Raw genomic sequence first — 72,089 nt, forward strand, 5'->3', positions numbered from 1 at the left:
ACCATACCTCTTGTTGGTAATGCTTGAGGTGAGGGGAAAAATAGTGAATTGTGTTGCATACCTACCTTACAATGATTTCACAATCCCCGATTACCTTCAGACAATCCACTTTTAGATCGATGGATTTTTTGAGGCCGAGCACCAATGCCTCATACTCTGCAGTGTTGTTGGTGCATTGGAACTCTAATCTGCAAGAAATCAAGGATTTATCTCCTTTGGGGTCTACCAGGACACAACCTACTCCAGCTTTGTCATGAGTCTTAGATCCATCATAGCAAGACATCTGTATTATAGCACTGAGGGAGGGTGGGTTCAGAGTGTGTAGGTTCAAAGGATATATTTCATTATTATCGCTCTGGGTTTGCATTAGAAGTTCCGGCAGGGTATATGGAGGAATAGTCAATGTCTGAGACTGATAGCAACCGAATAGTGTCTCGAGCAGACAAGCCTCTAGCTCTTCTTGGGCATAGCTGATTGGTTCGTTAGAGCCCTCAAGGTCGGTTACGGTGTGATTCATGCAAGGTTCACTATTTACCCTGATCTGGTTATTCTTTCCCTTGCATGGCAACCATAAGTGGGACCAGTCTGTGGTGAAGTAGCCTTGAAGCTTGCAGGACCAATCTCTGCTAAGGTGTAAACTGTAGGCTTCTGGGATGTCTACTACGATTATATTGATCCACTGATGAACCTGAGAATCATAATACAACGGAATAATAACGTTATTCAACTCTCCCATAGCCGGAACTTGGGATCTATCTAGTTGGATGATTTTAGTGTCAGTTTTCTCTAGTTGGATGTTTAGATTTTTTCATACTGGCCAAGGCATGACGTTGGTTGATGCACCAAAGTCAACAAGGCAATTTTGTACATCGTATTTGAACAACTCAAAGATGAAGAGGAAAGGAGGGGTTGAACCTCTCAACTTTGCATTTGTGGCATTTACTATGGCTTAAAGGTCAATTGCGGCTGGGGATAGGCCTGAGGAGTTAGCTTTGGCCGATGACGAGGGTTTTGAAGGAGGAGGAGGGTGGCAAAGGTTTTGAAAATCATCTCAGGTTGGTTGGTCAACTTGCATAACTCATACAATGAAATATTGGCTCGATTCTTCTTCATGTCCTCGATGATATTGTAATCCAAGTCAATGGGCGAAGCCTCTTGTGCCGAAAGTGGTGTTAATGAGGTATTTTTAGCTATCACTCCTTTGGTCAAACTTTTGGGTGTGGACGAGTCCCCTCTTACACTAGTTGGGGTCTCCTTAGATCTTAGATAATTCGTCCCTTTGGGGGAAGGGGTGGATGGTTGGCTGGTATTGGTGGGTGGCAGAATCCTTCTTAAAAATCCCTTTTCTTATCTTCTAGTGTAGCATCAGACACGGGACCTTTACTCCTGAGATTGTAGCTTTCGGGGGGTTTCGGGGGAGGAGCATCTCCCACGATGGCCTCTTAAGTGGTTAGTACCTCTCCCCCATGGATGACTTCAAAGGTTAACACGGCATATGGAGGATCATCGTTGGGAGGGGAGTCATCCTCTTCAGGGTCATTAGTTTCTTCTTCACCCTCTCCCATGGCTTGGTCTTCTAAAAGCTGGGTGACTATGACAGTCATGTTATGGAGCCATTCGGGACAGGTTTTCTCAGAGTGAGAGGCTTGCTAGAAAATGCAGAAGTTATCCTTTCCTAGCTCTTCCACATTGAAGTTTGAATTGGATGCCTGCGATGCTCTGGGGGGGGATTTTTGATTTTCCAGAAAAAAGGGTTTAGCGCTCTTTCCTCCTCTCGAAGCATCATTGGTCTTTCTCTTTAATCAGACACTTCATTAGTCAATTGCTTTAGGGATTTGGCCAATCCTTCGAAATCGAAGGAATATTTGTCTTTATCCGTGATTTTACTTGATGAGGCTTGATTTTTCTTACTGGAGGATTTTTCCTCCTCTTGGGAATCATGCTGTAGGGCGCCGATAGAAAGAATATCCTTTTCAATCTCGAGTGTTGTAGAAAAGTACTCTAAAAGGGTGGGTTCTGCTTCACGTTTAACAAACATGGCAATATCCCATGGCAGGGCCCTGGTGTAATAATCAATCGTGATGGAATCATCAAGGGCCACATCCATCGAGAACTTATTCAAAATGGTGGTGAATCATTGGTTAAAATATTTCACCTTCTCCTTCTTATGGCACTTCAATGTGCTAAGCTCAGTGAGGAGCATATAAAGTGTCTTGTCTTCTAATAACTTATTGAGAAAGGTTTTCCTGAATTCATCCCAAGTTTGGATGGAGGCAATGGGTAGCGACTTATACCAGGTGGCTTCCTTATTCTCGAGAGTGTGAGGGAATAATCGACAAGCCACGTCGTCATAGTGTACCTTTGTAATTTGCAATGCTAGGTAGAAACTGCTAATATGGTCATCAACCGAGGTTCCCTTTTCGGGGTCGAATTTCAGGAGGTGTTTCTTAGAATGGTGGGGCATGTCATGGAGTTGGCCTCTAATGTTTAATGGGGATTGAGCCATCCAGTCCAACAGTTATTGGCGGCAATTGCCTCTAGGTTGTTGAAACATGAGGCAAAAGTCATTTCCCTCTGATTTGCTATCGGTGCCTGATCCCCCGCTAGTGTGAGGAGGTCGACTACCTTCGCCTCGAAGCACTCTAAGGTGTCCTAGATCCCTAGTGTTCCACACATTCCTGGTATTCCTCCGGTTCCTCAAGAGCTTCTGATTGTTGTAGAAGTTTATATGATCTCTAAGGTATTCCTCGGTTCCCCGCCCTAGAGTCCCCTTAGTATTTCCCCTCAGAGGTTGATTGTTGACTGGGGTATCCTATGTGAGGCGTCGATCATTTCCCTGCATCTCTCCCCATTGTGACTAGTTGTTCTCACTGGTGAAGGTATTCTTAGGGTCACCCCCCTCATCTTCGGGATGATTGCACAACCCTTTGATTGAGAGCCTTTCAACAATGTCTTCATAGTCATCAAGCAATAGGACGATTAACTGTGATATGGAGTTAATGAGGATGCCTTGACACGTGTGATGAGGTGTGGAGGTGCATGGGTTGGATAGGGAGTTAGTGGCAAGAATGCATTTCAAACCCCTGGAAAATTGTCAATTAATAGGGCACGTGGCCCTAAGCTATTCATTAGTGACTTCAAATAGGGGAATTTCCTCTCCTCCCAGGGCATCTTCAAGAGGGGGAATTTGGGATTCTTCTTGATGCGTCTCGTGAAAGCTAGACCATATTGGGGAATGTATGGTATCTTGTTGTTCAGGAGGTGTGGGAGGACAGGGTTGGTTACTAGCTTGATGAGAAGTTTCGGTGTGAGGGCATGGATTAGTACTTGCCATGGTCCTCCTTCTAGTGCCAAAAATCTGTTGACAGATGGAATTCTTTTCCAACAACAAAGGGGATCTCCCCAGTGTAGGTTCCCAACTAGAGCCTGCACCATTTGCTTTAGGGATCCATTTCAGAGTGTAAGCCCGACTGTCATTCAGGTGTGTTGAGTTTGCCTCGAACGAAGGTGGAATGTGGGCTCAATTAAAAGCATGAACTTAAATAAACACAAGGAAATAATTAACAAATATCTTATAATGTGCATACCATGAATATCCAGACTATTAACAACATAAACCTTATGTAAAGTAACTGTTAGCATACTTCAAATAAGACTCGTGTTTTACAAGATAAGGTGTTTAACAACTGTAAAGTAGTTCACAGTGATCAAACATCTATGAGCATAAGTAAATGTATAATCAAGAATAGATTATACCAATACAAACGAAACATTTCATTAGCAAAAGCATAGAGTTAGTGATTCATATACCATCCATACGAAGCAACACAAAGTTTGTAGTATGAGACAACACATGAAAAGACCACACATCAAAGCACTTTTAGGAACATTCGATCCATCAAGAGAAGAAAATACTCATGGCATTACAACATAAAAGATTTGAGAAATCCAATAGTGGAATATTACAATCACTCCTTGCATCAATTAGAAGAGCATAAGTTCTCCTAAGAAATATATCTCAAAATGTCCTCCGCAAAAGGTCCTTACAAATGCGTCATGAGGGTGTATTTATAGAGTGAGGGTGACTCATGGCCTGCCCTTGACTCTTGAACTTCCTCGTGACTCTTCATCTACTCAATGACTCTTGGTCTTCCTCATGAGATTTTGTATTCCAAAATGTCTTATTCTACCAAAGTACATACATCACAAAAATAAGCTACTAATATAATTCATCAATTTAACAATAGCAAGTTCCGGGATGTCCAGATTGAGTTGTTCTATCAAATAGGTGTGCCATAGGTTGTACTAAGTTGTGATTGGAGTGATCTACAACTGGTCTTCATCATGTTTGTGTAGGCACTCGAGTGCGTCTGGGATGAGGGTGGTTCATTTGGCATTCACCTAGTTATTCAAGGTCACCAGTTTGGTGTAAATCCTTACTGGTTCTACCACATAACATGTGATATTTTCTTTGGTGACCGGCATGTCCTCTGCATGGGTTTCTTGTTTATATGTATCAACAAAAACTTGTACTTCCTTTGAGATATCGTCCTGCCTCCTCACTTACCCGAATTCTCCGATAGAATGATTCGCATGAAGTTGGATCATAGATTCTAGTCCGTTGAACGGGTGTCTGTACGAAGATAATACCATGTCCACATCCTTGGTTAATTTGTCCTTTGATTGAATCTTGATGCAGAGCCAAACTTTGGTGTTCTGCATGGTGATCTAATCTTTCTTAGGGACCGTTGTTAGTGCTCTTGGGTATTGAATGGACCATTCATGTGTTTTATCTAGAGAAACCACAACCTCCTTTAGCATCATGACTCTTTCCTTTGTGTGAGTTTGTATTGCCAAGACTGGGGCCATTGTGTGATGCAACTTAGACATCTCTTCGTAGATGATCACCATGGATTCCCCAAGGGTCTCGACCTCTCCTTTGATCACTACCTGAAATTCTGCCTTGCCTAAGTGAACTAAACAAGGGTTGCATTCTCTTCTCTTTCTCTCTTGTTCTGTAGTGGCAACCCTTTGCTCAGACACATAAAGCCTATTTTGAAGGTCTATGATTTGTTTGCTCATCCAGGCCACATTGTGTTCCATGGTGGCAACGAAAGTTGTCCCAGCCGAGGCGATCATTTCTAGGTTCGTTATGATGTTGGGCACAATCTCCTTGGCTGTGGTGACTGATAAGGGCTCAACTGGATTCCTGGCACAATATTTTTTCCTTTCTTGCACAATTTTGAGGCTGACTTCGTCGAAGGTGAGCCTTGTGAGATCTAGGACTTCCTCTTCTTGTCCTTCCGAGAAACCCAATTCTTGCAAGGGAAGGTGCCCGCCAGTGAGGGGAGTAGAAGGAGGCACATCCAATGGGGGTAGCTCACTTTGTTCTGTATCTGGCTTGGTTGTTTTACTAGTCACTCCTTGCTCGCTTCCCCTAGTTTCCTTTTCTTTGCTACTCCTTTATTCTTCCTCCTGCTACTTTCTTTCTTGCTCTACGAGCACTTGTTGCCTCTTGAGCTCGTCTTCCTACCTTTTCTTACCTATCTCTTCTTATTCCTTAGCCTTGCACTCCTCCTCCTGTCTTTTCTTCTTTGCCTCTTCTTGAGCCCTTCTTTCCTCCTGCAGATTTTCTTGTAGCTATCTCTCCTTTTCCTCCTCTTCTTTTCACCTTCTCTTCTAGAGCTTCCCTTGGTCACTAGAATATTGAAACTATTTGATAAATTACTCTCTTCTCCTCTTCAGCTCCTACTTTTTCCTTGCCAAGGTGGCATCTCTTTCTTCCAACATTTCATTAACGTCTTCCTCTTCGAGGTCGCTCAAAACATCTTCGACCTCTTTTCCCTTTTGCTTGTCAAATTCCCTGGTGCCACTTTGTGTCTCCTGCTATTTTTTCTTGATGGTGGAGGCTCTTTCTTTAAGATTAACATTTTCCTGGGAATCCTCGAGGAGCTCCTCATCTCTAGCTTGCTACTCACTTGGACTCAGTTCCCTCATGGCGTTATACCAATTCTTCACCGTGTCTTCATGCTTTTATCTCGTGTGCGAATATGACCAGCTAAACTTTTCTTTCTTGCAATGGGCGACAATGAATTTCTTGGGATCATATGTCTGATAGTTGAGACTTACGAAATGGTTCCCTTTCAATGCTTCAGCCTCTGCCTCTACTTTTTAAAAATTCTCCACTACACACGCTCTGATGGTGAGACAGAAGGAAGGCCATGGTTTCTTCTTGCTTTTGTTCAGTACCTTTGAGAAGCCCTGTGTCATTTGGTAGCAGAATTCTCGCAAGAGTGTTTTGTTCATGACAAACCTGGGTAGGGCATGGTGGGCCTTATGGGTACCGAACACTCTGATTAACGTTCCCTCTGAGATGGGAAACCAATGTGCTACTTTGACCACTGTCTCCATAGCCCTCTTTGACATGCATGGTGGTTCCACACCAAATAGAAGTTAGTACAACAAGGTGATGAAAGATTTAGAAATCACATCAATCATACCCCTAAAGGAAGTGCCCCAGAAAACCTTGTAGTGGCAGTGCACAGGGTCGGTCGCTGATATATCCTAGTTATAACTCCAATGCTCAAATTGGCATCTTACGCAAACAACGTCTAGGAGGTATGAAGCCATATATAATTATGGAGGTTGTGCTGGCTGTGGGCGCCTAGCTGCAGCTATGTTTGTTTTCAAAGGTGATGTGAGGATGTTTTCCCAATTGAAAATAGTTCCTCGGGTGCGAACGACATGCATGAGAGGAACCGAGGTGCTGTAGAATACGTCATAGTTTGCCTTACCATGTAAGTAGCACATCATAGCAACGATTAGTTGAAATACCTTACGTAACCCCTCTACCCTATACGCCTGATCTAATCTAACCCAGAACTTTGACGGGCCCTACCACCATTCTCTCAGGATATCTTTAACTGTGATTGTAAAACTAGAGAGCCACCAGGTATTGAAATTCTCTTGTCTCTTCGAGAGTCTATAGTAAGTGACGATATCTATAGGGGAGATCACAGCTAAGGGTGCTCCAGCATGGTACCAGATCGTCCATGAATCTGTATCTGTTTTTTGCAGGATCCATTCAATAGTCTCTATGCATGGGAAGACCGGGGGGTGTGATGTTATCTTGTGTAGATTCTACCTCTTAAAATTTAGGTATACCGGGAAATCCTCTTGTGTTTACGGTTTTTCCAACTTTGAAAACTCCTCGTAGATGTTATACCAAGAGAGCTTCGTAGTTTTATTAATGTTGCATGTTTTTTCCTCGAATATGGGTGGTTCCTCATCTTGGTAGACCTCCCATGAACCACTTCCCGAACCTCTGTGAGTAGCCTTAGTAGTTTGGCGTGCAATCTCATCTTCGAAGGAGGAGATGGAGATTCAATCGATTTCTACATCAACTAGCATGTCAAAAATACAATCTCATGATGAGAGCGACGGCATGAAAATCAAACAAAGGATTGCCTAAATAAAATTAACTTTAAAATATGGCAGGAGGTTTTTCTTACAGGTCGCAAAGGGAGATGGGTGGCATGGTCACAAGTCAAAGAGTGCAACTTAGCATATGATTCGCAGGTCGCACAGTCGTGGGGGTTGCAAGCTCGCACAGTCTCTAGGTCGCTGGGTCGCACAGTCGCATAGTTGTTAGGTCGCACAATGGCTAGGTTGCGGGGTCACACAGTCACATAGTCACTAGGTCGCACAATCGCTAAGTCGCGTGAAAAATGGTATCGCGGTCATGGGCCATGCAACATAGGTTTTGGGCTGGCCAAGGAGGAATATTTGAGGCTTTGGGGAGGACAGGAACTCTTCCTATCAATATGGTTAGGATTACTAGCGAAAACAATGATGATTAGGGTTGAGGAATGGTCATGAGAGGGTCAAGAAAGACTGATCAGGGCCAGGGAAACTTCTTATTTAGGTTGGAGGTGAAAAAACCTAGGGAAAATGGGATAAAAAACCCCTTGGAATGGAATGTGGCAAGTTGGAGAGGCAAGGAATCACACTTGGTTAAAAAACATGATTACTAGGAAGGTGAAAGGTCGCCTACGTAGAGAAAAACACGTGCGCGCCTAAGTCGCAAATCCTTTTCGTCTTCTGTGTGACCAAAGGAGCTGTTACAAATCAATATGGATGACCTCCCCTTTTATAATTTTTTTCACACGTGCGAAGGTCGCACGACTCTAAAGTGCGACCTTGTGACCTGTTGGTTGTGAGGTCACAAGGGTCGCATGGTCGCAATGAGTGTTAAGTACAACCTTGCGACTTTTTGGTCGCGAGGTCACAAGGGTTGCATGGTCACAACAATCTCCAAGTGCAACCCACGCGACCTTTGAGACTTAGCAACTTGTGGGTAGCATGAGTTGCAATAGTTGCAAGGGTCGCAAATGTTTGACATATTCGTATTCTGTAGATGCGACTAACTTGCTAAAACAGGATCTTGCGACTTAGCCTGACTTAATAGGAAAACTTTAGTATTTACGAGGCTCTTCTTGTCTGGTGAGATTCTTAACATATCCCAAAGGTGAAGGAAATCTTGCATGATACAAGGGCTCCAAAATTTTTAAGGATTTCAAAATTTTTGGAGGGGTTGTTGCAGCAGCTACAACACCTTGCAAAGGAAAGGAGTCAAATTCCAATGTAGATCAAAGTTCACAACTAGTTTTGAATAGCTCAAGAAATTGTTCATATGTGCACATATTTTGAGGATAACATGCCCTTAAAAGGACTTCTTTCTTTTCACAGATTCCTATAAGGAAGGACTAGGTGTGGTCCTCATGTAAGAGGGACATAATTTACTATGAATCGAGGAAACTAAATCAACAGGATAATAACTATGTCACCCATGACGTGGAACGAGAAACAATTATGAATGTACTAAAAATGTGGAGACATTTCTCGCTTGGGAGAAAGTTTGCGTTGATGTCAAATCATTGAGGGCTCAGATACTTATTTGATCAACCCAAACTAAATGCAAGATGGGACAGATGGTTAGCTATAATTAGTGAACTTGACTTTGAGATCAAAAATATTAAGAGTAATGAGAATAAATATGTAGATGCACTTAGTAAAAGCTGGTGAGCACCAGTATTGTAGCAACAATGTTGCAACTCCTGGTCTACCTACTTTACTCTTATCAACCCGGTAGTTTGTAACAAACTTGGAAGCATCGGTGCTGTATGCACAAGTACTAGTTTTCACTGCAGGTTGTCACTTGGTTAGCGGACGCAAGATCACTAGGAGCTCAATCCAAATTCTATGGATTCCAAAAGAAGTTCTACATGTAATGAAAGGAAAGGAAGATTACTCTACATATGTTACTCTAGCTACAGAAAGGAGAAACACTGAAATGTAAAGTAAACCTAGTAAACCCTAATTAACCAACTAATCCTACTTTTGCAGAAAGCACTATGAAAACCATGAAAGGAATGCCATTACCTAATCAAGGAAGTAAACAAGATCTAACTAAGTATTTTTGGAAGTAAATAAGAAAAAAACATCTTTTTGGATTTTTATGTATTTTTATGTGAATTTGACATGTATGAAATTTATTGTGTGTGAATGTGGTAGCGAATAGGTGGCGTTGGATGGTGGTTTTGGGACTTGAGAGGATGTAAGATGGTGTGGATGGGTCCTAGGAGGTCTCAGGTGGCCTTCTGGAGGCTTTTCCCACACTCGGCCTTTAAAAGAAAGCCTACAGGAAAATATACAGGAGGACACAGGAAATATATAGGAGGAAAACACGACAACTACAGGAGGCCTATAGGAGGAGGCCGAGAGCAGTTTTCACTGTTTTGAGGGTGTGAGAGTGGGTGAAAATGGTGGATGAAGGTTGGAATGAGGTGTTAGGGTGCCTAAGGTCTACCATGAATCATCGGGAGAGAGGAAGATGATTGGGTTTGCTCAAGGAGAGAGGAAGAAGTTCTATGGAAAATGCAGGAAACTAAGGCAGAATTGAGGTGAGGTTTGGGCGACCTGTAGGGCATGGATCAGATGGAGGATGTGATGGCTGATAAGTTGGCCTACTACAAGAAGAGATTTGCTGCAAAGGAATTGACAGTCAACCAATAAGATCAAGCAAGCAATGAAATGAGTGCATCTAGAAAAACAGAGTTTTGCATCAAAATAGTCTAAACTATGATCTATGAAAGGAAATGCTGAGAAATGCTGCAAGAAAGGAAAGCATGAAAGAATACTATTGAAAATAAATAAGTGAGCATGATGAAGAAGATCTGAAGCAAAGAAAAACTGGACTATTAACCTACTAAAAAGCTGCAAACACTAGAAGTCCTATGAATGAGGAAAATCTGTGTTTTTGGGGTAGCAAGAGGGTCTTTACCTCAAATCATTGTCCCAAAGGGAGGAAGAGAGGGCAAGGCATTCTTGCTAGCCTTTTTAATCTTCTCTTTATCACTGCTTAACCTGCTACAAAAAGCACAAATGGAAGAAAACTGCTAAACCATCAAAAGCAACCTATTCTTAACCATAAAAGAAATACATCTAACAGCAACCTAATCTACAAACTAAAATAAAACATACAAATACAAGTAAAGAGAAGCTTGGCTGCTTGGATTGGGCCCTAACCCAAGAGCTTCAACCCTCTGAGGTAACTCAGTGCTAGCTCAAAAAGGATTCCATCTTTATTTTCAAAACAATATCAAGATTACATGAAACTATCACAAAATAATAAGCTCGAAGTTGAGCAGAGTTTACATAAGAAAAAATCCAACAAAAACCCGACCCTAGTGAGGCCCTAGGCCTCTCTACTTATAAAAATGAAGCTACCAACAACTTCCTTAAAATCAGGGAGGATTGGTTCCCAAAACGCGAGATAATCATCAGTCATCCTCCACTTGCTCTGCTGCCTTCTAGTGCATGATTCGCCTGCTTGTACTCCGAGATGGATGAAGGGGAATTAGAAGTGAGGAGTAATAAATGAGGGGGATTCCCTCCTATATGTCCTCTCCTTTTTCCACTTTGAGTTATTGCTGCCATTTTTCCACTGGATCCTTAACTTTGACCTTGAAATTCATCAATAATCTGCATTAAACACATGTTAGACCACATGGCATCATAACTAACTCAACTCACTCCATAAGCATAAATATAATCAGAAAATCATACAATAAGCTAAGAGAATGGTTGATTTGACTAGGTTAGGAGGTAAAATGAGCCCATATAATTACCCATTTATGAGGCTCATCATCACCCCCCTACTGAAGGTGTTGCTCATCCTCTGAGCAACTTAGTCCATCTCCTCATCTTTTATGGCTCGGTGACCTCCCTAGCATCCCAGGCTTCTGATGTGGTATACACTTCTTTGTCATAGAATTCTACCTTCCTGTCTATCTCTTCCCACTGCTCCTCCTCTTCTTCTTCTCTTTTGCCTTCCAGCATGCCTAATAGCAGTGGGGGGACTTAGTTTGAGGCCAATCCGGTTGAACTTCAACCTCTACATGGAGCGCTTGTACATTGGCACTCTTTTTAGTGCCTCCTTCAGCCTCATGGGGGAATGATATTCCTTGATCTGCAGACTGTGTGTTAAGGTGTTCCATCTCCTCATGCATGCATGCACACAGTTATCCCCAAGTAACCTTTGCATATCCTCAAACTGTGCTATGGCTTGTGCTTGATCATTTAGATATCTAGGGGCAATCTAAGGATCATTGGAAAGCAGGTTGTGTGTGCTGACGAGTGCCATGGGATCTGATGGCTTAGTGCTTATCATTAATGGCTCATTCTGCTCTTTTATCATCAATCTTTTTATTTCTTCTTCTCTCAACTCTTCATGTTTCATCCATGAGGCCATGGCCATTAGTTGCAGGTCCTCTAGCCTAGCATTGGGATCCCACACATTCATGTCTATGAGGGCCATGCTATGTAGGTAGAATTCTGCCATCTTTGCCTTATCCTCTGATGTGCTTTGGTCACAAAGATCCATAAACTTCCTGTAATCTTGGAAAGGCATTGTGCCTCTTTGTGCCAGAGTCTTTATCTGGAATTGTAACCATTGGTCCTTGAGATATAAGCCATAGGATTCTGCCGGTGTTCCTCATTGCAATGCCTCCATGGATAAGCTAGCCATGCATGCCAGCTGAGTCTCTTTCTCTTGCAACTGCCTCCTTAACAATTCATTTTTAGTTTCAAGGTGGCTTCTTGTAATTGCTTCCTTGTCTCTGAGAGCACTCAACTCTCTGCCCATTTCTCTGAGTTTGTTTTCCATATGGCCAATATCCTCAACTCCTTTGGATTTGGCTATTTGCATCCACCTATGTGTAGTGGAATTGCAAATTTTTGTGGGATTATCCTTCCTCCCTCAAGTAGATTGTAATAGGAGGCAAGACTAGGCTAGGGATCAGGTTCTTGTAGCTTTGTTGCTTCCTCCTTTACCTGTGGCTATCCTTCCATCCTTTTCTCAAGCTTTTGGGTCTCTTGTAGTTTTGACAGTGTCTCTTGTAGAACTGTCTGAGCCTCGTGTAGGACTGTTTTTGGGTCCTGTATTACTACCCTTTCCTTCCATGTGGAAGACCTAGGAGTCCCCCTTTCATATATTATAGGTGTCTTGGAAGGGGTTCCATCCTTTTCTCAAGCTTTTGGGTCTCTTGTAGTTTTGACAGTGTCTCTTGTAGAACTGTCTGAGCCTTGTGTAGGACTGTTTTTGGGTCCTGTATTACTACCCTTTCCTTCCATGTGGAAGATCTAGGAGTCCCCCTTTCATATATTATAGGTGTCTTGGAAGGGGATTCTTTCCCCTTGGCAGAGGACGAATCTTCAATTGTAATTGGCATTTTTGAAGAGGGCTGAGGTTTGCATGTTTTGATTCTTATGCTCTTCCTAGCCCTGAAATACATGGAGGCCTATCTTTTCCTCTTTTTCCTTGGCTTGATTGGTGTATTGAGGGTAGTGAGGGCAGCTGCTGCCTCCCTTTCTAGAGTCTCAGGGAACCCTTCTCCTTGTTTTGCCTTTTCTACCACTTTTTCTCCTCCTTCTGTCTCTTTTCCTATCTCTTTTTGCTTTGTTCCTTCCTCTTTCTCCTCCTCTATTTCAGTTCCTTCCTCCTTCCTTCCTTGTTCTGCTAAGTCACCAGTTGCTTCACCTTCACCCCCTTTCTGCTCTTCCTCCTCACTGCCAGGAGGACTGACATCATAGGTTAGGACCTTTATGTCATCCTCAGCTGTCATGTTTCAGAAGACTTCCCATGCTATAGGGAGTGTAAATGTATGGAGGGCTTCTTCCACTAGGATTTTGATTAACCCATGGTGAGCTAGCTACTCTGAATTTCCTACTTGAACCTTAGTGCTGGAGTCAATGAGGGACTGCAGGAGGAAGTAGGGGATGCTAAGCTTCTGAGGTGCTGGAGTGTCCATGCCATACCTTAATTCATGGAGGATTCTAAAGTGATAACCATAGACAATGTTGTACCTCCCCTCACAGGAAATGTATTTGATTATTTGATAGCTAACCTCATCCCAAGGATATGGTATGCTAGCCCTTCTAATGCCATTTTTATCCTCTACAGGGTTTCATTGTTTTGGAAAAAGTTTTTCTTGGCAACTTGGCCAATTGGTTTCTCATCCTTACTCCAAGGCAGCCCAAGAGGAATAGTAGTGACTCTACTGATAAATTCAGGGGTTATCTCCATGGAAAGACCTCTAAAGGTGATAGTGGCATGAGTTCTTGTGTGGGGTACCAGAGAGAGAGCAAACTCTTGGGCAATCTCCTCATCAAACCCTTGGAATTTCTCAAAGAAATTCATCCAATTTTCCCTTGTGAATATGTCCACCACTTGTGGATGTGCATGGAGCCTAGTGGAGTTAGTGGGATCCTTTCTCATAAACCCTCCTATCATTTTGTTTATACTCTTTTTGGAAACAAAATGTGGAGATGGAGACAACAATTTTTGAGAAAAATAGAGAAACAGAGGAGACTATGTTTTTTTTAAATAAACATAAATTTTTTATGTATTTTCTCCTCTCCTAAAGACTTTATTTCCTCCTCAAATTGAAACCACTTCTTGCATATATTGATATTCAATAGGGGCATGCATGGAACCTACCTCCTTAGATCGAAAATCATGCTAAAACTCATGTTTTCTCCCTTCAAAACAACTCATTGCCCCTCCTGTAGAAGCTTGTTGTCCCTCTTGTAGAATTCCTGTAGGTGCTCCTGTAGAACCTATAGGTGCTCCTGTAGAAAACATCGAGAGGAATATGGGAGAGATTGATGGAGGACAACGTGTCAGGCCAGGCAATAACTCTCCAAAGGAAGTAAAACTGATTCATCTGATTATTCCATAGGTAGGTTATTGTTATATACATTAGGAGTGATTGTTCAGTTCATCTCCCGATGACTGTTCACATTCCTGATTTATTTATTTACAAATTTCCCGAATCACAAAGATTAGGTGTCGACATTCCCCCCCTTAATCTGAAGGGATGTTGGTGAGTCCAAGCATCATTCTGAATCGTTCAAGCTTTTCCTTTCCAAGTGCTTTGGTGAAGATGTCTGCAATTTGCTCATTTGTGGAACAATGACGGAGATGGATTGCTTTGGCCTCAACATGATGTCGAATCAGATGATATTTAGTATTGATATGCTTTGTTCGATCATGGAACTTTGGATTCTTGGCCAACTTTATTGCAGAGGTGTTATCAATCATGAGTTGAGTTGATTGTACTTGTTTTACCTGCAAATCTTCAAGAATTTTCCTGAGCCACACAATTTCTTTCGTTGCTTCAGCTGCTTCCACGTATTCTACTTCTGTTGTGGAATCTGCTGGAACTGATTGTTTGCATGATCTCCAGGAGACAGCTCCTGATCCAAGACTCATAGCATATCCTGAAGTAGATACCCCAGTTTCTTTGTCTCCATCAAAGTCTGAATCAGAGTATCCAATCAAGCTGAAGTCGTCCACCTGTGTATACTTGATTCCAAGGTCTTGAGTTCCCTTCAAGTACCTTAGAACTCTTTTTGCAGCAGACCAATGTCCCTCACAAGGCTTTTTCATGAACCTGGAGAGGATTCGAACAGTAAATGAAATGTCTGGTCTGGTAGTAGTGAGGTAGATGAGACTTCCTACAAGCTGTCTATACTTTGTTGCATCCTCAAATTCCTTTCCTTCAATAGATGTGAGCTTTAAGTTTTGTTCCATTGGAGTAGAAAGAGGATTGCACTCTGTCATGCCAAATCTGTTTAACAAATCTCCAATGTATTTCTTTTGAGAAAGAAATATGGATTTTGGATGTTGGGTTACTTCAATGCCAAGATAGTAATGAACATAGCCCAAATCAGTCATTTCAAAACTTTTCCCCAATTCCTTCTTTATGGATGCAATGTAGCTTTCATTGTTCCTTGTCATTAAAATATCATCTACATATACCACAAGATACACAACTGTTTTGCCAACTTTCTTGACAAATAAAGTTGCATCATCAAGATCAAAATGATTGAAGTTGAGTTTCAGAAGATGCTCAGTTAGTTTTTCATACCAGGTTTGCAGTGCTTGTTTGAGGCCATACAAGGACTTCACAAGTTTTCATACTTTATGTTCATGTCCTTTCACAAAAAATCCTTCAGGCTGGGACATAAAAACATTCTCTTTTAGATCTCCATTCAAGAATGCAGTTTTTACATCCATTTGATGGACTTTCCAACCGTTCTGAGCTGCTAGTGCAAAGAGTGTCCGGATGGTGGCCCATTTTGCTGTGGGGGGGAAAGTTTTTCTCATAATCAACCCCTTCCTTCTGTGAAAAACCTTTTACCACAAGCCTAGCATTGTGCTTGTCAAGTGAGCCATCAGCTTTGTACTTGTTCTTGTAGACCCACTTGCTGCCAATTGGTTTGGTTCCAAATGGAGGATCAACCAGCTTCATTGTGCCGTTCTTTATGAGGGCATCATACTTCTTTTGCATCACTTCTTTCCATTCATCATGAGAAGCAACTTCTTTGAAGGAAGTTGGTTCAAAATCTGTAGACAAGTTCAATTCACAATCATAAGTAACATCCATATCAACAGGTGAATTAAAGTCATCTACATCACCTCCATTTTGTTGGTTTGAGTTTCTGGTTCCTATTTTTCCAATTTCATCAGGATGAACACTTTCAAGTGTCCTTGTCAACCAATTTGGGGGACCTTTCTGAGATGGTCCAGCTGCTCTGTTGATTGAGTTGGGACTGAATCAAGATTGAGTCTCCCAATTCTATCAATTACATCACTTAAAGCATCATCCATTGTTGGAGTTTCATGCAGGGGAGATTTTTCTTCAGAAGAAGATTCCACATGCTGATCTAGTATAGGAATCCCCCCTTCAAGATGTGGAATCTGATTATCAAACTCTTGAAATGATTTCATTTTTGCGAATCTATCCAAGCGATCAATGATCCGAATGGAAAATGGCATCAACCCATGGTACTCATCCACCCATATTATTCATCGACCCATGAAATTTACCCATGGTATTGTAAATGGCATCCACCTATGGTATTGTAAATGGCATCCATCCATGGTATTGTAAGTGACATCCACCCATGGTATTCATTCACCCATGGTATTGTGACATCCACCCATGGAATTGGCCCGTGGTATTGTGAAATCCACCAATGGTATTCATTCACCCATGGTATTGTGACATCCACCCATGGTATTCATTCACCCATGGAATTGGCCCATGGTATTGTGAAATCCACCCATGGTATTCATTCACCCATGGAATTGACCCGTAGTATTGTAACTGAAAAATACTATAAGTAACAAGTCACATTTTGTAAAAAGACAAATTGTCTGCCACAATGTAGCCTTTACAGTTCAGAGGCATGTAGCGACCACATCTCTTCTCAGAGATAAGCTACCATCGCCCTAGCTGGTTTATTTCCATTACTATTTTAAATAAAAAGTTTCTTTGTGGTTTTGTTTATTGGGAATTCTCCTTATTTTTCTTCTGGTAATGAAATCTTTCAGATCTTGGGGGCCTCCTCCCAAGATCTGGATCAGGTTATGATTTCTTGGGTCAAGCAGGAAGAATTTTTCTTTTTTCATTTTTTTGCAGGATTTTTTTTTTTTGGGCGACGACTTTGCAGTTCAGATGTGAAACATTTGGTACAAAATTTACAAAAACAAATACTCGATCTGGATTCCTCTCGAAAAATCACCCAATTTCAAAAAAAAAATGGGACGAATCAGAGTTCGGATGTGGGAGATATCGCTGATTTAAAATCAACGATTTTATCAGATTTTTGTGACGGCGGAAGTGTTGCATCGCGAATCTGAGATCTCAGAGTGTCCAGATAAGAATTTCCAACACATGGAAAGATGCAAAATTATCCTTCTGTTTCCAAAAATAGGTTATAATAAATATTTTGAGTTATATTGACCAAGTTACGTCCATTTTAATTTTGGAGTAGCATTCGGAATGGGTTCCCATTGGAGACATGCCCTCCCACCCCACTTTAGTAGGCACCTGCTTCACATTCATCAGTTTCAGCATAGCAGCATTAGGCTTGGGTTATTTGGATATGTGTCCTCCCACCCTAGGCTATGTAGGCACCTGCCACTTCATCAACAACAAACATTACGGTTATGGGTCAACCGCACAAAATCCTTGTCATCGAAGTCCATTTGCTAGGCCGCACACTGTTAGCATCACAATTGGTCACAAGCATTACAGGGTATCTCTATCCTCGGATCTTCGTTTATCAGGGTTTTGGGTTAACCACATAAAACCCTTATCTTCAGTGGCTCTTCATATTCAACAAAGACTTCACAAGAGGAAACTTTACGCAATGGGGACGATTGCTTCTTAAGGAGGGAGGAATGATCCGAATGGAAAATGGCATCAACCCATGGTACTCATCCACCCATATTATTCATTGACCCATGAAATTTACCCATGGTATTGTAAATGGCATCCACCTATGGTATTGTAAATGGCATCCATCCATGGTATTGTAAGTGACATCCACCCATGGTATTCATTCACCCATGGTATTGTGACATCCACCCATGGAATTGGCCCGTGGTATTGTGAAATCCACCAATGGTATTCATTCACCCATGGTATTGTGACATCCACCCATGGTATTCATTCACCCATGGAATTGACCCGTAGTATTGTAACTGAAAAATACTATAAGTAACAAGTCACATTTTGTAAAAGGACAGATTGTCTGCCACAATGTAGCCTTTACAGTTCAGAGGCATGTAGCGACCACATCTCTTCTCAGAGATAAGCTACCATCGCCCTAGCTGGTTTATTTCCATTACTATTTTAAATAAAAAGTTTCTTTGTGGTTTTGTTTATTGGGCATTCTCCTTATTTTTCTTCTGGTAATGCAATCTTTCAGATCTTGGGGGCCTCCTCCCAAGATTTGGATCAGTGGTATCGGAGCATGTTATGATTTCTTGGGTCAAGCAGGAAGAATTTTTCTTTTTTCATTTTTTTGCAGGAATTTTTTTTTTGGGCGGCGACTTTGCAGTTCAGATGTGAAACATTTGGTACAAAATTTACAAAAACAAATACTGGATCTGGATTCCTCTCGAAAAATCACCCAATTTCAAAAAAAAAAAGGGACGAATCGGAGTTCGGATGTGGGAGATATCGCTGATTTAAAATCAGCGATTTTATCAGATTTTTTGTGACGACGGAACTGTTGCAGCGCGAATCTGAGATCTCAAAGTGTCCAGATAAGGATTTCCAACACGTGGGAAGATGCAAAATGATCCTTCTATTTCCAAAAACAGGCTATAATAAATATTCTGAGTTATATTGACCGAGTTATGTCCATTTTAATTTTGGAGCAGCATTCGGAGTGGGTTCCCATTGGAGACGTGCCCTCCCACCCCACTTTAGTAGGCACCTGCTTCACATTCATCAGTTTCAGCATAGCAGCATTCGGCTTGGGTTATTTGGAGATGTGTCCTCCCACCCCAGGCTATGTAGGCACCTACCACTTCATCAACAACCAACATCACGGTTATGGGTCAACCGCACAAAATCCTTGTCATCGAAGTCCATTTGCTAGGCCGCACACTGTTAGCATCACAGTTGGTCACAAGCATTACAGGGTATCTCTATCCTCAGATCTTCGTTTATCAGGGTTTTGGGTTAACCACATAAAACCCTTATCTTCAGTGGCTCTTCATATTCAACAAAGACTTCACAAGAGGGAACTTTACGCAATGGGAACGATTGCTTCTTAAGGAGGGAGGAATGATCCGAATGGAAAATGGCATCAACCCATGGTACTCATCCACCCATATTATTCATCGACCCATGAAATTTACCCATGGTATTGTAAATGGCATCCACCTATGGTATTGTAAATGGCATCCATCCATGGTATTGTAAGTGACATCCACCCATGGTATTCATTCACCCATGGTATTGTGACATCCACCCATGGAATTGGCCCATGGTATTGTGAAATCCACCAATGGTATTCATTCACCCATGGTATTGTGACATCCACCCATGGTATTCATTCACCCATGGAATTGGCCCGTGGTATTGTGAAATCCACCCATGGTATTCATTCACCCATGGAATTGACCCGTATTGTAACTTGAAAATACTATAAGTAACAAGTCACATTTTGTAAAAGGACAGATTGTCTGCCACAATGTAGCCTTTACAGTTCAGAGGCATGTAGCAACCACATCTCTTCTCAGAGATAAGCTACCATCGCCCTAGCTGGTTTATTTCCATTACTATTTTAAATAAAAAGTTTCTTTGTGGTTTTGTTTATTGGTCATTCTCCTTATTTTTCTTCTGGTAATGCAATCTTTCAGATCTTGGGGGTCTCTCCCCCCAAGATCCATTTCAATCTTTTAGATCTTGGGGGCCTCCTCCCAAGATCCAGATCAATCAAGTTGCCGCTCAACAACATTGTCAGATTTGGATGATTCAAGAAAAATTACATCTCTAGATACAACAAACTTTTTATTTATTTCATCAAGGAGGCGGTATGCTTTGGAGGTGTTTGAATACCCCAGGAAGATACACTTACGACTTCTAGCACCAATTTTGTTTCTATGTACCTTTGGTATCAAAGCATAACAGGTGGAACCAAAGATCCTGAGATGTTTTACTGAAGGAACATGTCCATACCACAATTCATAAGGAGTCTTGTTTCTTATAGCATTAGATGGACATATATTCTTTATATATGCAACACATAGAACAGCATCAGCCCAAAATATTATATTTACATTTTTGAAGAAAAACATGGATCATACCATATTCAAGATTGTTCTATTCATTCTTTCAGCTACACCATTCTTTGGGGATTATAAGGCACAGTTGTTTGATGTTTGATCCCATGTTGGCAAAGATAGTTTTCAAATTCATTTGATGTATATTATTTTCCATTATCAGTGCAAATAGACCCAATATGAGATTGTGCATCATTTTCAATCCATTTATGAAAATTCTTGAATGTTTGAAAGGCATCAGATTTTTTCTTCAATAAATAAACCCAACACATTCTGGTGTAATCATCAATAAATGTCATGATATATTTATTTCCATTTGTAGAAGGAACAGGCATTGGACCACATAAATCTGAATGAATGAGTTCAAGCTTCCTATGTGCTCTTGAATGTGAATCATGAAAAGACTGTTTGCTATGCTTTCCTAGAATGCAAGCATCACATTGCTTATGTTTCCTAGGAATTGTAGGCAAACTAGCAACACCATTTTTCATCATTAAGCGGAGACTGTCATAGTTTAAATGTCCAAATCTAGCATGCCATAATAAAATTGATGGAAGTGTACCTTCTTCATGATGAGAAATATATGAGAAATGTTGTGCATGAGCAGAGGTTCCTTGCAGTTTGAGAAGCCTTTCTTCTTCTATTCCCGTCATGACAAGTGAGTGGTCAGAAGCTTTTCTTACCTCAAGCTTGCCATCAAACATATGAATGGAGTGACCTTGTTGGCGGATGTGGACCAAGGACAGCAAGTTTCTCTTGAGCTGTGGGAGATATAGAACATGATCCAGAAGAAAGTCTGGAAGACCAGGCAGTTTAAGCATGATTATGCCAAGCCCTGATGGCTTGATTTTTGACTGATCTGCAAAGTATACTGCTCCATCAACATTGTCAGTGAAATCTTCAAAAAATATTTTCTATGAGTCATATGACAGGTTGCTCCTGAATCAAGCAACCAATCATTTTTCGAAGAAGCAAGTGAAGCATTAAACAAATCTTCATTTACTCCAATGTTACATTGTGCCTCAATATAGTGAGCGGATTCAGGTGCTTTACCTTTGTCTGTATCATCAGTTTTACCTTTCTGTTGGTTTCTTTTCTGCTCAATTTTGTCCCATGGTAGATTGCATGTAGAGGTATCATGTGATCCATTTCTTTTGCAGCGAATGCAATGTAAGTCTGCCTTTTCTCCTTGAGAATGTCTGCCCCCCTGCCTATCTTCCTCTTCCTCTTTGTCCACCTCTTCCTCTTGTAGAATCTTGAACAGGATGCTTTTCTTTATGAGCAAGGCACACAGTCTCTTCAGAAGATTCAGGGACTGTCTTCTTTCCAAAGGCTTTCTCTCTTTCAGCAAACTTTTTCACAAGAGAGTCAAAGGTTATATCTTTAAGATTTCCATTTGCTTGTAAAGACTCAAGATAATTGGAGTAAGTAGGATAGAGTGCCTTGAGAAAAGCAATAAGAGGGATATCCAGCTCAACCTTAGTGGATTTGATATCATGCATTATAGATTTTACTTCAGATGCAAGAGCAAGAGGATCATTATTTTTCAGTTCAAGAGTGAAGAGTTTAATCACGAGCTGAACAACTTCAAGTGCAGAATGTGAGTCATAGAGTTCTTTCAGCTTTCGTAAAGCTTCAAAGGCAGTTGAATATGATGAAATATGGCGACTTACTTCTTCATTTACAGATGCTGCAAATGCATAGGCTTGGTTGTTCTTGTTTTCCCAAATGACGAGCTCTTTGTTTGATGTAGGCTGCACTGGGTCATTGTCTGCTTCTCCGACACACACTCCTTTCCACAACTCATTGAAGATGAGGGTGTGTTTTATCATCGGGGACCATTCAGGATAGTTCTCCTTGCTAGTGAGAACTATTCCTACCATAGAGATGATTGAATGCATTTTGTAAAAAATACTTCTGCTGATAAAAAAAAACTTCTGCTGATAAAAAAACTTCTACTGATGTACAGTGAAATTGTACTCAGATATATTAAAAAACAGAGGTATTATTTTGTCGTGGTATATGAGGGACAACGTTAAAAATACATATGGTTGCCTTTCAAGTCATATCTAATGCAGAGGTATCAAAAAGACAATAACATAACCATGCGTACCAGCTGTCTCAAAGCAACACATAAAACCACGCATCAACAGCAGCATACTATGTCATGCTTCAACGCATCAGCAACACATCAAAACAACGCATCAGCAACAACATACTATATCATGCTTCAATGCATTAGCAACACATCAAAACAACGCATCAATCTTTTCACATTCCCACACACGACGCCATCTTCTTTGTCTTTAAATACAATGGTCAAATGTACATGTTATTCTAGATTATTCTTCTACCCTCATGAATCACGACTTAAACGAGGGCACCAGGTTTTGTATTTTCAAAGAAAAGCTGTCGTTCTAGAATTTTAGAAGTCATGCTATAAAACAGGCTAGTTACCCTCAATTCCAATATCCATCTCATCGCTGGAGGTGTCAGAATAGAAAATAGATTCTTTGCCCATATTCCCAAATTCCAGACGCTATTTCAAGGCTTCAAACTCTGTTTCCATCTTTTCGGGATTACAAGATGGATCAAGAAAATCGGAATTCAGGTGCTGACGGTATCGGGTGCCAGCAATCTTCGGAAGCGCTCGCCCTCTGCGGCAACAACTGTGTCTTTTTCGGAAGCTCTTCAACAAGAAATTTGTTCAGCTTCTCTTGTCGTCATATTTCCAAATCAATATTATTGTGCGCATTTCGCCATGTCTATTATCTCAGGCTTGGAGGATTTAGTCGATGAAACAATATCTGTCATTACCAATGATGGTCGTAACATAGTGGGTATATTGAAGGGATATGATTAGGCCTGAGACAAACAAAAGGATGACTTGCTCAGTGGAGTAGGCTTTTGGTTAATGGTCGCTACAGAAAACAAATGAAGGCGTAGGTGAGATGTGGGAATCCGCAGAGTATAATCAATGGAGGCGCCCTTTTTTTTGAAATGTTTATGACATGGTCTGATTGTTCATGGTCTGGACAGAGGCAGAGAAGCGCTATATCTGGTCAGGCAATGGACAAAGGCAGAGCAACACTCAAGACAGAGGCAGTGGCAAACTATTTTAGGACAGAGGCAGAGCAGCGCTCAGGACAGAGGCAGTGGCAAAAATGAGGGGAGTTACAACTATTTTTAGAACTCGCTCTGATACCATGTCAGGCCAAGCAGTAACTCTCCAAAGGCAGTAAAACTGATTCGTCTGATTATTCCATAGGTAGGTTATTGTTATATACATTAGGAGTGATTGTTCAATTCATCTCCCGATGACTGTTCACATTCCTGATTTATTTATTTACAAATTCCCCCAATCACAAAGATTAGGTGTCAACACAATGGTTACAAGGCTGTGGGGGCACAAGGAGACTGTTGTAGCTGAGTTACGAGGAGAGAATGAAGGAAAAGGTGGTGAGAATGCTCGGGGAGAAGTACTTATTACCCTTTATGGATATTTTCGGTGATGGGGGGTGAGCTGGCAAAGTATACGTTGGCCATATTCGGACCGTTGGTCCCCACCTGCCTTGTCATCATGACCCCTCCTCGTAATCATCCCTCATTATTGTATCGGAGTTCACACTTCCTCCACTGCCTGTTCTTGACATCCTTCTTGAGTTGACTATGCGCACGTGAAGGTGACATCTCGGATGACTAGAGTCAACTAGATGAAGGTGGCCAAGTAAACTAGCCACCTTTCCCTCGTTCAACCTCAACCATCTTGTTGCTTTTGCATGACTTCTAATTACACATATGTAAACAGATGAGCGGGTTAGTTACTTACCTGTGATCCAAATGTATTTGCTGTGAGGTGTTGTGGCTCTCTCTCTGTTGCATGCCTTTATTTCTTTTGATGCATGTTGTTTGCTTGCTGATGTGTGGCTATGTATTGTGCAGGTTCTTCTCTAGCTGGGTCTGAGCTTCAAGTGCCTTCTCAACCTTCATGTGTGCATTCTCCTACTGCTGGTGTTGGGTTTTGATGGGATCAGCTGCTACAGGAATTCCTACAGGAGCTCCTGTAGTTGTTTCTCCCCTTGAAACTTCAGCTTCTTTCTATGCTTGGAGCTTTGAGGATGATGCCAGAGGTGTAGATAAAGATGGAGAGGTAGTAGGTAGGCTTTAGGTGAGGTGGATGGTGCTGCTTCCTCTCTTATTTTTTGTTTTTTTTTCTTTTTCTGAAAAACTGTTTTTTCCTATGTTTTTCTTGGATAGGAAGAAGAATGATGCTTGGGGTGTGATGCAGGCTTGGAAATGATGGCAAGGAGGTTTGAAGACTATAGGAGGGTTTATAGGTTCTTCATGAAGCTTCCCTGTCCCTCAAACTGCCTTTTATATCCATTTCTGGCTCTCTGTAATTCCTACAGGAGCCTCCTGTAGAAAACACAGTTTTTGAAAAAGAAGCACAGTGGGGTGAAAGAAATGCCAAAAATGATGGAGAAAAGTGTGGAGAAGGTAGGATAGGTGCTAGTGTGGATGTCAGGGTTCCCTTGGCACCTTCTTCTGCTTCCTGTAGTCCTCCTGCAAACCTGCAATGCAAATGAAAATTCATTTTTCTCCCCCCCCCCCCCCTTTTTTTTGAAAACAACTAGGTCACCTCAGGGAGGTTTCAGCCTAATTTCCTGCCCTGGGCACCTCCAAGGGAGGTTTTCACCCAGGGATCTTATTCTTTTTTCTCTTTTTTTTTTACATCACTAGGCCGCCTCAGAAGATTTTTTCAACCCAATGATGGGACTCAAGCGCCTCATGGAGGTTTTCACTTGAGTCCTTATTTTTTTATTTCTCTTTTTCTTTTTCTTCAGTGAGTGGGTGAAGTGGAGGCTAAGACATGCTCCACTACCATCACTGTCTTATTCAAATATTCAATGAACTCTCACTTGGAGAGGGGTTTCTTTTAGACTTTCAATCGGTGTCCATTAACAAGCATGGGGATGGCTTCATCATCAATGGTTCTGATTAGAATTGAACCATTGTCATTGCATTTCTCCACAGTGTAGACTCCCAGCCATCTTGTCCTCAGCTTACCTTTGAAATATTTGTATCTTCAATCATAGAGTAGTGCCCAATCTCCCTCTTGAAATTGCTTCTCCTTGATATTTTTGTCATGTCATATCTTTCTCTGAAGTTGAACTACCTCTGTATGGAGAAGGGACTGAAATCTGTGTTCATCCAATCCATTGAGCTGAAGTAATCTTTCTTTTTGTGCATGGCTGAGGTCTAGGTCCAACTGAGCTGTCATCCTTAGGGTATTGAATTCAAATTCTATTGACAGCAAAGCCTTCTTCCCATAGACTAGATCATAGGGTGTGAACCTTGTGGTTGTCTTCAATGTTGTGTTATAGGCCCAAGTGGCCTCAACTAATCTGTCTGCCCAGTCTTTTCTGTTGCTACTCACTACCTTGGTCAGGATCCCTTCCAATGCTCTGTTAGTGACCTCCACCTGCCCATTGGCTTGTGAATGGTAAGGGGTGGAAGTCCTGTGCTTGATTCTATGATGTGTGAGCAGGTCTTCAATCAATTGGAAGTGCACTGACTGCCTTGATCTTGACCAACTCTCTTGGATAGCCGAACTTGTAGAATATGTTTTCTCTCAAAAACTCAGCTACTTTTTCCTCTGTCACTGCTTTGATTGATTTGTCTCTGCCCAATTTTTCAGGTAATCGGTGCACACAATGATGTATTGTTTATGTTTTGAAGGAGGGTTTATAGGACCCACAAAGTCCATGCTCCACTTCTCAAATGGATCAAAGGTCACTTGAGGTTGCATGGGAATCTCATACTTTGGAGTAGGTTTCCCCATCCTCTGACACCGATCACACTAGCTGGTATATCTCCTCACATCTTGATGAAGAGTGGGCCAATAGTACCCTGCTTGCAATATCTTGAAGGCAGTTCTTTTTGTTGCAAAATGACCTCCACAAGGCCTGTCATGACAGGTCCGGAGGATGTCAAAGACTTCCTCCTCCATGACACATCTTCTCAACATCTGATCTGGGCCAAGTTTGAAGAGATTGCCCCCAATCCAGGGGAAAGGGGCGCTTTTCCTTACTATCTTGCTCTTTTCTTTTGAGGACAGGTGTGGTGGGAACTGTGTTGAAACCAAGTAGTTTGCTATATCAAAAAACCATGGAGAAAGTACTGAGATAGAAAACAGATGTTCATCTGGCATTTGGTCATCCACCGTTCCTTCTTCACCTGCAGGAAAATTTACTCTAGACAAAAAGTCAACAACAACATTTTCTTTACCAGGCTTATCAATAATGGTCAAATCAAACTGCTGCAGTAAAAGCAACCGTCTAATAATGCGAGCATTTACATCTGGCTTGTTCATTCAATATCTAATTGTAGCATGATCAGTGTGTGCAAAGATTTGATAGCCTGTGATATAATGCCTGAATTTGTTTAAGGAATGCATGATAGCTAGGAGTTCCTTCTTGGTTACTGTATAGTTTAACTCTGCCTTTGACAAGTTTTTTCTTATAAAGTATATGGCATAAGGTAAATTTTCATCAATTTTTCCTAAGGCTGCTACTATTGCTTTGTTCGAGGCGTCTGTGTGAATGTGGAAAGGTAGGGCCCATTTTGGGCCTCTCAGAATCAGGGCAATCACGAGCTTGCTCTTTAAGGTATCTAGGGCTTCTTGATAGTTTTCTGACCATATAAACTCGACATCTTTGCCTAAGAGGCAAAACAAAGGAGAGGCTAGCTTGCTGAAATATTTAATGAATCTCTTGTAATACCCAGCTAAGCCTAAAAAACTTCTGACGTCTCTCACCTTTTGAGGAGGTGGGACACTTTGGATGATGGCAATTTTGTTGGGGTCCACCTGCAGTCCCTACTGAGATATTGCATGACCTAACATTGTCCCTTCAGTCATAAAAAATTCACATTTTTCTGAACTGAGGGATAGGTTCATCTCAATACACTTGTATAGAACTTTTCCTATGTTAGATAAAGCTTCCTGAAAGTCAGAGCCATAAGGAGTAAAGTCATCCATGTATATCTCTACTGCATCATGAACTAATTCAGAAAAGATACTCAATAATGCTCTTTGGAAAGTGGTTGGAGCGTTACACAAACCAAAAGGAAGGACCTGGTATGCAAAGGTACCCCAAGAACAAGTGAAAGTGGTCTTATCTTGGTCTTTCGGGCTGATTTGAATCTGATTGTACCCGCTAAACCCATCTAGGAAAGAGAAAATATTTTTCCCTGCCGGACCGTCTAACACTTGATCTATGAAAGGTAAAGGAAAATGGTCCTTTTTAGTGGCTTTGTTCAATTCTCAATAGTCAACATAGATTCTCCACATAGCATTTTTCTTTGGCACTAGCACCAAAGGAGAGACCCATTCACTGTCAGAGATGGGATAGATGAATCCTGCATCAAGCAATTTCTGCGGTTCTTCCTTAACAATATATTTAAGTGTTGGATTCATCCTCCTTTGAGGCTGCCTGACTAGTTTGCAATCCTCCTTGATTTATATATGATGAGTACATATTGAAGGGTGCACTCCCTTCATCTCCTTATAACTCCAAGTAAAGGCATCTAGGTGTTTTCTCATAAGCTACACAGTTCCTTCTCCTGGGAAGTGGATAGGGATGGATTGATTTTCAAGGTTCTTTCTGGGCCAAACTCTATATTCTTAACACGGAGAGAAGTGGAGTCAGCCACACAGAGATCAGTTGAGGGGTTGTTTTGGGTTTCTCTTACTATGTCCTCTAATGGAGATACACTAGGAGGTGGATTCTGAATCAGATTTTCAATCATATCATCCTCATCTTTTTGTTCCCCCCCATGGCGATTTCTAATGCACAAAGCAGTGTAGAATAGACTTCATCCTCATCTTCCTCCTCCAACTAGAGAGGTAGATCATGTTCTAGCAAGGGTTGGGCAGGAGGATATAGGATTAACTGCTTGGACATGTGCCCATTCTTTATGGTCATGTTCCCAGCTCGACAGCTGATGTAGGCATCGGTGGTAGCCAACCAGGGTCTTCCCAGAATGAGAGGATACCCAGTGAGCTTTGCCTTTGGCTGGAGAACTAAGAAATCAGTAGGGTACTCCCAAGAATCAATGGAGACCATCACATCTTCCACAATCCCCTCAGGGGTCACGGTGGAGTGGTCTGCTAGCTGTAGCACGGTTGTGGTCTTCCTCAAGGAGCCCTGGAGGTTAAGTTTGAGCATTGTGTCCTTTGTCATCACATTAATGGAAGCTCCCAGATCAATCAAGCTACGTGGGATCATGGTGCCATTGATTTGGACATCAACTACTGGGATTCCAGGGTCCAGATATTTTGGATAGATTACCTGCCCTAACAACAGGTCAGATAGTTGCCCTATGACATTGATGGTTGGGGCATCTCTCTTACGCCTACTTGGATGCCTAAAGCACTTCTCTTTGATCAACCTATAGTAGATAGGCACATCTTTTATGGCTTGGAGAAGTAGTATCTTCACACATAAATGTTTCAATTCTCCTAGGAGTTCAGTTTCTTCTTAGGTAGGCTGGACTGTCACAGATAGTCTCTCAGGAAAGGGTGGAATTGCTTTAGGTTCAGTTTCCTCTTTATCTTCCTCAACCTCCTTGGGTGGAGGTTGGCTATCTGGGAGAACTTTCCCAAATCGCAAGTTAATTTCCTAAATCTCCACAGCATAAGTTGGGCATGATGGTTCCCCACTATACACTTGCTGAGCCTATTTGTTGTTCGGGTTCGGATTTTGTTGGGCAAGCATTTGGGGTTGCTTTGGTGGAGCAGGAGGCAACGATTATGGTTGGGCAGGTGGTGGAGGAAAAAGAGCGGGAAGAGAGTTGTATTGGGGCCTCCACCCCTGATGAGGTGCATTCCACTAAGGTTGTGGTTGAGCATAGGATTGAAATGAATGGGTGGTTGGTTGGGCATGATATTGAGATGTGAAGGACCAAGGAGGAGGCATGGACCAGGAAGGATGAGTAGGAGGGCCCCAAGAAGGTATGGAAGTGACTTGGTTGGGGTTGTAGTATGCCTGAGATGTCCCTTGCATCCCCTGCTGGTATGGTCTAGGTCCATGCGGCCTCCTTTGGTTTATGTAATAGAGTTGTTCAGTGACTCCCTCAGCCCCTTGATATATAGCTTTAAGTCTGGGTAAGGAAGGGCACTTATATGTAGAATGATTTTCTTCATAGACTGAACAAACCTCTATAGAGTTCAATGGGCATTCATTCCTAGGATGCCTCCTGGTGCATCTAGGGCAAAAAATGGCTAAATCCCTCTCTGCTTCTTCTTGTTTCCTTTTGATATGTAAGGTATCCATTTGCATGGCAAGAGTCTGCAGCATCTCACTCTTGAAGTCTTCCAACATGTTTCCAATTTCTCCTTTAATGGATGAGTTAGAGGAAGAGGTACTGGCTATGGGTTGACTCCCCCTACCTTTCTTTCTAGCTGCTCTAGAATGGTTTCTAAAAATAGTCTTTATGTCCTCATAGGATAGTTGGTAGATGTATCCCCCGGCCAGTAGATGGAGGGTGTCTAAAAAATCTTCCTGAATTCCCCTAAGCAGGACCAACTTCAAAGACTCAGGGTCAAGTGTACACCTGACCCTTTTGTAACTGAGCTGGAACCTCTCTTCATAGTCCTCCAGGGACTCATCACTTCCTATGGTCATTCGGAAAATTTCTTCTTTAGTATCTTTTGACCTACAATAGTCTCGATACTTGTTGTTAAAGGCTTGCTGCATCTGAGCCCAAGTTGTGATGCTATTGCCAGGTAATCCCATGAACTAGTGCAGTGCTGCATCCTTGAGAGTAGAAGGGAACAATTTCAACTTTTTCTCATCTTTTGCATAGTCATAGGTTCGATAGATAACAACAAACTCGAAAAAAAAGGTGTCAGGATCTTCTATATTCAGACCATGGAAATGTGGTAGGGCGGAAGGGCTTATATTCTTCATTTTGGTGTCCCCATTGGTCTCCTGAATGAGACTGGTACCCTCTATTCTCTCTCCATTCCCCCTAGCATTTCTGTTTTCAGCCATTGGCGCCAAGGGAATGTTTTCTTCTTCTTCCACTATAGGTTCTTCAAATATGTCTTGTTGTTCACCTAAGGGTTCTTCTTGATCACAACCGCCAAAGAAGAGAGAAGGTTGGTCGTGTGAAGCAGTGGGGGTGTTGGGAAAAAATTTTCCTAAGTTATCTCTATTCCTATGAGGCATGAAAGGAAATCTTTTTTGGTTGGTTTTTGTTTCTTTTCCCCACACTGATAGTACTTGTAGAAACTGAAATTGATTGAACAAAACAAATTGCAACTAGTTGAAATGAACTTGCTGAAATGAAATTTGCAGAATTGAAGAGGAAAGGAAGGAAATGAAAAACTTGAAAGAAGAGAAATGACTAGTCTACTTTTGTTGAAATGAAATTTGCAGAATTGAAGAGGAAAGCAAGGAAATGCAGAACTTGAAAGAAGAGAAATGACTAGTCTACTTTTGCTTAAATAAACTATTAGCAGAATGTTGCACTAGAAAATAGAAGAAAGAAGTAATCACAAAATACTCTGACGCTCCCCTGGAAACAATGCCAAAAAGTGGTGAGCACCAGTATTGCAGCAATAATGCTGCAACTCCTGAGCTTCCCACTTTACTCTTATCAACTCGGTAGTTCGTAACAAACTTGGAAGCGTCAGTGCTGTATGCACAAGTACCAGTTCTCACTGCAGGTTGTCACTTGGTCAGCTGGCGCAAGATCACTAGGAGCTCAAGGCAACTTCTATGGATTCCATAAGAAGCTCTACATGTGATGAAAGGAAAGAAAGATTACTCTACAGATGCTACTCTAATTGCAGAAAGGAGAAAGACTGAAATGTAAAGCAAACCTAGTAAACCCTAATTAACCAACTAATCCTACTTTTGCAAAAATCACTATGAAAACCATGAAAGAAATGCCATTACCTACTCAAGGAAGTAAACGACATCTAACTAAGCTATTTCTGGAAGTAAATAAGCAAAAAACATCTTTTTGGATTTTTATCTATTTTTATGTGAATTTGACATGTATGTAATTTATTGTGTGTGAATGTGGCAGCAAATAGGTGGCGTTGGAGCGTGGTTTTGGGACTTGAGAGGATGTAGGATGGTGTGGATGGGTCCTAGGAGGTCTCAAGTGGCCTTATGGATTCTTTTCCCACACTCGGCCTTCAAAAGAAAGCCTACAGGAAAGTCTACAGGAGGACACAGGAAATCTATAGGAGGAAAACATGGCAACTACAACAGGAGGCCGAGAGCAATTTTCACTATTTTGAGGGTGTGAGAGTGGGTGAAAAAGGTGGATGAAGGTTGGAATGAGGTGTTAGGGTGCCTAAGGTCTACCATGAGTCACCGGGAGAGAGGAAAATGATTGGGTTTTCTCAAGGAGAGAGGAAGAAGTTCTAAGGAAAATGCAGGAAACTAAGGCAGAATTGAGGTGAGGTTTGGGCGACCTATAGGGCATGAATCAGATGGATGATATGATGGCTGGTAAGCTGGCCTACTACAAGAAGAGATCTGCTGCAAAGGAACTGACAATCAACCAATAAGATCAAGCAAGCAATGAAATGAGTGCATCTAGAAAAACAGAGTTTTGCATCAAAATAGTCTAAACTATGATCTATGAAAGGAAATGTTGAGAAATGTTGCAAGAAAGGAAAGCATGAAAGAATACTATTGCAAATAAAGAAGTGAGCATGATGAAGAAGATCTAAAGCAAAGCAAAACTGGACTATTAACCTACTAAAAAGCTGCAAACACTAGAAGTCCTATGAATGAGGAAAATCTGTGTTTTTGGGGCAACAAGAGGGTCTTTGCCTCAAATCATGGTCCCAAAGGGAGGAAGAGAGGCCAATACACTCTTGCTAGCCTTTTGAATCTTCTCTTTATCACTGCTTGACCTGCTACAGAAAGCACAAAGGGAAGCAAACAACTAAACCATCAAAAGAAACCTATTCTTAACCATAAAAGAAATACATCTAATAGCAACCTAATCTACGAACTGAAATAAAACATACAAATACAAGTAAAGAGGAGCTTGGCTACTTGGATTGGGACCTAACCCAAGAGCTTCAACCCTCTGAGGTAACTCAGTGCTAGCTCAAAAAGGATTCCATCTTTATTTTGAAAACAATAGCAACATTACATGAAATTGTCACAAAATAATAAGCTCGAAGTTGAGCAGAGTTTACATAAGCAAAAATCCAACAAAAGTCCGACCCTAGTGAGGCCCTAGGCCTTTCTACTTATACAAATGAAACTACCAACAACTTCCTTAAAATCAGGGAGGCTTGGCTCCCAAAACTCGAGATAATCATCAGTCATCCTCCACTTGCTCGGTTGCCTTCTAGTGCATGATTCAGCTGCTTGTACTCCGAGCTGAATGAAGGGGAATTCGAAGTGAGGAGTAATAAATGAGGGGGATTCCCTCCTATAAGTCCTCTCCTTTGTCCACTTCGAGTTATTGCTGCCATTTGTCCACTGGATCCTTGACTTTGACCTTGAAATTCATTAATAATATGCATTAAACACATGTTAGACCACATGGCATCATAACTAACTCAACGCACTCCATAAGCATAAATATAATCAGAAAATCATACAATAAGCTAAGAGAATGGTTGATTTGACTAGGTTAGGAGGTAAAATGATCCCATATAATTACCCATTTAGGAGGCTCATCACAAGTCTACAAGTAGCTCACTTGGTAGCCACAAGCACATGTGGAGTTAACATCAAAGAAAGGATCAAAGAGGAATTGATACATGATGAAACGTTTTAGTATGTGAAGGAATTCTTACAACAAGAATCAGAGGGAATAAAATTAAGGATTACAAGTTCATCGATGACAGTATGGCATTGTTTAAAGATAAATGATATGTACATTGTGTGACCAACTTGTAGAATCTCATAATGAACAAGTTTCATAAAATACCTTACTCTGGTCACCTTAGTTATAAAAAAATGATAACAACAATAAAGAAATCACACTATTAGCTTGTAATGAAGAAGGTAATTGTTAAGTATATTGTTAGGTTCCTAGAATTCCAACAAGTCTAAGTAGAATGCATGCACCCAGTAGGATCATTGCAACCAATCCCAATACCCGAGTGGAAATGGGAACTCATATCTATAAACTTCATCATTGGATTGTTGTAGACACCCAAAGAACGTGATGCCATTATGGTGGTACTAGACAAATCAAGCAAGGAAACTCACTTTATAGCTGTCAAGTCCACCTAAAAAGCTATTGATATAGCTCATATTTTTATGAAATAAGTATTTATATTACATGGCATGCCAAAGAATATCATTTCATATTGGGATGCCAAGTTCACATCAAATTTTTGAAAGCATCGCTTGTTGGCTTTGGGACTCAGCCTAGAATTTAGCACAATCTATCGCCCTCAGATAGATGGTCAAGCTAAAAGGGTGAATAGAATAATAAAATACATGTTTAGAATGTATTTCATAGATTAGCCATAGAGTAATAGAGTAGGTCAAGGTGCAACGGAACCAATTTGGACTAGATGAAGCAACATGGGAAATGGAAGATCAAATGAGACTACTCTACCTATTTTTATTTATTATATAAATGAATGTAAGAGATGTAAATATAAAGCTCAATATTTGTAGTTTTTGTTTCTTATTTATAGAACGTCAAGCACAATGTTCCCTTAAGGGGATGGGGTCTGTAGTAACCTTTTTTATCGCACCCCATATATGTAAATATCATTGTATGCATTTTGGACATATGTAAAATTGTGTGAAAATAAATTGGTGGCTAGATAAAGGGAGGGACACACAAATCCATTACTCTAAGGAGGTTTCTTGTGGTATGCCATGAGGAGGCCCATATTAACATAATTTAAATCCCCTTAACTATCACCCCAACCACATATTGACCTATGTTAATAAGATTTGAAGTTTTAGAGTGTGTTGCAAGGATGGAGGACAATACCCTTCCATGTCCCCTCCTCATAGATTGAGACAAGGGAGAGGTTTCCTATGGGAAGAAGAGGGAAGGTTCAATGGGGAAATAGGAGGAATATGAAACAACATACAAGTATATGCAAAGGAAAAAAAATGGGCAGGGAGAAGCCTATATACATTTGTAGGAAGAAGAGTGGTCACAGAGTTGTGACCTAATAAAAGCTTTGCAGAGAAGGAGAGAAAGGATAAATTGGAAGACTAGTTGAAAGACTAAACTATATTAGAATATCATTGAGATAGTGTTTAGAAGCTAGGGGTGTGATTCCATACACTTTCTTGTATAGAGGCCTTGGATTGTGTGACTAAGCCTAAATGGACAATGGGAGGCTCTATGGATGATTGAACGACTCAGTGCTTGTTGAATTTATGTTAAACCACTTGGTGCTTGATGTATGGTGGATGAACCACTTGATAGGTTAATCTGAGCCATTGTGGTGCTTGTTGGGAGAGTTGTGAAACCACATATATAGTTGACTGTAGACCCTTGTAATTCTTTCCATGAAATGATAATTGTTAAACCACCTACACAATGGATTCAATCTCGTAGAACTAAGCAATAGCCCGTTTGGACTTTTGGTGATGCTCTGTGATTGAACTCAGACAATAAGTGAGTCATTATGGTGCTTCTACTAGAGAGAAGTTGATAAGCCACATGGAAAGTGGACTCAATCTCCTCACTGTTTGACCAAGCGTTTGGTGTGAATCCCTTGTGTAATCATCCCCTCAAACTCTAGATCTGACTTGGGGGTGGTCAATTGCAAGAGAGATTGCAATGTAGTTGGCCTATGTTTGGGTGGGGTGTTGAAGTCCCTCCTTTAGTTTCCAACCATTTCAATATATTCAGATAGGTATAAAGTTGTGAATATTTGGATCAAAGGTTATGATAGCCTTGTTTAGTTAATGAGTTTAATATAATCTTGTATATCCATGTGTGAGTGCTTAGAGGTTGTTGTTGCACTCATTGCTAACTATCTTGGATATTTTGGTTTTAATGATTGGTAGAACCATGGAGTTGCTAAGATATTCATGATTTATAGGATATTCGTATGCTTGGATCTGAGTGTTTACATGGCTAAGTTGGCAGGTTGTTACCTTGTGAAATATGTTGTAAGTTGTGAAACTCTGGAAGATTCTTCATTATTGTTGTTTGGATCATAATTCCAATTAATTACTTTAAAAAATCACAATGTTAAAAAATGCATGATAAACCACTCAAGAGTGGGTTGCAAACTTGTATGAGTGGATTGAAGACTTGTGTTATCTGTTAAAGGTCAAGGTTCAACCTTAGACTGTCCATCTTAGGAAATTTGGTGTTCGGGTAGTTTCCCTCTTGCCTTATGAAATTCCACAAGTTTCCCTTACTTTCCTTTTTCCTTAATGCGCATGAAAAATCCAAGAATCTAAGGACCTAATGATTGTAAAGGCTAATACTAATGTGTGGAGGCCAGATTACATCAGAGTCATATTTCATCTGAGGCCAAATATCATTTGGTGGGCCCTATGTTGAATTCATACACAAGACTTAGATCTGAGATCGAGGGATCCTGTTAGCTACCTATACCAATAGGTTTCATTTTTCATGATTGACAGGGGAAGTGCCAATATGATCTACTTTGGTGATGCAAAGATCTCATATTTTTGTGAAAAACACATATCTACAGTTGGTTGATGCTGTCCTACTTCTGAATGGGTGATCCAACAGTCTAAGCTGGGTCATGCCATGGTTCAATTTTTGTTGTAGATTAGAGAAAGAAATCTGTCCAAACTGTTCAAACTTCGCAGATAAAGTAGTTAGGTAGAGAATGAAGGTTCCCAACTGTTTAATTTGGGGCCTTGGAAGTAATAAGGCTAGCCTTAGATAGAAAATCAAAAGGAAAATGCCAAAGGAAAAGAAAAGGCACATGAGGGTTTGCAAGTCTAAGTGCACCCTCCTTGAAGTAACAAAAAATGCTAGGCAATAGAATGGGTAGGTAGATGGGGTTGCAGAAGCATGATTTATGACATTTCACTGGCCTAAGCAAAGGAAAAACATGGTGTCAGTGCAGATCTTCCTATTCAGCAGTTTTTTAGCAGCAAGATGAAGCATGTCTAACTTCCCAATCATCCCCCATCACATTCCTTGCTAACATCCCAATACCACCTTTGTTCATGAGAGAAAACAAACTCATTGATTGATTCTTGTTGCATAAAGAGCCACATTTCCTGTGTAAAAGTCTTTTCATTTTGATCTACTCTCCTAACTAAGTTTGTTCCCTAACAACTTAGTCTTTGCCTCCTCCCATTCCTATTCCCCTCTAATACCAACTACTAACTCTATCTATACTTAACTCCCTATGTCCCCCTCTCCCTATTACTATAGCATCATTGTGTATAAAAACCCCAAAATATGTATATTCCCTTCCCCTAGGCAATATCGCCTAATAGTCCTAAAGGGTTGAAATGCAAAGAAATCAAAGCACTAAGGCCAAACAGCGCTAATATTATGTATTGGGATTAAATCAAGATCCGCTTGATTTATAGCCCTAACCCCTTGTTGTGAATAAACACCAATAAACCCATTTTTCACCCATAAAACATTGGAGAACCCACTATGATGTCTAACCCGCGCTATTTGCAAAAAACATTGTAAAAACCCACTTTTGCCCCTTACCCAAAGTTTTGATTAAAGCGCATTTTTCACAAAAAACAAAATAAATTATTAAAAAATGCCGCCAGTCCCGCCGTATCGTCCCATTACATTGGCTTCCCGTCGACCGTCGGATCTGGGCTTTCCCATCCGACGGCCCATATCAATATCGGGCCGCCCCCGATGTCCAGACTATAGCACCCGAAAAGTGTCAGAGGGTGACATCAAGGCAGTGCCACGCATCGCTCCCAGGTTATATTGGGAGGCCGCCTGCCAATACCGCCCCCGTACAATAAGCGGTCCGAAATTACCGCTTACCGCTTTGGTTTACCGCCCGCCCACGCCATGCCCACGTCATGCCAACTCAGCGTCGCGTCAGCGCCCGGCCCGCCATCGCTCCTACCTGTCCGCCACCTCATCAGTCCCCGTGGACCACTCACAGGCCGCCACGTCACCCTTCTGTACCCGATCCCACCCGATGACGTCATGCTGAAGTCATCCAAAAAATGCGACAAAAGCCCAAAATGTCCATATTTTTGCCAAAATTCGTGTTTTTCTCATATTTTCACCAAAAGAACTATTGAGCTCTCTGCATGTAATTTACGACGTTCTCGCCGCCAACCTGCAGAAATCGATTTTAGAGACCGTGGGCGCCCTCAATTCACCTACATTGCCACGATTTGCCATCTGCACCAGGTATTTATCCAAGTTTCTCCTCCGCGCCTGGTTTTTTGCATAAATTCACCAACACAAGTGAGAAAAGAGAGGTCAACACTGTAATTACCTGCAAATTCTCGGTGACCACCATTTATCTTCAGCTATAAGGTCGAATTCACCTACAGAAGTCCACATTGAGCCACATTTCCATCAATTTACAGCCTGTTTGCGCAGTCGCAAACTGAAACCTCTGCTGCACAAATTCACCGGGAAAACAGCTCTTAAGTCCCAGCATTTGCTCATTAAACCTCTTTCAGGAGCATTTTAACTTATTTTTACCATAATTCACCCTGTTTCCTCTGCAAATCGCCCTGCTCTTGCAAAATTCACTGCCCTGTGTTGCTGTGCCCAGAAAATCAAGTTCAAATCCATTTCAAGTGTTAGTGGACCATGGAAACACCAGTAGCATTGAACATTCCACCCTTGAATGCCCCACACAGAGAGCTAGAATGGCAGGCCCTGGGTGATAGAGATTACCAGATTATAGAAACACTCTCAATGGACACCAAATATAATATTCATGTACTCAACGAGCTGAAGGCCAAGCACCTCAGTGGAACTGATATTCTAGGGATTTGGGACTCCAATTTGCCCATTTATAACCTTCCTCAAGTCAATGTCCTCCCAGATTTAATTCATAGATGCAGTGCCAACTATGACCCATGTCAGAGAGCTGTCCTCAATTCCGCAGGTTCAGTTTTGTTTCATGTTACCCCTGAGGCTATAAATCAAATGTTGCACTTTCACACTACAAAGCCATTGACTCCTCTTTCCATGATGGACTTGCTAAAGAAAGGAGGCAAACTGTCTAGTGCCCAAATCATAAAGATTAATCAGCTATTCATTGAATCAGGCTCTCAAACTGTGAGGACCCCTCCTATAGGAAATGTATATTTCAATGAGTTGGGCAAGTTTCTTGTGGATTTGATCAGTTATGTCCTGGATTACAGATCAGCTGAGGATGCTGATGAAACCATTCTGGAAATGATGTCTATCTTCTCCCCTGGAAAGACTCCTTCTGTTCACTATGATTATGCTGCATACATTGCCAATAAAATTCATGAGAAATTGATGAATCTAGAGAGGGAAAAGGTGTTTAGATACACTTCATACATCTATCACTTGTTCCTATTTTATCAACCTGATGGCTTCCCTATTACTCTCAAGAAGTTTGATGCTCAGGGAAACCCAAGGTCTGTGGTATTTTGGACTTCAATCTTTCATCACACATCTTATTCACCATACAGCTACTATGAATTCATAGACCTCTTTATCCATCCAGCTATGTCCTTGCTATTGGGTACCCCTCCTCCAAGATTGACAGATGAGATGCAAAGGATTCTCCAACTCTCAAAGGCCTACAGCATTGGGGATTGGTGCTTTTACCAAAACCATACAGTGATCAGAATATATGGCTGTGAATTAGCCCCATACAGGCTGCCAAGATATGTCCCTATCAGACTCTTTGCCTTAGAGTATTTCAGGCAGTTTGGAAATGCAGACATGGTCCATTTCCACAGCAAAAACAAGAAGGTACAACTCAAAATCAGAAACCAGCTAGGCCCATTTCTTTATAATAAAAGGGAAGAAGGATGGAAAGAAGCAGATAAGATCCTAGAGGGCCTCCGATTGCAAACTAAATTCCTCTGGTCACCCTATGACCCCAATCACTTCATTAGTCTTAGAAGGGTCAAAGATAAATTGGCTAGCTATGACCATGTCAGGTTGCCTCATATTGAAAAATATGCAAATCTGTTAAGATGGAAAGAGGGCACTCTAGAAGAGGCAAGCAGTAGAGAGGAAATACTACATAAAGAAGCAAAAAATCTTGAGAAAGAAGCTGACTTGGAAACTTGTGGGCAGGTTTCCTCTTCTTATCGAGTACAAATTGGAGCAGCTGCATCATCCTCTACAGCCCCCCAGCAGGCAGCTAAAACTACTCCTCAGGCTGCCAGCAAAGGTAAAGAAAAAGAGATGGAACAAGAGCAGCCACCCCCTACATCAGAACAGCAGAAGGAGTAGCCCAAACAGCAAGAAGAAATGGCTGAAGCTCCCATATCCACAGAGCAACAGGCTCAAGAAAGTGTGCGTCCAAGGCAAGAAACGACAGTGGAGGCCTCGGTCCTCCAAACTCCATTAAATGAATACAAAACCAGAAAGAGGGATAGAGAGCAGGAAACTCCCCTCACCACATCAACAAATCAAGGGGAGAAAAGGCAAAGATTAAATCCCCTTTCTGAAGAGGAGATGCCTATTGGGAAATCCTTGGGTATGGGCCCCCCTAGTATGGAGGCATCTGCCAGTTCCTTTCAGCAGGAACAAGAAAGAACCCTTGGAGGAGAAGTCAGCTCCTCAAGCCAGCAGAGGAGGGCTGAATCAGGCATAAAGCAGCAATTTATTGACATCAAGAAGAGAAATGAGCCAGTCAGGCTCTAGCTGTACAATCACCTGCTTAAAATGGCTCCCACAAACCAGCAGAGGCTTATGTCAGCATATGACATAACAGAGGGGAAAATGACTATGAGTCATTTCATGCCTACTATGTTGCAGCCACAGTCAGCTGCAGATTATATAAGAACCAACCTTGAGGTTCTTGCAAAAGACATCCAACCAATGGACCAGATAGAGCTTCACAAGAAAACGGGTGAGATGGTCTATTCAACTCTTGCAGACAAGACCTTCCTGGCACACAAATTGCAAAACAGTCTGCATAATACAACTGCCCAACTTGAGTTGGAGAAGGCATCCTCTCAGGCCAAAGACAACAGGATCAGGTCTTTGGAGGATATTATTATAGAGCTTGGGCATGACCCAAAAGATCCCAAAGCTGTACAGGCACTGCTAAAGGAAAGAGATGCAGATATAGCAGCTTTGAGGAAGATGGTAAAAATTCCAGCAACCCTTCACCCTCAAACAGAAGAGGTTGCTCAACAGAGGAAGGACCAGGATGTAGCAGCCATGTTGCTAACACTACACAAACAGTTGGTGCAAACAGAAGGGAAATTGGTAGAAACAGAGGCTGCATTACAAGCAGCCCTGCAACAGAAAGAAGGAGGCCAGACATCTCAGCCCCCTCAGCCAGTGATCAACCTTGAGGAGCCCCCTCAAATTATCACTCCTCCCACAGGACAGACAGCTGAAACAGGTCCAACAACATCAGCACCAGCAACAACATCAGAACAGGCTCCAAGCCTTGACATGCAGAAGATGATGAAAGAGATTCAAGTTCTAGAGGCCCAGATGGCAGAGCTGAATGAAGCCAAGGAGAAATTGGCCACAGTTAATGAAAAATATGACAAATCTAAGAAAACTGTAGCTGAAAGAACAAGGGAAGTTAGAGCTCTAGAGAAAAAGATAAAAGAATTAGAGAAAGAGCTCTCCCTTGACAAGGTTGTGGCTGAGATTAAGAAAGTCCTGTGGGCCAATATTGGCCAATCAATAACAGATCAATGACAATACATAGAAACCATTCATGAGCACATGGATCTCATAGGCAGGGCACACAAGGAAAGTCAGAGAGCAAGGGCATCTCTAGGCACTATGCCTGAGATAGCCAATAGAATGATCAATGTCCTCAATAACCGCACAGGCCCTCAGCTGGCAGCAATAGGAATCACCAATAGAACTGACACCATCTTACTAATAAAGAGGGTCCTCACTTTGAGAAATCTGGTGCAGACATTGGATAGAAGGTGCCAGGAAATGCAAACAGAGGTAAACAAGTTCACAGATAAATTCACAGCATTGCATAGCAGAGGCCTTCCCAGCTTACTGAACAGCGCAGGAAGGCTACTATCCCATGAAAATTATGCAAAAAGGGTGAATACATTTGCCACAAATCAGATCACTGCAGGATCAAGTATCCCAGAGGAAACAGGGCCTGCATCTGGGCAGAGCCTCCATGAGAAAATAGAAAATTTATTTTTTATCATGAATGAAATCAGGCATCTGTTTGAAGTGCCTCCTAATTACTTCAAATATACTGAGGCAGATGAAACACTAGGCACAATTTTGAGACATCAGTTGCCTACACAGGAATGGTGGACCAGCATGATACAGACATTGCTATGAACAAACAGGTCTTCATCAAGTTTTTTCATCAAAATATAAGTCATCATGTTCAAAAAAATTGATGCATTCAGTATGACTGGAGAAGAGTGGACAGAGCCAACTCAGCAGACAGATTCGGCCACTAAAGCAACACTGATAGATACAAATGACAGGGCTGAGAAAGCTACAGCACGACAGAACATTAAAGGCATATCATTCAGAATTAATGCAGAGCGCTCAACCGACTCAGTGGCCTCCAAAAGTCAAAAAGGTTTCTGACAGAACTAAAGGGTATTCATTGTATATTTAGAATAGCAATAACTCTCTTATCTGCTATTCTGAAAGTTGGTGAACGCATTTATTAAGCAAATGACTCAGCGATTCAGATATTTTGTAAAACCGATTGTATATATTTCCCCTCGCATAAGCTTGCAGGGGTTGTTGATTTTCTCTTCCAGAGAACCCATGCTGTAAAGTTCAGACTTTTAATACAAGGAGCAGATGGAATTTCCAAAGTTCTGAGTTGTTTTGCGGTGTGATGGCTTACTGCTACAGGATTCCTGTGTATTTCATGGCACAATAAGTTTTCTTGAACTCTTTTGTTATGTATTTCATTCTTTCATAATCTGTTCATGCTCTATATTTCACAGTTTAATAGCACAGAAAAAGAATAGTATCAGGATTTGTTCATTGAATACCCTGAACTCAATCTATGCTGTTATGAATGTTTTCATCTAAGTATTAGTTATGAAAGTGTAATTCTTAACTGCTTCACCTTCAGACTAAAACTTCACAGTGACTATTATTCAGGAATTCAAATATGCTCCTGGGTGATATATCTCTTTCTCACATCACCAGCTTAGTGAAAAACTCTTAATTTCCTTTCACTGGCTAATCATATTTCATCCTCACAATTTTAAGTTTGTTTCATGACATATCTAAATGGCCCTGTAGTTCTAGCAATCTTACTCAACACCTCAAACAACCCATAATCATGGACTCCATTGCCCAATGGACTGAAACTGTCTGAAGATCTCATCTTAGATACTGAAAGACATCACTCAACCAAAATTTTAAACCAAACCCTCACCTCATAACTAGCCTAAGATCCTCAAGAACAAAGTTAAAAACTAAAAGAGAGAGCCCTCTCTGATTACAGGTTGGCTAGAACCTGTAATCCAAAGCTTGGTTAGTGGTTACCCCGGCCGTATTCCCTCAGGAGTCAAAGGGAACAACCTGGGTGTTAACATAAATGGCGACTCCACTGGGGACTGAATGAACTTTGTAACCCCCTGTCTGGTTCTTAATACTGTAGATAAAGCCTGAGTGACAGCCAGATAGCTTTAGAAACTGCCTCTGCTTTGTATTTGCAGGAGTGTATAAAAGCTTCCTCAGTCAATCTTTATTCAGTCTTGAGTGCCATACAGTTGTGCTATGCCTGATCAGTCCTTGTCAAACATCACTATCTCTTAGAAATTTCTCCTAAAGAAAATCACAGAAACTGGCTCCTAAGAAGAAAACTCGCTATACAAGATCAAACCCAGATCCTGATCCATCACCTGAGTTCCAAAATCCAAACTTGATTTCAAGAATCCTTAAGAGACACAAATCAGAAGGGACTCTATCAGATTCAAGTTCTGAAGCAGGTCTTCAAACTGACATTCCAACCCCTGCTAAGGTTTCTCTACATCCTCACACCACTGTGCCACAACCTCCTAGTTCTTCATCTACTTCACAAGGTGTCCTTTCAACCACTCCATCGACTACAAATACCCCTCTCATCCCCTTTCCTCCACTTGTCCCATTCATTCCTGTTATCCCTATTGTCCCACCAAACATGGCTAATAGATATGCTCCACTGCAGTTACCTGCCAATCCAGGGCCTATGCCTCAAGATTACCAAAGCAAGATTTCATATTTTGATGGTACTGGCTCTTATCCAACCCTTCAACATACTAAGAAAATGCAGGACTACTTTGAAAATTATGAGATAAATGATGATGGGGTTAGAATGAAAATTTTTGTGCAAAGCCTAATAGGAGATGTAAGATCATGGTTTAGGTCACTCCCAGCAAACTCCATAGCTGACCCTGAAGCCCTATATCAAACCTTTATCAACAGATGGGAAAAGAAAAAGGATCCACTTCACATTTTATCTGAATACAATACTATCAAAAGAGGTCCCCAAGAAACTGTCTTGGACTATTGTGCTCGGTTTAACAATATCTACAACGCTATTCCCCAAAATCTCAGACCCCCACCTGACCTAGCTCTATACACCTTTCCTGATGGGTTTGGTTCAGATATGGCATACCAATTAAGAGAAAGAGCTCCCCGAACTTTAGCTGAAATGCAAGACATAGCAATGAGTGTAGAAGCAAACCTGATAGCTAGGAGAAATAGGACCAGAACTGAAAGAAAGACTACCTTCAAAGAAGAGCCTTCAGGTTGGGACCAGAAATTATATGCAATAATCACTGGCATGCATAGGTTAGGTGACAGAGTAGAATCAGTTGAGAGGAAGTCATCATGGGAAGCACCACAGAATCAGGAATCCCAATTTTAGAAGAAATCAAAATCCCAATGTTGGCAAGGCCAGCCCTGAACCAGAGATAAGGCCTCCATTCCAAGAAAACTATGCTGAAACATCTACTTCTAATGAGCAGATAGATGATACCCACATCAATTTGATGGGCCTGAACGTGGATCATCAAGTTTTTCTGAGTCAAGAAGATCATGAAGAAGAAGACATAAGCCAGTTCCAAACTAGATCAGGGGAATCATTTGATTTCAAATAAGGCTATGACACAGTTGTTTTTGAAGTTCATAAACAATACAAATTAAGAAGAAGAACTGTAAATGTGCCATAGCCTGAGAAAACAAAGGATAGCCTACAGCCTAGGAAAGCTATTGTCACAGAGCCTACTAACAAAACTGATTCAATTACAAATGAAGTAATAGTTGAAGAGGTAACAGAACCATTTCCCTCAAATCAAGAACCAAGGGCTACACCTCCTTTACAGCACAATCCAAGCAGCACTTTCCAAAAGATGAGCAAAAAGGACAAGCCTCAAGATCAAAATGAGAATCAAGAAGAAAACTCTAAGAATTCAATTGAGAGAGAAAGGGTTGTTAACCAGAACACCAAGACCCAATCTGAAAGACCTTTTGACTTAGAAGCTGAAATTGGAAAATTGAAGATAGCCATTCCTCTTTCAGAGCTAGCCAAGCATAACATTTACAAGCAACAAATCAAGAAGTCCCTTCAACTTACTCATAATAAAGATGATGTCAATGTATTGGATGACACCCCAGAACTACTTTTCGGTCCAGAGGTTGATGGAAAGACAGCAGTTACAGGAATACTACCTTTTTATGTCAGCTTGCATGTTCATGATAAGATATTACACAATGCAATGTTTGACTCAGGCGCCTCTCATAACCTGATGCCTAAGTCAGTAATGGAAAGATTGAATCTAGACATCACAAGACCATATAAGGACCTATTTTCATTTGACTCCAGCCAAGTTAAGTGTTTAGGCTTGATAAAAGATCTATGTGTGTCCCTTGTCCAGTACCCAAATAAAACAATCTTAATGGATGTGGTAGTTGCTGATATCCCACCCAAATATGGAATGTTGTTATCAAGATCATGGGGAGCCAAACTCCAAGGTTCCCTGCAATTGGATATGTCATATGCCACTATCTCTGTTTTTGGGCAGCCAAAGAGGCTATACAGGGAGTCACTCATGAAATACATGGTGAGCAGTGAAGAAAAACCTCAAAATTTCCCTATTTATGCAGTCCATTCTGATATGGATTCCTTCATTCTGTTCAATGATGATATAAGCCCAATGAGTGATAACAAAGTTGTCATACTTGAACAAGATCTGAATATGAGTGAGCAATCAAGTTCCCAAGAAATCAAGGTTGTGCAATCAAGTGATGAAACTGTCCTAGAAGGCAAACCAGGTGAAAGACAAGAACTCCAACTTATAATCCCAAGTCATGGAGAAAATGTTGAAAATCCCCTAAATCAAGAGATCCTATGGTTTCTTGAGTTTGATGGATCAGTCAACAAATTAGGGGCAGGAGCTGGAGTGTGGATTCATAACAAACAAAGCAATCATGCAGAAGGTCGAGCCTATAGGCTTAATTTTAGATGTACTAATAATATGGCAGAATATGAGGCTCTTCTGCTAGGCCTCAAACTGGTAAAATCATTTCAGGCCACAAAAGTTTCAATCATGGGAGATTCAGACCTTATTATCCAACAAGTAAAAGGAAATTTTGTCACAAATGACAAAAGACTAAGATCATACAGGGCTGCTACTATTGAAATACTCAAAGCTTTCACTGAATTTCAAATGACTAAAATACCTAGGACTCACAACATTCATGCACACAGTTTAGCTACATTTGCCAGTACATGCAAATTGCCTTTTGAACCCAACCACTGCTTTACAGCTGAGATAAAACACAGACCTTCTGTCCCAAACAATGTCAAAGATTGGCAAGTGTTTGAGGATGACACACAAATAAACAGTTTCTTAACCTTGCAGCATGAATTTTCAAGCTTGAACATTGATGTTGATTCTGTGAAAGACACACAGCCATTGAGTGAACAGGACCAAACAACAATATCACCCAAAAAAGCAAATCAAATGCTTTGTCCAACAAACTTTGACAAGGAAAAAATACAAGAACTTGAACAATTGCATTTTGATGAAGTAGCTGGTACAGAGGCTGAAATCATAGAGCTAAAGGATAACTTTCTACCAACAGGCCTAACTCCATTGGAGGACATTTTTGACTCAAATGATGTTCCTAGAAAACCAAAAATGCAACCCCTTGATGCTGCCATTGAAGAATGCAACATTGGAACTATTGAAAAACCCAAGATAATAAAATTTTCTGCCTCTTTACCCCCTGACCAGAAGCCTAAATACATTGACCTCTTTAAAGAGTTCCAAGATGTGTTTGCATGGAGTTATGAGGATTTGAAATCCTATGACACCTTTGTTATTCAACACACTATCCCTCTCAAGCCCAATCAAAAGCCATTCAAGCAAAAATTGAGAAGAATCAATCCTATGCTCCTCCCTTCAATTGAGAAAGAGGTACAAAAAATGTTTAAAGCTGGCATCATAGCACCAATCAGGTTTTCAGACTGGATTTCAAATTTGGTCCCCACCAGAAAGAAAACTGGGGAGATTAGGCTTTGTGTTGATCTAAGGAATTTGAATCAAGTGTCCCTTAAAGACAATTATCCCTTACCAAAAATGGATCACATTCTCCAAAGAGTGGTGGGGGCTTCAAGAATCTCATTACTTGATGGATTTTTAGGTTTCAATCAGATCCTAGTCCACCCTGATGATCAAGATAAAACAGCTTTCACAACCCCATGGAGAACTTTCAAATATGTTAAAATGCCTTTTGGATTGAAAAATGCAGGAGCTACATTTCATAGAGCAATGGATATTGCTTTTGCTAAAGAGATTCATGAGTTCCTTGTTATCTACTTAGATGACCTCACACCTTTCTCAAAGTCTGACCAAGAACATTTAAAACACTTGAGACAAATATTCATAACATGTAGTAAATATGGAATTTCTTTAAACCCCAAGAAGTCTCTATTTGGTTTGGAGGAAGGCAAGCTATTGGGTCATATCATTTCAAAGGATGGCATTAGAATTGACCCAGACAGAATACAGGCCATCTTGCAAATGCCCCATCCAAGAAACATTAAAGAATTACAAGCCTTCTTGGGAAAGATCAACTTTTTAAGGAGATTCATCCCAAACTTAGCAGAATTGATCAGATTACTAAACAACATGCTAAAGAAGGATTCAAAAGTGAAGTGGACAGTAGAAGCAAATCAAGCTTTTGAAGGTATTAAATTGGCCCTTACCCAAACCCCAGTCTTAACAAATCCTCAATTTGACAGAGAATTTATCATTTTCTCTTTTGCCTCCCAGCATACCATTGCTGTTGTCTTATTGCAGAAAGATGATCAAGGGAATGAAAAACCTATTGCTTTCTTTAGTAGAGCCCTTAGAGATGCACCTCTGAAATATCAGATCATGGAAAAGCAAGCTTATGCTTTGGTCAAATCCATCAAAGACTTTAGGATCTACATCCTATACTCCGATGTTATTGCTTATGTACCAAATCCCATTGTGAAAGACATACTAACTCAAGAAAACTTAGAGGGCAGAAGAGGAAAATGGATTGCTAGTATTTTAGAATTTGACATTGAAATAAGACCTACAAAACTGATAAAAGGGCAAGGTTTGGCTAAATTAATGTCTGAAACAAACTTCCAAGCCTTGGACATTAACCAACTGGACAATGAACCGGAGCTGGCGACTCCAAAGATCAATGCAGCCTTTGAACAATCCCTGTGGTATTCTGATATCTGTTATATATTGCAAAACCTGTGTGCTCCCCCAGGATTGTCCAGAACCAAATCTAGATTTTTAAAAATGAAAGCTTCAAGATTTTGTGTTATAAATGGTAATTTACTATGGAAAAATCATGAAGGTATACTGTTGAACTGTTTGAATATGGATGAGACTAACAATGTTATGAAAGAATTCCATGCAGGTGATTGTGGTGGGCATTTGTACTGGAAGTCCACTGTGGATAAGATATTAAGGGCAGGTTACTATTGGCCCACTGTCTTCTCTGATGTTAAAAAATTTACCACTTCATGTCACAAATGTCAGGTGTTTGAGGGAAAAATAAAGTTACTACCACTTCCCTTAAAGCCTATTGCAACAGAAAGGCCCTTTCAGCAATGGGGCTTGGACTTCATTGGGGAAATTCATCCTTCATCCTCAGGCCAACATAGATGGATTCTAACAGCCACAGATTAATTTACTAAATGGATTGAGGTTGTTCCATGTAGACAAGCAAATGATTCTACTATCATTCAGTTCCTTGAGACTAATATCCTTTCTAGATTTGGTTGTCCTGACAAGATTATAACAGACAATGCTGCTGCTTTTAGATCCAAGAAGATGGTGAATTATTGCCACAAATTCCACATTACTTTGGGCCATTCTACTGCATACTATCCTCAAGGCAATGGGTTAGCTGAATCATCTAACAAAAGTCTCATCAACATCATTAAGAAAGTACTAGAAGAGAATAAGAAAAATTGGCACAAGAAGCTTGTAAATGCCTTGTGGGCAGACAGGCTAACAACCAAAAGATCTATAGGGGTCAGCCCATATGAGTTGGTTTATGGAATGGAAGCCAAATTCCCTTCATCATTGGGGGTCCCTGTCATGAAGCTACTTCAAGAAAGTCAAGCTGAACCAAATGACATACAAAGAAGAATAAACCAGATTATATGTTTGCAGCAAACCAGAGATCAAGTGTATAGCAGAGTCCAAGTCCTACAAGAGAAGCTGAAGAAAGCCTTTGATAGAAGAACCAAGGCTGAAGATTTCTTCATTGGGGATAAAGTGCTTAAATGGGATTCAAGAAGAGAAGACAAGGGTAAGCATGGAAAATTTGACTCCCTTTGGAGGGGACCTTTTGTTATTCAAGCAGTACAAGGAAATAACACCTATTTTTTGAAGAATTTGGATGGCACTGAAGCTGAAGAGGGCCCTGTAAATGGCCGGATGTTAAAGCATTATTTTGACTACTTTCCATGTATATAGCATGGCTCTTCCCTGTACATTATCAGTTGTATATAGTTTTTCTTCCAGCATATGAATAGTTCAGTTTAAGAAGTTTTGTAAATAAGCAGGAAAAAGCTTGTATTTCAGAAGTTCCACAATGGTGACAAATTCCAGTTTTGAAGTCCAAAGAGGAAGTTTTCAAGTTTTGAGAAGAAGTCAAAAGCCAAGGCATTCTGACCTGCTGTTCTTGGTCTTTCAAGTAGAAAAACCATCCCCAAGTGGAGCCACTGTTAGCTACCTATACCAATAGGTTTCATTTTTCATGATTGGCAGGGGAAGTGCCAATATGATCTACTTTGGTGATGCAAAGATCTCATATTTTTGTGAAAAACACATATCTACAGTTGGTTGATGATGTCCTACTTCTTAATGGGTGATCCAACAGTCTAAGCTGGGTCATGCCATGGTTCAATTTTTGTTGTAGATTAGAGAAAGAAATTTGTCCAAATTGTTCAAACTTGGTAGATAAAGTAGTTAGGTAGAGAATGAAGGTTCCCAACTGTTTAATCTGGGGCCTTGGAAGTAATAAGGCTAGCCTTAGATAGAAAATCAAAAGGAAAATGCCAAATGAAAAGAAAAGGCACATGAGGTTTTGCAAGTCTAAGTGCACCCTCCTTGAAGTAACAAAAAATGCTAGGCAATAGAATGGGTAGGTAGATGGGGTTGCAGAAGCATGATTTATGACATTTCACTGGCCTAAGCAAAGGAAAAACATGGTGTCAGTGCAGATCTTCCTATTCAGCAGTTTTGTAGCAGCAAGATGAAGCATGTCTAACTTCCCAATCATCCCCCATCACATTCCTTGCTAACATCCCAATACCACCTTTGTTCATGAGAGAAAACAAACTCATTGATTGATTCTTGTTGCATAAAGAGCCACATTTCCTGTGTAAAAGTCTTTTCATTTTGATCTACTCTCCTAACTAAGTTTGTTCCCTAACAACTTAGTCTTTGCCTCCTCCCATTCCTATTCCCCTCCAATACTAACTACTAACTCTATCTATACTTAACTCCCTATGTCCCCCTCTCCCTATTACTATAGCATCATTGTGTTTAAAAACCCCAAAATATGTATATTCCCTTCCCCTAGGCAATATAGCCTAATAGTCCTAAAGGGTTGAAATGCAAAGAAATCAAAGCGCTAAGGCCAAACAGCGCTAATATTATGTATTGGGATTAAATCAAGATCCACTTGATTTATAGCCCTAACCCCTTGTTGTGAATAAACACCAATAAACCCATTTTTCACCCATAAAACATTGGAGAACCCACTATGATGTCTAACCCGCGCTATTTGCAAAAAACTGGTAAAAACCCACTTTTGCCCCTTACCCAAAGTTTTGATTAAAGCGCATTTTTCACAAAAAACAAAACAAATTATTAAAAAATGCCGCTGGTCCCGCCGTATCGTCCCATTACATTGGCTTCCCGTCGACCGTTGGATCTAGGCTTTCCCATCCGATGGCCCATATCAATATCGGGCCGCCCCCGATGTCCGGACTATAGCACCCGAAAAGTGTCAGAGGGTGACGTCAGGGCAGTGCCACGCGTCGCTCCCAGGTTATATCGGGAGACCGCCTGCCAATACCGCCCCCGTACAATAAGCGGTCCGAAATTACCGCTTACCGCTTTGGTTTACCGCCCGCCCACGCCATGCCCACGTCATGCCAACTCAGCGTCGCGTCAACGCCTGGCCCGCCATCGCTCCGACCTGTCCGCCACCTCATCAGTCCCTGTGGACCACTCACAAGCTGCCACGTCACCCTTCCGTACCCGACCCCACCCGATGACGTCATGCTGACGTCATCCAAAAAACGCGCCAAAAGCCCAAAATGTCCATATTTTCGCCAAAATTCGCGTTTTTCTCATATTTTCACCAAAAGAACTATTGAGCTCTCTGCATGTAATTTACGACGTTCTCGCCGCCAACCTGCAGAAATCGATTTTAGAGACCGTGGGCGCCCTCAATTCACCTACATTGCCACGATTTGCCGTTTGCACCAGGTATTTATCCAAGTTTCTCCTTCGCGCCTGGTTTTTTGCATAAATTCACCAACACAAGTGAGAAAAGAGAGGTCAACACTGTAATTACCTGAAAATTCTCGGTGACCACCATTTATCTTCAGCTATAAGGTCGAATTCACCTACAGAAGTCCACATTGAGCCACATTTCCATCAATTTACAGCCTGTTTGCGCAGTCGCAAACTGAAACCTCTGTTGCACAAATTCACCGGGAAAACAACTCTTAAGTCCCAGCATTTGCTCATTAAACCTCTTTCAGGAGCATTTTAACTTATTTTTACCATAATTCACCCTGTTTCCTCTGTAAATCGCCCTGCTCTTGCAAAATTCACTGCCCTGTGTTGCTGTGCCCAGAAAATCAAGTTCAAATCCATTTCCAAGTGTTAGTGGACCATGGAAACACCAGTAGCATTGAACATTCCACCCTTGAATGCCCCACACAGAGAGCTAGAATGGCAGGCCCTGGGTGATAGAGATTACCAGATGACAGAAACACTCTCAATGGACACCAAATATAATATTCATGTACTCAACGAGCTGAAGGCCAAGCACCTCAGTGGAACTGATATTCTAGGGATTTGGAACTCCAATTTGCCCATTTATAACCTTCCTCAAGTCAATGTCCTCCCAGATTTAATTCATAGATGCAGTGCCAACTATGACCCATGTCAGAGAGTTGTCCTCAATTCCTCAGGTTCAGTTTTGTTTCATGTTACCCCTGAGGCTATAAATCAAATGCTGCACTTTCACACTACAAAGCCATTGACTCCTCTTTCCATGATGGACTTGCTAAAGAAAGGAGGCAAACTGTCTAGTGCCCAAATCATAAAGATTAATCAGTTATTCATTGAATCAGGCTCTCAAACTATGAGGACCCCTCCTATAGGAAATGTATATTTCAATGATTTGGGAAAGTTGCTTGTGGATTTGATCAGTTATGTCCTGGGTTACAGATCAGCTGAGGATGCTGATGAAACCATTCTAGCAATGATGTCTATCTTCTCCCCTGGAAATCCTCCTTCTGTTCACTATGATTATGCTGCATACATTGCCAATAAAATTCATGAGCAATTGATGAATCTAGAGAGGGAAAAGGTGTTTAGATACACTTCATACATCTATCACTTGTTCCTATTTTATCAACCTGATGGCTTCCCTATTACTCTCAAGAAGTTTGATGCTCAGGGAAACCCAAGGTCTGTGGTATTTTGGACTTCAATCTTTCATCACACATCTTATTCACCATACAGCTACTATGAATTCATAGACCTCTTTATCCATCCAGCTATGTCCTTGCTATTGGGTACCCCTCCTCCAAGATTGACAGATGAGATGCAAAGGATTCTCCAGCTCTCAAAGGCCTACAGCATTGGGGATTGGTACTTTTACCAAAACCATACAGTGATCAGAATATATGGCTGTGAATTAGCCCCATATAGGCTGCCAAGATATGTCCCTATGAGACTCTTTGCCTTAGAGTATTTCAGGCAGTTTGGAAATGCAGACATGGTCCATTTCCATAGCAAAAACAAGAAGGTACAACTCAAAATCAGAAACCATCTAGGCCCATTTCTTTATAATAAAAGGGAAGAAGGATGGAAAGAAGCAGATAAGATCCTAGAGGGCCTCCGATTGCAAACCAGCTTCCTCTAGTCACCCTATGACCCCAATCACTTCATTAGTCTTAGAAGGGTCAAATATAAATTGGCTAGCTATGATCATGTCAGGTTGCCTCATATTGAAAAATATGAAAATCTGTTAAAATGGAAAGAGGGCACTCTAGAGGAGGCAAGCACTAGAGAGGAAATACTACATAAAGAAGCAAAAAATCTTGAGAAAGAAGCTGACTTGGAATCTTGTGGGCAGGTTTCCTCTTCTTATCAAGTACAAATTGGAGCAGTTGCATCATCCTCTACAGCCCCCCAGCAGGCAGCTAAAACTACTCCTCAGGCTGCCAGCAAAGGTAAAGAAAAAGAGATGGAACAAGAGCAGCCACCCCCTACAGCAGAACAGCAGAAGGAGCAGCCCAAACAGCAAGAAGAAATGGCTGAAGCTCCCATATCTACAGAGCAGCAGGCTCAAGAAAGTGTGCGTCCAAGGCAAGAAACGACAGTGGAGGCCTCGGTCCTCCAAACTCCATTAAATGAAGACAGAACCAGAAAGAGGGATAGAGAGCAGGAAACTCCCCTCATCACATCAACAAATCAAGGGGAGAAAAGGAAAAGATTAAAATCCCTTTCTGAAGAGGAGATGCCTATTGGGAAATCCTTGGGTATGGGCCCCCCTAGTATGGAGGCATCTGCCAGTTCCTTTCAGCAGGAACAAGAAAGAACCCTTGGAGGAGAAGTCAGCTCCTCAAGCCAGTAGAGCAGGGCTGAATCAGGCATAAAGCAGCAATTTATTGACATCAAGAAGAGAAATGAGCCAGTCAGGCTCCAGCTGTACAATCACTTGCTTAAAATGGCTCCCACAAACCAGCAGAGGCTTATGTCAGCATATGACATAACAGAGGGGAAAATGACTATGAGTCATTTCATGCCTACTATGCTGCAGCCACAGTCAGCTGCAGATTATATAAGAACCAACCTTGAGGTTCTTGCAAAAGACATCCACCCAATGGACCAGATAGAGCTTCACAAGCAAACGGGTGAGATGGTCTATTCAACTCTTGCAGACAAGACCTTCCTGGCACACAAATTGCAAAACAGTCTGCATAATACAACTGCCCAACTTGAGTTGGAGAAGGCATCCTCTCAGGCCAAAGACAACAGGATCAGGTCTTTGGAGGATATTATTATAGAGTTTTGGCATGACCCAAAAGATCCCAAAGTTGTACAGGCACTGCTAAAGGAAAGAGATGCAAATATAGCAGCTTTGAGGAAGATGGTAAAAATTCTAGCAACCCTTCACCCTCAAACAGAAGAGGTTGCTCAACAGAGGAAGGACCAGGATGTAGCAGCTATGGTGCTAACACTACACAAACAGTTGGTGCAAACAGAAGGGAAATTGGTAGAAACAGAGGCTGCATTACAGGCAGCCCTACAGTAGAAAGAAGGAGGCCAGACATCACAGCCCCCTCAGCCAGTGATCAACCTTGAGGAGCCCCCTCAAATTATCACTCCTCCCACAGGACAGACAGCTGAAACAGGTCCAACAACATCAGCACCAGCAACAACATCAGAACAGGCCCCAAGCCTTGACATGCAGAAGATGATGAAAGAGATTCAAGTTCTAGAGGCCCAAATGGCAGAGCTGAATGAAGCAAAGGAGAAATTGGCCACAGCTAATGAAAAATATGACAAATCTAAGCAAACTGTAGCTGAAAGAACAAGGGAAGTTAGAGCTCTAGAGAAAAAGATAAAAGAATTAGAGAAAGAGCTATCCCTTGACAAGGTTGTGGCTGAGATTAAGAAAGTCCTGTGGGCCAATATTGGCCAATCAATAACAGATCAATGGCAATACATAGAAACCATTCATGAGCACATGGATCTCATAGGCAGGGCACACAAGGAAAGTCAGAGAGCAAGGGCATCTCTAGGCACTATGCCTGAGATAGCCAATAGAATGATCAATGTCCTCAATAACCGCACAGGCCCTCAGCTGGCAGCAATAGGAATCACCAATAGAACTGACACCATCTTACTGATAAAGAGGGTCCTCACTTTGAGAATTCTGGTGCAGACATTGGATAGAAGGTGCCATGAAATGCAAACAGAGGTAAACAAGTTCACAGATAAATTCACAGCATTGCATAGCAGAGGCCTTCCCAGCTTACTGAACAGCGCAGGAAGGCTACTATCCCATGAAAATTATGCAAAAAGGGTGAATACATTTGCCACAAATCAGATCACTGCAGGATCAAGTATCCCAGAGGAAACAGGGCCTGCATCTGGGCAGAGCCTCTATGAGAAAATAGAAAATTTATTTTTTATCATGAATGAAATCAGGCATCTGTTTGAAGTGCCTCCTAATTACTTCAAATATACTGAGGCAGATGAAACACTAGGCACAATTTTGAGAAGTCAGTTGCCTACACAGGAATGGTGGACCAGCATGATACAGACATTGCTATGAACAAACAGGTCTTCATCAAGTTTCTTCATCAAAATATAAGTCATCATGTTCAGAAAAATTGATGCATTCAGTATGACTGGAGAAGAGTGGACAGAGCCAACTCAGCAGACAGATTCGGCCACTAAAGCAACACTGACAGATACAAATGACAGGGTCGAGAAAGCTGCAGCACGACAGAACATTAAAGGCATATCATTCAGAATTAATGCAGAGCGCTCAACCGACTCAGTGGCCTCCAAAAGTCAAAAAGGTTTCTGACAGAACTAAAGGGTATTCATTGTATATTTAGAATAGCAATAACTCTCTTATCTGCTATTCTGAAAGTTGGTGAACGCATTTATTAAGCAAATGACTCAGCGATTCAGATATTTTGTAAAACCGATTGTATATATTTCCCCTCGCATAAGCTTGCAGGGGTTGTTGATTTTCTCTTCCAGAGAACCCATGCTGTAAAGTTCAGACGTTTAATACAAGGAGCAGATGGAATTTCCAAAGTTCTGAGTTGTTTTGCGGTGTGATGGCTTACTGCTACAGGATTCCTGTGTATTTCATGGCATAATAAGTTTTCTTGAACTCTTTTGTTATGTATTTCATTCTTTCATAATCTGTTCATGCTCTATATTTCACAGTTTAATAGCACAGAAAAAGAATAGTATTAGGATTTGTTCATTGAATACCCTGAACTCAATCTATGCTGTTATGAATGTTTTCCTCTATATATTAGTTATGGAAGTGTAATTCTTAACTGCTTCACCTTCAGACTAAAACTTCACAGTGACTATTATTCAGGAATTCAAATCTGCTCCTGGGTGATATATCTCTTTCTCACATCACCAGCTTAGTGAAAAACTCTTAATTGCCTTTCACTGGCTAATCATATTTCATCCTCACAATTTTAAGTTTGTTTCATGACATATCTAAATGGCCCTGCAGTTCTAGCAATCTTACTCAACACCTCAAACAACCCATAATCACGGACTCCATTGCCCAATGGACTGAAACTGTCTGAAGATCTCATCTTAGATACTGAAAGACATCACTCAACCAAAATTTTAAACCAAACCCTCACCTCATAACTAGCCTAAGATCCTCAAGAACAAAGTTAAAAACTAAAAGAGAGAGCCATCTCTGATTACAGGTTGGCTAGAACCTGTAATCCAAAGCTTGGTTAATGGTTACCCCGGCCGTATTCCCTCAGGAGTCAAAGGGAACAACCTGGGTGTTAACAGATCCAAAGGTGGGTGTGGGTGTACACATAGGCAAAGGCTAGCTTTAATCCATGCCAAAATTCCCTTTCAACTAATGTTCATATTTGGGATCTAGGGATACAGGGGTGAGCATGCGCACACACATATGTGAAGGCTCGAATTTCATCCATGCCAGTTCTCTTTCAAGCATTGTTAGTGTCTGGGATCTGGGGATATGAAGGACGGTGTGGGTGCACACATATGCAAAGACCTGGATTTCAACCATGTTGAATTTCTCTTTTCAAGCATTATTCACATCTGATATCTAAGGACTCAGGTGTGGCGAGGGCACACACATATATTACAAATTCCCATATTTTATCTAGGGTTAGATATTACTGGGTTGGATATCATTTAGTGGGACTTGCATCAAATTACTCTCACACACATTTGAATTTGCGGATCTAAGGCTCGGGAGGTGGCGAGGGTTGTCACAAAGTGGAAAGACTAGACCATATGTAACTGTCAAGTAACCTAATATTCCATGGAATGAGGACTCAGTGGACCCTACACTATGTTAATATGGCAATGCCATGGGGATCAATAGGGACCACATGGTAGCATGTTATAAATGAATTTATAAGTGTAGTTCATAATTCCAATAGTGGGTGGATTAAGGTAATCTACCTTTTGCTCTTCTCAATTGACTAAGGTTTGTATTCCCCCAAGATTTGTGCTTAATTTAATGAACAACAATGTTAGCCATCTACTCATGTTTATGCACAACGAAACCATAAGATGTCCTTGGCCATTTCTTCCTTTAAACTCCACAACAACATATTTTTAGACACTTTACCTAGAATTTGAACATCAACATCCTTACTAGTTATGATATATCTATTTCTAGTCATTTCGAATAATAAACCATGGTTTCATTAAACTAAAAAAAACCAAACAAACAAAACTATACTATGTTACTCATTTGATTATAATTATCTCAAAATTATTACCAAATTATAGTTCACACCATCTTAGAGATATTATCATATTTTTGAATATGGTTTTAAATCATATTTATTATACTCTATTTCAAAATATTTCTATTTATTATATTCTGTCTTAATCTTATATTTTGTATATTATTTCTGCTACATTTTTTTCCTGTGTTTATTACACTTTAAGTATAGGTAATTCATAATTTTCCAATATAAAAAAGTTATATATCTTTTTTTTAAAATTAAAAACCATAATTTATATAATCTCTTTAAAAATTTGCTTTTTATTATCACCTACACATTTATATTTTTTTATTAATAATATTAAAATTCACAAAACAATTAACATTCACATGACCCTCTCAATACCCCTTCAATGTCCCTTTCTCCAACATGATGAATATGTTGATTATTTAAAACAAAAGCACGACTAATAAAAAATACCTTGCAAATTTAAACTTACTTTTACCCCACTTCTTATGACTGATATTTTTTTACAAAGTTGTATTTATTAATCCTACCTTGCAAATTTAAACTTATTTTTACCCCACTTCTTATGACTGATATTTTTTTACAAAGTTGTATTTATTAATCCTGGTCTCGTTATAGCATTGGGAAAGTGTATTAAATATGCATATTTTTATTTTTATTGTGAAATTTTAATTAAAGTTTCATATGTTTAATATTTTTATTTTTTTTTAAATTCAAAAAAAAAATACAATTTTTTGGAATTTTTATTTCTAATTTTTGATTGGTTCAACGTGTTTTGATGGACATAATTCTCTTAGTGGAGAGTTCTTTATTTTCAATATTTATTAATACCTAACAATTCATTTGAAAAAAAAAAAAAAAAAAAACTAATTTTCTGAGTGGCTAACCCATCAATGAGTACCCTGACATTGACCCTCTTATTCTTGACACTGCTACTGTTCTTCCCAATATTGTAGGTTCCTTACATAGGGCAAAAAAGGGATGGAGAACCAGACCCTCTTATTCTTGACACTGCTGAGGTTCTTCCCAATATTGTAGGTTCTTTACATGGGGCAAAAAGGGGAGGGACAACCAAAGCTACATTGACTTCATACCCATTACAATTCTTTGCAGCATACAACTTCTGCATCCCCGCACAATACCATTCTCCAAACTCCCGAGTTTGTGTGAAGACATATTAACAATTAAAAGCCTCCAAAAAGCTATTAACTTGGAACACAAATATTCCGCACAGTAACTTTCTACACATTATAATTAAAAATTATATATTCAAATTATTAAAAATGTAATTGTAACTTAATTCAACTTTCAACTATATATTCAAATTATTAAAATTGTAATTGTTTTTAATTTCAAAAATATAAATAGAACTATATATTCAAATTACTAAAAAATAATTATTTTTTAATTTCGAAAGAAAACTATATATTCAAATTATTAAAAACTTAACTGCACAACAAGTGCATGGTTGTGTGGGAGTGCAGAGAAAACACATTTCTCCACACTATTACTATACACATTTCTCCACACTATTACTATCTTATCTTTTATTATGCCTATGCTGGAGGTAAAAAATCGTTCTTTTATGTTGTTTTTTAATTTGGAAAATATAAATAAAATTAATTCAAATTATTAAAAACTTAAATGGTTTTTAATTTCGAAAACATAAATAGAACTATATATTCAAATTATTAAAAAACCTAATTGTAACTAAATCCACCTTTAAACTATATATTCCAATTATTAAAAACTTAATTGCACAACATGAGTGAATGGTTGTCCGTGAATGGGAAAAAACATATATATCCGCACAATCAACTTTTTGCACTACTAATCCAACGATAACTTAGACTATCGCAATTGCCAAAATAATATCTCTCTTTGAAAATTTCATAAAACATTATATGTCAATTAAACTATTGTTGAAGCTTATGAGGAGAGATTTGTGTGAAAAGTTGTCACTGTATAAAGATTTTTGTGCGGAAAGCTTTCACATTGTAGACAAAATCCTATATGTTTGACTTTTTAAATTGGTTATTTCGATTTCAACAATTTTAGCGGTGTCTCTGTACAATGAAAATGAAAGCAAAAATCTCTGTAGAAAGCATTAACAATAAAAGTATAAGTGGAAGCTTTCCAGTTAATTATGAAGCTATAAATGATAGCAACATAGTAGTAATAACAAAATGTACTATAACTATCAGTAACTATAATAATTAAACAACAACAATAATTTCTTGAAACTATTATATTTTTATAATAGTATAGTGATTACAAGGAAACTTATTAACCTATAATACTATAGTGACTAACTATTTTCATTAATATTTAATAATTAACGAGTTAAACTCCACACTATAATAGCTATTACATTTAACTATTATTAACTTGATTATTAATAGACTATTGTGCATTTAATTATAGCTATTAATTCATTATCATTAATGCTCTTTTGATAATTATTTTACATGGACAACTTTTATGATACTATAGTTGTTAGATTTTTTTATTAATAATTAATAATTAATAATTAATGAGTTAAACTTCATACTCCAATAGTTATTGTATTAATATTATTAACTTGACTATTAACAGAATATTGTGCATTTCATTATAGCTATTAATTTTTTGGCAATTAATGCTTTCTCCTTTCGATAATTACTTTACATGGAGATAAATTTTTGGCATAACGAAAACACAAATATTACTATTAAACAAAAATGTTCACAATTTCATTAAACTCTACAATGCAATAGCTATTACATTTAACTATTATGCATTTAATTATAACTATTAATGCTTTATTTTGATAATAGCTATTACATTTAACTATTATGCATTTAATTATAGCTATTAATGCTTTATTTTGATAATTATTTTATATGGACAACTTTTATAAATTTTTTTATTAATAGTTAATAGTTAATGAGTTAAACATCACTATTATAGCTATTACATTTTCATTTAATATTATTAACTTGATTATTAATGGACTATTATGGTTTTAATTAACAAAAATATTTACACTTTCATTAATAGTTAATAAATTTTACATGTACAACTTTTCCATACAATGAAAACACAAGTATTACTATTAAACAAAAATGTTTACACTTTCATGAGTTAAACTCGCACTACAATAACTATTACATTTAACTATTATTAACTTGACTATTAATAGACTATTGTGGAGCTTTCACTGTGTGGAAAGCTTTGCACATGTAATGATCTCACATTGCTAACTCTACACCCCTTTTTAATTCCAACGAACTCTTTAGCCATTCTAATTTTTAAATTGGTTATTTCAATTTCAATTGTTTTAGCGGTGCACACAAAGAAAATGAAAGCAAAAATCTCCAAACAAAGCATTAGCAATAAAAAATATAAATGAAAGCATAAAAAATAGCTAATACCTATTAGTTAATTAGTTTTCCATATTTAATTTTGAAGTTAGAAATGATAGCAGTACAATATTAATAACAAATGAATTATAACTATTAATCACTGTAATAACTAAACGACAACAATAGTTTCCTGCAACTATTACATTTTTATAATACTATAGCTTTTACAAAGAAACTTGGTAACCTATAATATTATAGCAATTAACTATTTTCATTAGTAGTTAATAATTAATGAGTTAAACTCTAGAGTGCAATAACTATTACATTTAGTTATTATTAACTTGACTATTAATAAAGTATTGTGCATTTGATTATAGCTATCAATTCTTCATCATTAACACTTTCTTCTGATAATTATTTTACATAAACAACTATTTTAATTATGCTCATAAACTTGTATATTTCAACCTTTAGTAAATATCAAGCACACGGAAATTTCATTTTTTTATTTATCCATAATTAAGATAGATTGTTAGCGGAATATTCTTCATCTAATAACTTTTCGCAACCATGATTCATTGTTTTGTGGTTCGAGATTTAGATCTCGTTCTTGAATATAATGGTTGGCGTGGTAGATTTCGATCTTAATTTACATCTGGATCTTGATAGGAATTCTTCGTAGTTGTGCATGCTAACTTTCTATTTTTTGCATTATTTTCCGCAACCTTGTTCTAGCAAAAGCTCTGGAGCAACAATCCATAACTCAGCTCACTACTTTTTATAAGGGAGCGTTGAATGTTTATGAGGTGTTGTTTCATAATGTATTATTCGACCGAGCAATAAATTTAATGCATTAACCACAAATTTATTATAAATTTTCCCAAAATGTTTGAATCTTAGTCCTTTTTGCTTTATTCTATTTCTGCAGGAGCATTTTTGCCATTTCTTGGCAGGCACAAGGCATCATGAACCTTGCTAGTGCTAATAGCTCGAGGAACATAAGCATATATATATATATATATATTATCTAAAAGACCTCGCGGGGGCGAGGGAGAGAACAATGGAAATTAATAGTTGATCTTGTGTATGTCTGAAAGCTTTGTTGTGTGTTTTATTTCTATCGACTCTCATTTAAAAATTTACCTCTGTGATCCTGGCCCTTGACCAAGAACACCAGCGCGAAAGGGGACGGTCGTTAGGTAAATTTACAAAGAAAAAAATGAATCATTTTTTTTAAATTGTGAGAAATTAAATGCACGCAGAGATTTCTATTTATTCATGGGAATCGCGATGGGTTTGGAGCCTCGAATTTCATTGAAGGAAAGCCTATACTAAGTTAATCACAGCAAAGGAAAGCCTTGTTGGGCGGCTCGACCTTAATGGTTCTCGAGCATAGGTGAGTTTTAGAACTCGATTAGTGATTTTCAAATTTTAACAGCTCTTTAATTTAGGGTTAGTCCTGGAAAGAATCAAAGGTATTGGCTTTATTACCAGTCATTAGGATGAGAGAGGGGTCCGCTTTAGTAGGATTGTCGAAAGAAACAATTGTAGGAGGGGTATGGGAATCTGGTTGCTTGACCTAGGTAAAAAGAGTCTTAAAAAATATGTGCTGTACAAGTATGTAAATTGGTCTTATGGAAAGTACACCACGGGGTAGCCAGGTGTGGAGGATGAGGTAGGGGTCACATTAGAAGGATCAATAGGAAATGGACTAGTAAGAGATGGACCATATTTGGGTTGAGGATATTACGTTCCATGGCCAAGGTTTAAAGAAAGGCATTTTCCAAAGCAGAAATATCAAACAATTCAATTTTTTGAAGAAAAACCATTAACAAACTGGAACTAATTTTAAAATCTTTTGGATCGGAGATATGTAGCTAAATGCTCAACTTGCAGAAGGCCTCGATGTAGTCTTGTATGTATGAATTGGTAGTTTGTGGCGCTGCAACCATTTTGCAAGGAGAATCTAGAGATATCTTGGGGGATAAAAGTGTGATCTTAATGCCTCGTAGAAGTCATCCCAAGATGTGATGTGAGTAGGGTTGGTCTCTTTCATCTCTTTGAGCTCAATGACCAAGGATGTATTCTCTAACTGGGTATCCCACCATGCTTGTGTCATGCCTTCTAACTATAGGTTCGAGATTTGAAGCTTCATGTCATTTTCCATCTCGGGACATGTTTTGATATAGGTGGCGATCCAGGTGGATATTAGTGGCCACCCGTTCCACTTAGACCACCAAACACTATTTGTTTTTAGTTTCCTTAATTCCAACACAACTTTTTATTTTTGGCACTTTTTCAGGTCTTAGACTTTCGGAGCCCTTTTAAGGCTCTAAACGACATTTTTTTGGAAAATGCACCAAACCCATAGCCCATAGGGCAAGGGTTTGTTGGGAAAATTTATTTTCGTCAGATAGATCTTGAGGTATCGTGCATGCCAAACAAAGATCATATGCCCAAACTACAACCCTGAGAAGTTGATGTTCCAACTAATTCCAATGGGGCCCACAAACGTTTGGCCCTTCATCTCTTAGGGTCAAGTTTTTGGATATTTAGGGTTTTCCTTGTCTCTCAATACTAAAAAGACCTTTGAGCATCATTGTAACACAGTTCAGAAGACATATAGTCATCACATCTCTTCTTAGAGATAAGTTACCATCGCCCAAACTAGTTTGTTTCTTTTATGTATGTAAACAATTTTCAACAATTACTATTTTATTAATTGAAGTTATGTTTTGCTATATTTTTTTTTTGGTTTGAATTTGTATTTGTATTTTATTCCTTCATAAATCTCGATCATTTTTGTAAAGCTTCACAACAACATTTCTAAAACACTTTACCAACCTTCATCAACATCCCCACTAGTTTTCATATATTTATTTCTCTTTTCCAGAAAATTAATCCAAGCTGGTCATTTAGATGAAAAACAAATTAATTCTATCATTTCATTGTAATTGTGTCAAAATTATTATCACGATATGGTTCTTATCCTCTCATAAATATTATGATATTTTAGTATATCCTTTTAAATCATCATATCTATTATACTCTATTTCCTAATATGTCTATGTTATATGTTTATTATATTTTATATAATAATTTTGTTGTAATATGTCTATGTAATATATTTACTATATTTTATATAATCATGTTTTTGAAATGTATATTTATAATATTTTGCATATTATTATTTCTACATTTTTTATTTTTTTTATTACACTATGTATTAATGATTCACAATTATTCAACCATATAATATAATAGCTCATTTTTTAAAAATTATAAATGATAACTTACACAAAATCTTCCTAAATCTCTTTAAAATATCACCTTTAAATATTTTAATAATAATATTAAAATTTATAAAATGATTAATATTCATACATCGTTCGGCGGGAGAAGGACGGGCTCTGCTAGGGTTTAGCTAGGGCTCTGAACGTTTCTGCGACGGCGCCGACAGCGCCTCAGTCAAGCTCTTTTCTGCAGTAATAGAATCGGTGCAGAGGTACAGATCTGCAGCGCACCAGGGCCTCACAATGGCTCAGCCGCTGGGGGGGGCGTCAGTGCCCTCCCCGTCGCAGCAGGATCCGGCGCACAGTGTTGTCTTCGGGTCAGTGGATAGCGAGATTCTGAACCGGGGGAAAACTCCCCAGGCTGGCAATAAGGGTAACGAAAATTGCAGGGAGGAGGAAGGCAATGCCCAGAAAGGTACTGACCTACCTGAATAAGGTCAGAAGGTCACCTCTTCAACCTGTAGACCCGTGGCCAAGGAAAGACCACGAATCGAACTGCCGGGAGATAAGATAGACGCAAGAATCCAGTTCATGCAGGATCATGCCATCATAGGGAAGTTCATAGGGTTTTGGCCTACTGAGAAGGCCCTATATGGATGGATAGCGGCGAAATGGAAACCAAAAGGGGATGTTATGCTCCAGCTCGGACCGAAGGGTTTCTTCACAGCTATCTTCTATTGCCTGGAGGACAAGCACCGAATCTTAGTGGGAGGGCCATACTTCTTCAACTCGGTTGGACTCTATCTGAGAGATTGGATCCCCAGATTCAACCCAGACAAGGAAGACCTAACCTGGGTGCCTGTCTGGATTCGGTTATACTCCCTCCCAGATGAATATTGGGAGGAGGATGCTCTCAAAGGAATAGGAAATGGGGTGGGAGAATATATCAGATCATCCGAAGAAACCAAGACCCGTAAGTACATTTCCTATGCCCGAATTTGTGTTTTTATACGCCTCAATGAAGCCCTTCCTGATTCAGTCACTCTTTCCCATCGGGATGAGGAATGGATCCAGCCTCTTGATTACGAGCATGTTCCCTTCCGATGTCGAAAGTGCCATACCCTTGGGCATCTATTTAGAGACTGTCCTCAAAACGCCCTATCCAGTCTTCCCGGCTCCTCTGTATCCCCTGCTCAGGATGGCTTTACCAAAGTCACCAGCAGGAAGCGCTCTCACAGAAAACCCCCTAATGGGTCACATCCCCAGCCCTCCAAGCCTCATGGCCCAGTAACCAAGAACAGTTTTGACATTCTTGGCCAAGACCCAGAGACCATTCCGCACGCGGATGTTGCTCACCCTGATCATCCGTCCTCCTCGTCTTCTCATCCTCCACCTCACCCCCCTAATTCTCCCACTCCTTTCTTATCTCCCTCCATTCTCCATCGGGATCGGAAAGAAACTCCTGAAATCAGCAAGGTATTGGAAGGCGAGGGGAAAAGGGAAAGCCCCCAGAACCCAGAGAACATTTCGGAAGAAGGAGATCAAGTGAAAATCATGGAAGTAGAACCCGAGAGTATTGATCTGCACGGATTAGACATCATAGAGCTGGAAATAGCCTGCAATAAACAAGCTTTCGATGCCATACCTGAACAAGCACTCAACAAGCTCGAAATGGTCATTTCTCGAGCCTACTATCAAAGTCAACTGGGAATACAATCTGGCAGCCAATGGGACGGAAGTCTGCACACAAAAAATCCAAAGAAGAGAGGCAGAAAGACAGATTTGCAAAGGACAATAGAGATTGGGAAGATCCTGGTGGATTCAGGCAGATGTGCACAGCTGACAAAGTACTACAAACCCTCCATCAACGGTTAATGATGAAGCTGGTTTCATGGAACATAAGAGGGCTCAACAGTCCTGGAAAACTTAGGATGTTAAAACATATGATCAGAAAGGAAAAACCACAAATGTGCTTTCTCCAAGAAACAAAGTGTAACAGTACAATGCTAGGTAGCATTCTTTCGAAAGCCTGGCCTGGTTGTAGATCGGTAGCTGTAGATGCCTCAGGAGCCTCTGGGGGTCTGGCAATTGCTTGGAATACGCAGGCGGTATCCCTCTCCGACTTTCACGCAACGCATCACCTTATTCAGGCGACCTTTCACATCTTGGGTACCAATGTTTATGGTAACTTGTCAAATGTCTACTTCCCACAAGATTCAGGAAGCAAGATAGCGCTTCTTGATACAATTGAAGCCCTCAGTAATAGCAGAAGACACCCGCTTTGGATGGTTGCAGGGGACTTCAACATGATAACGCATACTGACGAGAAGCTGGGAGGCAGGCGCAGATTGGAGCATGAAGACTGTCACTTCCGGGACTTCATTCAGGCAACCTCCCTCATAGACATGCCGTTCTGTAACGGCACCTTTACGTGGAGTAATCAAAGATCAGGCAAATATCAAATCGCCTCAAAGTTGGACCGCTTCCTCCTCTCTGACAATGCAGTCCACCTAGGAGGGGACATTTCAACAGCCATCCTTGCTCACTCTGGATCGGACCACTGGCCAATAGCACTTCAATGGCAACGGCCAGGTAATATAACCAAACGCCCCTTTCGTTTTGAAGGTTTTTGGCTCACGCATCCCACTTTCAAGGATTTTGTGAGAACCACTTGGGCCGCCTTCACCCCCCCTGAAGGATCTAAGATGTTCCAATTCCAGCAAAAGCTTCGTTTTCTTAAAAATCACCTGAAACGGTGGAACAAGGAAACCTTCGGCAACATCTTCCAAGCGCAGCAAAAGCTCACTCAGGACCTGGAGATTCTTCACCAAAGGGTTATTATGGAAGGGCACTCAGAAGCCACCTTAGAGCAGGAACGCCTCCTCCATAGCCAGCTGGACAACAGAAGAAAGCAGGAAGAGATTTATTGGAAACAAAAGTCAAGGGTCAGATGGTTGAAGGAGGGTGAGCGTAACACAAAATTCTTCCACAGAACTACGGTGCAAAGAAGAATCCACAACAACATCCCCTTCATCCAAAAATAGTCAGGGGAAAGAGTGGAAACCCATGAGGGGATTGAACAGGAACTCCTAAACCACTTCAAGCAGATTCATCAGGATGGAAGAGAAGATCGGCGACAGGCCATTCGAAAAATCACGAGCAACATTCCAAAAATCATCACGGAGGAACAAAACGAACTCCTAATGCGCCCCATTCTGCCTCAGGAAGTGGATGATGCAATGAAGCAGCTTAAGGAGGGTAAGGCCCCGGGGCCAGACGGTTTTTCAACCACCTTCTTCCACTCTTTCTGGGACATGTTAAAGGAGGAGGTCTGGCAAATAGTTGAAGAATCTAGGGCTACGCGCTGGCTCTTGCCCTCTCTCAATGCTACCTTTATAACTCTCATCCCCAAGGAGGAGGACTCCATTACCCCGGACAAATTCAGGCCCATTGCGCTTTGCAATGTTATATACAAAGTAATTTCAAAAGTCATAGCAAACCGTCTGAAACCTCTTCTTCCTGGGCTCATCTCCCCGGAACAATCAGGGTACGTGGAAGGAAGGCACATAATGGATGGCATCCTGCTCTCTCACGAAATTATTCACTCCCTCAAGCATTCAAAGCAATCAGGTATGCTTCTCAAACTCGACCTCTCCAAGGCATTCGACAAATTAAGCTGGAATTACATTCATGAGATGCTAAAAGCTTATGGTTTCTGCTCGCCTTGGATCCGTTGGATTCTGAACATGATTACCTCCACTCATTTCTCTATTCTCGTCAATGGCATCCCCTCCCGCCCCTTTAATCCCTCTAGAGGTATTCGCCAAGGAGATCCCCTCTCCCCCTTTCTCTTCGTCCTTATGGCAGAAGGGTTAGGGCGGCACATCAAGCAAGCCCTCCTCTCACATCAGATCAAAGGCATCTCTGTGAATAACTCCCCAGCCACCTCCCACCATCAGTTTGTCGACGACACGATGCTTTTTGGGTATCCCTCTGCCCAAGAAGCCCACCATCTAAAATCCCTCCTTCAAGATTTCTCGGAGGCCTCTGGCATGCACATCAATTGCGCTAAATCTCAGATTTTTTTCTTCCATACGCCACCCACAGTCAAAATTGTCGTTTCTCGCATCTTGGGGTTCCCAGTGGCCTCACTGCCCTCTAAATACCTGGGTGCTCCCCTCTCGGCTTCAGCCCTCAAGCAACCTGCTTGGCGATCCCTTCTCGAGAAATTGGAAAATCGTCTCAATCACTGGACGTACAGATCCCTTAATTTAGCAAGCCGAATCGTCCTCATCAAATCGGTCTTGCAGGCTGTGCCTCTATACTTGTTTTCTATTTTAGCGGCGCCTAAATGGGTTTTAAAATGCATAAGAAACCTACAGCGCAACTTTCTATGGAGTAGCGCAGCCACAAATCGCAAATGGGCCTTGGTGAAATGGTCCAATGTTTGCATGCCCAAAGAAAAGGGTGGTATTGGATTAAGGGATCCAGAACACAACAACTCCATCATGAACGCCAAGATCTGGTGGCAATGGATCACTAGTCCAGATAAGCCATGGGGGAAAATATGGACAGCCAAGTATGCCGGAGGTCGTCCTCAAGAGGAGCTCATCCGTTTCATTCCCACTGAAAATGGTTCCACAATATGGAATGCGGCCAAGCAACACCACCAGCTAATTCAGAAGCACAGCTTCTGGGAAATAAGAAACGGGTGCACTGCGAGATTTTGGACTGATGCCTGGAACCAACAGCCCAAACTCCAAGATATTCTTCACTCGGAGCTAATACCTGATGAGCCAAACCAACAGCAAGAAACAGTTCATCAATTCTGGGCCTCAGAGATGGAGCACAATTTTAGGAAATGGAAAAGGAGCGACCTAATCCTCCACCATGCAGGTACGCAGCAGCAAGAAGAGCTCATGATCGAACTTAAAAAAAGAAGGATAAGGCAGGATAATGGCAGGGATATTCTCAGGTGGGGATACCTACCTAAGGGGGCTTATACCACTTCAGAAGCCTACAGGTTGTTATGTAACTTTCCCTCTCCCCCTGACCCTGTGTGGAGCAAGATTTGGAAGCTGGGACCTTGGCCAAAAATCGCCTGCTTTCTTTGGCTGGTAAGTCACAAAAAAATACTCACCTAGGACAAGCTAAGGAAGCGGAACTTTCATGGCCCCTCGATCTGTATGAATTGCTCTCAAAATAAAGAAACTCTCAATCATCTCCTGGACACTTGCCCCTTGGCCAAGCTACTATGGGACAAGGTCAGTTTCCGATGTCAAAAAAGCTGCAGGGGAGAGGGCGACATCGTCAATTCCTTAAGACTCTGGCCAATGCAGCCCTTCAACTGCAAAATCCTTAACCATCTATGGAACATTATTCCGGGAATCGTCCTCTGGAACATCTGGAAGGAACGTAACCAGCGAATCTTCAAAGGCAAGCATTCACCATCAGAGGAAATCTGGAGCAGGATTCATAAGAACATTCAAGAGACCATGGAGCTTCAGGGTTGGACTAAGGAAGACCTCCCTTCCACTGATAACGAGCGCAACATACTAGACAACTGGCAGCTGCAGTTCTCCCCTGATTCTCTCAACAGCAACTCTCCTATCATAAATAACAAGAATGACTGTCAATGGGAAGCTCCTCCCAAAAATTCATTCAAGCTAAATTTCGATGGGGCCTCCAAAGGAAACCCGGGGGCAGCAGGCTACGGAGGAATAATTAGGGACTCTGAAGGCAAATCCACATGGATCTATTATGGAAACTTAGGGTGGGACACTAACAACTCAGCAGAGTTGGAAGGTCTATGGCAAGGCCTGGTGCAAGCAGGGACTCTCAACCTACAACCCCTAATTGTAGAAGGGGACTCACAGATTCTTATCAATATGGCCACCCGACTTCAGAATGGCTCGAACGCAAGGAAAGTAGCACCCAGTTGGAGACTCGAGGCAAGGTTGAATGACGTAGCACAGAAGATCAACAATTTTAGAGCCATCTCCCTCACACATACAAAACGGGAGGGCAACAAAGTTGCGGATCTCCTTGCTAACATAGGAACAGATATTGATCATTCACTCTTATCAGGAGACACAAATATCATTGTTAACATGCAGCAACTCCAGGAGTGTCATAGCCTAATCCTAGCAGAGGCAATGGTCCCAGATGCGGGTGTTTGCGGAGTGGACAAGGCAGTGCCACATGACAAGCACGGGCTGCCACGTGAAGAGGAATGGGCTTTTAATGCCCCAGGCCGTCGAAACGCAGGAATAGAGGAGGCTTCAGGGCATCCTTAATGGAGCCGCTGGAGATGATAGTAAGCCTGCGTTACGCAATCAATGCGGGTCACTTCACAAGAATTGGTAATGAGCATAAGAACGAGCGTTGGCTGGCGATGGAAGCACAATGCGGTGAGGGAAATTCAGGGATTGTTAATTGTCTATGTCTCGACTAGGAGGTGGAGAGCTGGGGTGAGGTTAGCTTCATTCCTGTGCCTCTTGGCCTGTGTCTATACTCTTTGGAGCTCCGTCTGGTTGCATTTAGGAGGCAGCGAGCTGAGGGAGGGATTCGCATACTCTACAGGTGCTCCGGTGTACAGTTCGAGGAACGGGTGGTTAGCATGGTGCGCGAAAGAATGCCTTGCAGGAGAGGTCCTGGGCGTGGCGAATCCTCCCGCCCCCCTGCAGCGGACATTCATCACCATTGTTGTTGTGTTTATTGTTACAGAAGAATGGGAGCTAACCCAATTCCAGCAAGCCAAGTCATGGAAGTTGGCAGTTATATTGAGGGGGAGCCCAGGCTTCCAGCATTTGGCTCGGTTATCTTCTCACTGGGCAGCTCAGGGGACAATGAAGGAATTAATGCACATATCTCTGTGCTTTTCACCAAAATTCCAGCGGAGGATGATGAGGGGTCGTCACTGGTTCTGGCGGAGGACAGCACAGAGCATGGCAAGGGAAAGCTCCCATTGGGGGAGCCGTCGAATTCAGTGGCCAACTCCGAGAGAGGCAAGGGTAAGCTCCATATGGGGGAGCCGTCTACTGTTGCGGGCACTTCTGGAGGAGATCGTCTTCAGCCTCCCCCCCAATTTCGAGGCCCTAATCAGCCATCCCCTACGCAGAGTCCATTGGCTACGTGGGAAGGCGCTCCAGAAGGAGAGGGCGGGAGCAGAATTATGGAGGAAGAGTCAGAGGACTAGCTCCCATCGACGCTCTCGCGCTTTTGCTTCCGTTTTCCAGGTTGGGTCCTCTCATGTCGGGTTCTGGGGTCTGGTTAATGTCAATTTCCTATTTTTTATTATGGTAAGTGTTCTTCATGTAGCTAAGTCCTGCTCGCGGACATCACAGTCGCAGTGGGCGTGAAGTTGTGTGTTTGGTACTTGGTTTATGTCGTTGTTCGTTTTTTGTCTACTCACGGCTATGTCTTCAAGCCATTCAGATGGTTTATGTCACAAGTCTGTTTTGAGGTGCCCCTGCGTGGGTTATCACGATGTTACTAGGAAAACTCTCAGTGTCATGCATTTTGCTCTTTTTGCTAAAATCGCCCTGCGAGGCAATTTCATGAGTCGGTCAATGCCACCCATGGAGCCACTTATAGCCCTGGGCAGCCAGCTTCCTTGGATGTAAAGTCTTTTCTGTACATATCAATATATTAGTAGTTAGTATTGCCGAGAAAAAAAAATACATCGTTCTCAATTCCACTTCAATGTCCCTTCCTCCAACATGGTGAATACTTGGGTTATTTAAAAATAACATTCTACTCCACTTCAATGTCCTTTCCTCCAACATGGTGAATACTTTGGTTATTTAAAAACACCAAACAAAATATTTTGTAATTTTTTTTTTTTTATTAACAAAATACTTTGTAAATTTATTTTTTTCCTTTTTCTACTTACTCATTTTACCATGAACATGAAC

Source organism: Pinus tabuliformis, chromosome 5_1 (assembly GCF_031772625.1).
Source record: "Pinus tabuliformis cultivar Carrire ecotype Pingquan chromosome 5_1, CPIR1, whole genome shotgun sequence".
Lineage (NCBI taxonomy): Eukaryota > Viridiplantae > Streptophyta > Pinopsida > Pinales > Pinaceae > Pinus > Pinus tabuliformis.